The sequence below is a fragment of the Diabrotica virgifera genome, chromosome 1 (genome assembly GCF_917563875.1).
Source record: "Diabrotica virgifera virgifera chromosome 1, PGI_DIABVI_V3a".
NCBI classification, from domain to species: domain Eukaryota; kingdom Metazoa; phylum Arthropoda; class Insecta; order Coleoptera; family Chrysomelidae; genus Diabrotica; species Diabrotica virgifera.
Window position 1 is genome coordinate 56,915,702 of NC_065443.1, and position 72,089 is coordinate 56,987,790.

Here is a 72,089-nt window from a genome sequence, read left to right on the forward strand (position 1 = left end):
TGAACATTTGTACTAAGGTAAGTTAGGTTTAACTTTCGGATGACCAAGCGGGGGAAATTGTGACCCCAGCGTATGTTTTTCTTTAATAAATTCAAAAGTATTTTCAATTTTTAACTCATTATTTTTTTATTTCACTTTAATATCATTCTAGATATCCTCATATTTTGAAATAAAAAAAATTCCCTATATTTTACGAATAAAAAATATATTCTGAAGTTGATGTCTAGTAAAATACCGTCTATTATGTGTAATTCCAAGTAGGTTTACGATAATGACGTCGAATTTGCAAAGTAACAAGACACTTACTCGACATACACACTACACATGACACTAATACCCATGTTGTGACTGGCTGAATGACATAAAGTCCATGCCTAAAAAAAACTTTATTTTTTTGTTAATTGTCATTTTTGACGTTTTTGACATGGGGTCATTTCCCCCCTCCCCTTGGTCATCCGTGTAACAAAAAAAGGTTGGTTATCGGAAGGTTAATCGAACTATTCTTGGTCCCAGAATATGTGATTTAATTTATTACCTGCCTTTTTGTTATAATCTGTATCGTTAATTCATTAGGTATAGTTATCAATGTCTTGTAAATATCAATTTTGCAGTTCGTTCGCCTTTTCCATTGTTATCATTTTAAACTGAATACATTAACTTACCGATAAAACAAGGAATTATAATAATATAAATGCTAAAAATGGCACATTATAAATCTTCTAAGCAAATAAGTAAAATTAATTCAGTTGACAAATATTTAAATGGTCTGTGCAGAGACATAGTATTAATAACTTTTAAAAATTTTGTATATATAAACACAGTATCTATTATTTTTCTACCACAGCTTTAAATTTCTTTAAACTAGTTTTAAAATGAAATTTGTTGTTTTCTGCATTGTTTTGAGCGCTATCGTTAGTTTGGCGCTTACACTTGGTAAGTACTTATATTTTTAGTAATATGTATTCTTCTTTCTACATAAATTTAAAATCTTTAGACTCAAAAGTCGTGAGTTCGAATCCTGGCTGGGCAGGAGCTTTTTCATTTATTAATATTTAATAAAATATAAGAAATGAAGATAATTTCTATCCTTGTGTGATCGGTACTCACCTGAGGTACCGCAGACGTTCGGACTTAATAAGCAAATAAAGTCGATTTTACTAAGTGACAAGACATACTCAAAACAAACACTACACATTACCTACTCCTACCTATTACTACCACTACAATTACGTGACTAAAGGTTTCACACTAAGGCCAGAAAACAAACAAAAAATAACACCAAAATACTATTCTATTGCAACTTAAACTCACATGGTTTCATAGTTCTATCAAGTGTCGTAGCAATTTGTTATATTTTATGTTTCTGGTCGCAAAGATATGTGGTAGGATAAGATCTAACAAAGAGCTCGAAGAAGTATAGTCAGAAGCTAACATAAAAGAAATCAAGTCCAGGACATGACACCTCAGAAGACATTCCGACGAAAGAATAGTAAGGCTGGCATGGGAAGAAGTTGCAACTGAAAGAAGACCAGGTGGACGACCTCGACTCCAGTAGTAAGATAATAAAGCAAGAGACATTAAAGCCATGGGCGTGGAGAATTGGCGTGGAGAACGCATGTTGTCACCCCACGAAAAACCCACGAAACGTTATAGCGCCACGGAGTAAGGAGTGTGTTATACTTGTTCAACTGAATCTGCATTTGATATCTTGAAAAGTATTAGAATGTATCCTGAGGTGTTGTTATCAGCCATCCAAGCTACAAGACTATCTCGAACGTCTTGGTTGGTTCGTCCGACAGATCCTTCACTCTGGGAGTGTCTTAGTTTTCCGTGTACTAGTTTTATGGCACTCCATTTGCTGGCTAGGTTCTCGATAACCTGAAAACCGTACCATTGCTTACTTACAAAAAAAAATTCGGCAAAAAGGCTTCGGCGTTTGCGCAAACTAGAAATACCCACAACCCGACTGGGTAAAATAGATTACCCACGTCAAGTTATGGGTATTATGGTTTTGCTCAATCTCCGATGAACGTGCTATTTCGGCAATTGAGTAATTTCATTTTCCTACAACGCGTTCTGGGTATTTCGATTCGGCCAATGTCCGAATAAAATGCTCACTCCGCGATGTGTGAAATTCACGAAGTGAGTAAAAATTTCGGACATTCTCCGAATTCGGAGTTTGAGCGTAACATATACAAACTGCAACTAAATTGTTTATTAGTTTCTACTCCCTCTCTACAAAAAAACCTAAAAATTATGTAAGATATAGTCAATCTTCACTAACAAAAAAAAAAGAATGTGTGTGTACTTGTACGCACGTAAGAAGTTATACTTCTATTATATGATTTCAGCGAAATAAAATAATTTTAACAGTTTACTTTTATTTTATTAAATATTAAACTGATTTTAATAGTTACCTACCACTTTCCAAAAATCCAAAAATTAAAAAAAAAAAGACAGCAAATGTCCGCATTTGAACCCGCGACCTCTCGATCCGTAGTCGAATGCTGTACCAATGAGGCTACGAAGGCATGGTTTTGACGGTTTCTCGGACATTATGACAAACCACGGTAACAAACAGACGAAGTCAATTATTAAATAAAAATGTTTTAATAATACGTACTACCTTACTCCAAAGGAAGACAAATCCAAAGACACAAAAATTATAATATATATTTTTTCCTCGCCTTTTTTGTACTGATACATGTAACTTAAAATATTTAGTAACAAACAACATACTGTCTCTGTGCGCATGCGCGCAGAATAATAAAAATTCCCTCCCTTCCGCACCTAAAGAAATATAACTTCAAAAATTGTGTTTATAAATTTTGTTATCTTAAACACAAAAGTTATTGATTTTTTGTATTATTGACGCCCCTAGTACATTATTTACCATATTAAGTCTCATTTCTTTATAGAATGTCCCCGTAATTCTACAACAGATTGCCATCCATGTTGTCCCGAAAGAAATTGTGACGGAAGACCTGCAGCTTGCCGACCTTCCAGAATTTGTTTAGAGGTTGAAAATTGCAAATGTAGATGTGCAGTGGGATATTTAAGAGATTTTGTCAGTAGAAAATGTGTGCTACCAAGCGATTGTCCTATTTAAAGACCTTAACAATCTATAAAATTGATGTATTGTTTGTGTTTGAGTGAACCATTTAGTTTATAAAAATGTATTGAACTATTATTATAATATACTAAACTGTAAGTAAAAAAATAAATATTGATATAGTATCCATAAACAATTGAATATACTATTATAATCAAGCAAGCAATTATTGATTACCAGCATACATCAAGTTAGAAGAAAAACCAATAGTTCAACCAGTTAAATAGGATGATCGTGAGATCTTTAAATTACCCTATATTACAAGGCGAATACGACGAGTTCGTTGGGAAAATTATTCCCATGAGATTTTTTTACATAATCACATTCGTGAGACATCCCAGAATAAGGTTCAAGAAGTAGCCCACATGAAAAGTGGTCCAATTCTTTTTAAACAATTTTTTTTAATCAAATTGCAAAAAATCTCTATTTTTGGCCCGAACATTTTTTTTATCTTTTTTTGGACCATTCTGGATAAAAAAGGTTTCTTATAATTTTTCTCTAAAATTGATATTTTTCGAGTTATAAGCAATTTAAAATTTGAAAAACGCGAAAATGGCCATTTTATCTCGATTCAAAATTATTATTATGAAAGTCAGAAAGTAACTAAATTAAAGTTTAAAGCCCCCGCTACATGATCCTGAAGAAATCTGTGTCATTAATTTATTACTAAGCTGTTATTTTTAATTAATAACATTGAGCGATTAGATCATATTGACGCCGCTGTAAATATGTGTGCTAGTAAGATGCACACTAATTGGACTGCCGGAATGGCATCTCTCTCGCACTCAGCATTTACGGCCGCCTAGCACGTGCATGCAGGGCTGCTTTATCCATTAGGCAATATAGGCAGCTGCCTAGGGCGGCAAATTGTGAGAGGGCGGCACAGGGGCGTCATACAATACATTATATACGATGTAATGATAAAAAAACTGAAAGTATTTTTTGTAACTTTCAGTCATTTTCAGTTTCAGGGGGGGGCAACTGCCTCCCCTAACCCTATCAAATGACGCCCCTGGGGCGGCAAAAATACTGTACAAAAAAATATTTGTATTTAAAAATTAAAATCGAATACCAAATAAATACGTATATTCATCATTCATGCATCAATGATATAGGAGTGGGCATTCGTTTTTAAATAAAAGACATTGCATTCATATCAAAAATAAAACAAACATAGCATTATGTTATCTTAAACCTAACACTATTCATCCAAAAAAACGGAAGTCATAAATTTAGTGATTATTGGGCCGCCAAAAGCTCGGCAAAGACGATGATTGACTGAACACAGCAATATTGCACATTTGCAGAAACTAAAGATTAAGTAGGAAATCGAGTTAGAGTTGGGATTTTCAAACTGTATTATTACAAGTACATAACATTACATTCGTGTCGTCGCACTGATATAATAATCCAGCCAGGGAATACGCAAGAAATAGACCATGTTCGGGTCAATGAAATATCAAGGTAGCTGACTTTTTTAGTTATTGTTGACTTGACCTATAGGATGAAAACCTACATGTTTCCTGCCTAGAGTTCGTGTTTTTTAATTATTAACAATTTACTGCAATCAACGCGATTTTTTTCATCTTTTGCACTCAATTAAAAAGCTAAATAGTTGACATAAAATTACAAAATTTATTTTTTTAGAACATTGAAAAACCTTCAAAATGACGATTTTGAAAGTCAAAAAGTTAATTTGTTGCTTCGTAAACTGCAAAATAACTGAAAATCGTTATTTATTAATAACTTTTACTAAAACTAACTTAGAACTGTAGTGTTTCACTTTACTCAAAGTTGGGTATTGGGGTACATAACAAACTCCCAAAGCTTGGGACCGATCCATTAATTAGTTTAAAAGTTAGGTATTCTATTTGTTTATCCCAGAGACCTTTGTTTTGCAATAACAAATGACAGAAAATAATGAAGATGCGTATGCCAAATGAAAGTAGAAAAGTGATACTATCAAAATGTATTAAGAAAAGGTAAAAAATTATTTAATGTAGTAAGCAATATTAGTTTATAAACATTTACAATAACATAACATTAAAAATTTTGTCCGTAGAAAACATCTTCTTAGATAGGTATTCGGAAAGATGATATTTTACTCGAATTTTTAAAAATGTAGTTCAAATGATGACTAGTCATAGTAAGTGAAGGGGGAGCTTCTGCGTTGATTGCACTAAATTGTTAATAATTAAAAAACGAACGCGAGCTCTAGGCAGGAAACATGTAGGTTTTCAATCTATAGGTCAACAATTAAAACAGTTGTCAGCTACCTGGCGGGAGCCGAAAAATGCACGAGTTCAGAAACTAAAAAAGCAACTTGAAACTAATACCATTTTCTATATATTGGGATCTACTCAATGGATTTTGATATTTCTTCTTTCAATGTGTATGTACTTTTGTGTACATTACAAATATGCAATTTGTCTAGACAATTATTAATTAATAAACAGTCTAATTTTTTTAAACAATTTTTGAAAAAATAATCTTTTCTCAAAAATCCATTTTTGGTAATGATATTCTATTTGTTTTGTCATTATTAATCATAGAAAAACTTAAGGTATATTTTAATGAAAAAATTTAATAAATTATGTTCAATAAATTATTATTTAATAAAAATAATTTATTTATTAAAATATACTTTAACTTTTTCTATGATCATTAATGATATGATTAAGAAAATAGATATTTGGAAAAAAATAATTTTTTCAAGGAATGTTTAAACAAAGTAAACCCTTTATTAATTAATACATTTATAATAAAATTGCATATTTATGTAATCTATGTAGAAATTACATACAAATTAAATTGTTAATAATTAAAAAACGGAGGTGAACTCTAGACAGGACACGGGTAGGTTTTCTTCCTATAGGGCTACAATAACTAAAAAAGTAGTCAGCTATAGTCGGTTCGCTAAACTCAGACATAACTGGCTAGTTATATTAGTACGTATTTTTATTTGGCCAATTTTCCCAAAATTGGCAAAATTACTAACTATTTAGTAATTATTAACTATTTAGTAATTATTTTTTGCCAATTTTACTAAATTGGCAAAGTTAGGTACAAAAATCACTAGCTAGTTGTGTCTGAGTTTAGCGAACGGACTATACCTGAATATTTCAGTTATTATGAAAATGATGTAACAGTGTGAAACAGCTTCAGTGAAATAACAGTTAAAAAATAACGGCTACTGTTATCGCAACACATTCCTATCCTATATTTATACTAAAGTCCTTTTACCCTATGACGGCCGATATGTAATTAAGATATGATCAGTGGACCTCAAACAGTGGGGCGTTAATATTTAATTCCGATTGCTTGAAAAGTAAAAATATTTAATTTCCTGTATTTTATGTTCGGTGATAATATTGGATTTTACTGTATCAAAATAAAATGATTATAATATGTATATACAGGGCGTGTTAAAAAAAGTGGGGAGGAATATTTCGATTACTCGAAATTATTTGTCGACATTAAATGTTCATGAAGGTCTCTATAAGTCTCTATTTTGCGTAGAGTGAAAATTATACGAATGGTTTTGCATGCAGTAAAATTGGAAAATACTTGCCAAGTTGCTGGTATGTCCAAATTTGAATAAAATACATCCAAGACTTTAGGTTCTGCAGACACTGTATTAAATATAACCTTGAAACAAATTGGCACTAAATCACTTCCGAGTTTTCAACAAAACAAAAGGTTTAAACATGTGTAGTCCAGTAATTAATACCAAAGCTATTGAGAGTACGCAGTCCAGTAATTAGACCGAAGGTACTTTATCGTTTAACTAAAACACATCGTAAAGTCCGAATTGAATTCCTGAAACACTTCTTTTTAGCAAACGATATTTTTATTTCACCACCAAGCATTTTACAGGTTTGAGGAAGGGTGTTAGAGTACACTGAACTGTGGGAACAAACCTTTGAAATGTTGTGTTGGCAGCAGTGAGTGACAAGTTTCTGTCCTTTGTAAGAACTGTCATGTCATATAGTAATATTGTCAAAATAAATGCATGGCGTCTTTTTATAATAGTAATATGTAACATTACGCTTGATGTAAAATAAAGAATATTTTTAATACATTTCCAAACAATACATTTCTTATTTAAGGGACCGTTCAAGTATTACGTAACGCAGGTTGGGGGGGTCAAAAATCTTCAAAAATTGCGTTACGTAGGGGGAGGGGGGGGGGGTCAAAAATCTTCAAAAATCGCGTTACGTAATACTTGAACGCTCCCTAAATAAAAAGTTCTGCTTGCATTTTTTTTTCGCAAAAATGGTACATTTTTAAAGTGCGGCTACTAGAGAATTGCCTAGGGCGGCAATTGACCTAAACGCGACCCTGCGTGCATGGCGCTCATTATTATTACTTTAAAATAACAGCTTATTAATAAAATAGCGACAAAAATTTATTCAGGATCTTGTAGGGGGACTTTAAACTTTGATTTAGTCATTTTCTGACTTTCCTAATAATAACTTTTAACCGAATTATTAAGCCTTGAAAATCGCCATTTTTCGTTTTTTTCAATTGTAAATTGATTATAACTCGAAAACGATCAACTTTAGAGAAAAATTATAAGAGACCTTTTTTGCCCAAAATGGTCCAAAAAATCTAAAAAAATGTTTGTACGGGCCAAAAATATTGATTTTGTGCAATTTGAATAAAAAAAATTGTTAAAAAAAATTTGGACCACTTTTCACGTGGGCGACTTCTTGAACGTTATTCTGGGATGTCTCACAAAAAAATCTTATGAGAATATTTTTCCCAACGATCCCGCCGTTTTCCGCTTGTCTAATATACGAAAAGGAATATTCACAACTCATCTAACGCGCCATCTAAGACTCCCAATACAACTTCATGGAAACTAATTATATGAAAACGATAAGCAATTTCTACAGCAAAACATGTAAATACAGAGATGTCTTGACAGTTGACAGAGGCAGCCTCCATAGGTAAAGGAGTGAGAAAAGGATTCATTCTGTCCCCGGTGTTTTTTAATATACCTATACTCTGAATATATCTTCGAGCAAGCGCTGAGAGAACTACAAGAATGCGTATTAGGGTGGGCCGAAAAACAATAATGTTTCATTTTTTAATCGCTATACCGCGGAAAACTTGCCTTTGGGGTATATAAGTAAAATGCAAAGTAAAATAAAGTTATATATTGAACCCCCAGCAAGCGCATCATACTTAAAATTTAGTTTTGTTCAGAAATCAAGACATTTTTCAATTATTTTTACAATCTTTAGCCAATACTATTTAAACGTGCTATAGTGAAAACTGTTTAGTGAATAGTTTAAAAAATAAGAAATAAATTTGAAGCAGACAATATCTTTTAATTTGCGATAGCGCAAAATACTAAAAATTGTTAAAATTCACATATTAGCACCTTAAAAGGAGGTGTGGTCTAGCATGTTGTGTTGGGTGTTAATAGCACAATCTATTTTTTGTTCTTTTACTTTACACTCCATTTAATTGGAATATAATTATTATAGTGTGTTTAAAGTTATAAAAGATATAAATAAAACAACTTATAATTTTAATAACATGTTTAATTGAAACAAAAAGAAACCAAATTGTAGAAAAACAATGTCAACAAATTAAATGAAATTTTGATTTTAGGAAGAGTCTTTTACTCATTATTTCTGAGTGGGTACGTTGAAGCTGCGCTTGCTGTCAGACTTTGGCATCGAAGCTCTGGATGCTACGGCAAATCTTATGAAACCATCTCGTTCCTAACCACTAGGAGGACTAGTTAATCGCAATCTTTTGAGTAAAGATGAATAGTATCTTCTAGACATAAGTTGTGCGATATAGTCAGCAACTGCCCTGTGGACTTATCTGTTCGAGAACCGGGTCCACTTTCCCACTCTCGATGGTTGACTACAGCTAACAGAATTTTGAGACTGTATGTAAGTGTGGAAACGTCTGTAGTTGAACATAAATTGTTAGTATCCTTCATTTTAAAATCATACATGCCTGTATTGTTCAAAATAAAGTATATCAAATACATAACAGATGCACCTGAACACGTTTTTGAGGCTATCAAATCAACCAGATTTCTACCAGAGAATTTGATTAAAGTAGTTGATCCTGTAATCGAGAGAAATGCATTTTTCCCCACCCAGAAAATTTGCTACTGAGGATGATAGTGGATGAAAGGAAACACATGAGAGAATTAGGATTCCGAAGAATAATCAAAGCAAGGATGTTAGCTACAGAAACAGCAACATTAGGGTTTTTCGACCTCCAAAAATCGCCTTTCATGCGACTGACTCTACTGAATTATTTGATTGGAACACCACTGAAATTACACCACCATCACTGTTGCGGTGAGTCTCTGATTATGAAGTTTGGGTTAAAATCACTGCTGGTGAAACACCCGAGAATTGGAACTTTGGAAAATTTCCATGTCATACTCAAGCCGTGGAAGGCTGCGTCAAGTTAGTGACTGAAGCATCTAAAAAGTCGTCGATGCTAAGTAATGAGATGGTTTCATAAGATCTGCCGTAGCATCCATAGCTTCGATGCCAAAGTTTGACAGCAAGCGCAGCTTCAACGTACCCACTCAGAAATAGTGAGTAAAAGACTCTTTCAAAAGTCAAAATTACATTTAATTTGTTGACATTGTTTGGCTATAATTTGTTCTCTGTTTTTTTTTTCAATTAAACATGTTATTAAAATTAAAAGATGTTTTATTATATCCCTTATAACTTTAAACACACTATAGTAATTATATTCCAATTAAATGGAGTGTAAAGTAAAAGAACAAAAAATGGATCGTGCTAATAACACCCAACACAACATACTAGACCACACCTTCTTTTAAGGTGCTAATATGTGAATTTTAACAATTTTTGAGTATTTTGCGCTACCGCAAATTAAAAGATATTGTCTGTTTCAAATTTATTTCTTATTTTTTAAACTATTAACTAAACAGTTTTCACTATAGCACGTTCAAATATTATAGGCTAAAGATTGTAAAAATAATTGAAAAATGTCTTGATTTCCGAAAAAAACTAAATTTTAAGTATGATGCGCTAGCTGGGGGGTTCAATACATAACTTTATTTTACTTTGCATTTTACTTATATACCCCAAAGACAAATTTTTCTAGGCATAGCGATTAAAAAATGAAACATTATTGTTTTTCGACCCACCCTAATGCGTATTAGTCAACGGAGTGAGTCTAAACAACATTAGATATGCCGACGGCGGAGTAGTTTTTGCAAATAATCTAGATAATTTGCAAATAATGATGTCGCGCATATCAGGAACACGGACTTGATCTCACTATAAAAATAAACAAAGTATATGGTAGTCAGTCAGCATGAAATATTAAATACACAGCTTTTGGTTAACCAACAACCAATTGACAGGGTGGCAGCTACACATACCTTGGTACCAACATAATCAGCCAATGGGACCATTTAAGTGAAATAAAAAAACGCTAAGGAAAAGCGAGATCAGCGTTCATAATGATAAAGATTTTTCAGAAGTTACGATTTACCACTTGATACCAAAATCTCTATCATCAGATGCTATTATATTTTCTAGGTTATTATAATATGGAGTAGAGGCCTGGACACTTTCCAAAGCTTCTTTAAGAAAACTCGAGGCATTCGAGATGTGGTGTTACAGACACATTTTAAGAATTTCGTGGGTGAATCGTGTGACTAACGTTTAGGCCCTACGTAGAATGGGCAAGGAATGCGAGATAATTCACACTATCAAAGAGCGCCAACTAGAATATGTTAGCCGCTTTATGAGGAATGAACAGAGATATGGCTTGTTGCAACTCATTCTTCAGGGCAAGGCAGTTGGAAAGAGAGGACTCGGGAGGAAAAGATTATTTTGGCTCAAAACCCGAGAAAATGATTCAATACATCCACAACCGGACAGTTCTGAATAGCAGCAAGCAAAGTTAGGATAGCCATGCTGGTCGCCAACATCCGGAACGGATAGACACCGTAAGAAGAATAAGATAGAGCCTCCTAGACATCAGTTCTCCTCGAACGTTAGAAAGAAGCAGAATTAATTTGACTTATCAATGGCAAGTGTGACCTTGCTGAAACAGACAAGAACAGAATATGCATATTTATATTATACAGACAGAAAATTTTATAATTTTACTGGAATAGTTATGTCAAAAATTCGCTTGAACGCAACAGCAAAAAGTAGACCACAGATAGGGCTGCTAAGGAAGAAATACAGAGAAATGGCGAGAAAACCTGTAGTGATTATGACAAATAGACAGCAAAGAAAAAAAAATTAATGGAAAATAAGCAACAATAGTATAGTACCTGGGAAAGATCTACCAAGACTCTACCTTACCTAGTAAAGAACTAGGTAAGGTATAAAACACGTCCTAGATTCGATGGCCCAAAAAATGCAAGGAATTAAATAAAGGAAGAAATGCCCCCGAGACCCGTCCTGCATCGATAACTATAATGTTGTATTCAATGTGGGCTCCGAATATTTTTAATATTAACAAAGTTTAATATAAGTTATAAATTGTGAATCTCAGTGATATATTGAAATAAACTGTAAGCGTACAAACTCTTTACATAATATGCAGTTAAATTAGCATTAAAGTCAGCAAAATTCAATTATTTGTTATTGTTGTCAATAAACAAATCCAGTTTTCCAGCAAAATAACCGCTTTTAGTAAAGACCGATATACCTGTTTTAGCAGGTGTACAGGGTCGGACTTACTTTTCGCTTAACGTTTATCGAAATGAATTCAAACATGGAATCACACAACAGTTCTACAATACAAGACCAACAAAATCAAATAAACGCATCAAAGTCATACAGCGTCGAGAGTGCAATTTCCTTTAAAGTCCCAAGCAATTATCTTTAGTGCCTTAGAAAACACCAAACTTCAAGACTACCTTCTCCCACTTGGAAATAGGTATAATTCAACCGAAAAATATAATCTTGTCTTCTAGATTATCTAATAATCGCATACGTATATATTTATCCAATAAACAAATAGTGGATGATTTTATGAATAATCATGGTCAAATAGAAATACAAGGTGAAATTGTCAGAGCAAGAAGGTTAGTTACACCAGCGGAACGACCTGTGCTCTCCGGCGTATGTCCTTCAATACCCCACGACTTGCTAATCAATGAGTTACAAAAAATTGGCATAGTTCCTGTCTCCCCCATGACACTACTTAAAATTAGTGCTTCTATGCCTGAGTACAATCACATCCTTAGTTTTTGAAGACAAATCTATATCAGTCCTCACAGTCTAACACTACCAGATTCATTTACTCTTTTTTTTTGACAACACGATATACAGAATATTCATTTCTCAAGACAGTTTAGTTTGCTTTAGATGCAAGAAGCCAGATCACATTGCATCACAGTGCTTCGAATCACTAGCTTAACTAAACCCCAACCAAAACAATGAAGCATCGGTATCCAGCGCAACAAATATATCTTTGTAAGCACCCAATGATACAAACCCTTCTCAGTGTGAACAAATGTCTATTTCTAATGTCCCAGAGATACCGAACAAAGTAGATGCATCAAATAAGGACAGTCACATAATTAATCAACCAAAACGTAACTTTGATGAAATTATTTCACCTGAAGCAGATCTATCTTCAAAAGAATGTAACATTTTCCCACCACCTAAAGTCCAAGCAAAATCTAAAAAAGCTAAAATTAGTTCAGCAAGCACTTCTGAATGCTCATTTTCTCTCTTATTTTTGACCCTGCTAAAAACTTCATATAAAATCACCCTATACCTTTCCCTCTAAACTTCTATCAACTTAACCTGCTCCTAACGAATATCACGGGATTAACAGATCCTATAACCACAATTTAAAAATATACCACATACCTATCAGCTTTGCCCCATATACTCAGTCAAGTTTACCCCCATTTAAAGGAGAGATCCATAAAACGAAAATTCACGTCCATAAAGAAAAAAATCAATAGTTATCTTGGCAGTGAGGCATCGGACTGGGAAAGTGACACATCTTAATTAAGCCAACATTAAGATTCAAGTTTCTACTTCAAAAGAATATTGATGGATTTTTTCAACGCCTTGCTATGCTCCTACATCTTTCTCTGAATTCCAGCATCTATACTGCAGAGCTCTTTGGTTTGTTTAAAGCCATCAAACATGTATATATTAAAAACATCCCTTGTTGTCCGGTCCTTTCCGACTCTCTTAGCACAGTCAAAGCTAATGCAAAATATATACCATAAACACCCCATTGAGAAAAGAACCAAGGCCGAACTAATGGAAGCTCAAGAAAGTTTCAGAAGAATCCACTTCCTGTGGATTCCATCCCACATAGGCACAGAAGGAAATATGAACAAGCAGATACTAGTGCGCGTAACGCTATCACTAATGATGCACCAGAAAGAGAGTGTTGGAGTGTCGCTAGCGATCTAAAAGTTCATTTCAAAAATAAAGTGTTAGTGCGTGGAATTTAATTATTGCTCCAAATGTTTAATTGTCTACAAATTGTAATTCATTTTTACCAATTTTTGATTTAATATTGTTACAAATGTTACAGAAATGTCGCTAATAACCTTCGAGTGGATGCGACTTTGTCTTCTTTAAATAAAAAAATTAGCCTCTGGCCGAAAGGCTGATTTGTCTTACGACGGGTCGTGGATGGCACGACTGTCTTATGGGGTACGTTAAAAAATCGTATGATATGAAAAGCATTGGCTAGTTTATAGTACAAAGGAACGGGGTGACAACGAGGATGTGCGCCGTCTGTTGTTCTACGGGCAGTTCACGTCCTGTCGTAAGATAAATCAGCCTAAATACTCTTGTGTTTTACTTACTTTGATTTTACATTTTTTTTTCAGAATTCTGTAACTTATTTTCGGGCAATGTGCTCTGTGTTATCATTATCATACTTTTAACATAAACTATTAACTAATTTTTGTTTATTTGTAGAATGCCCCGCTAATTCTAAATACCAATGCATTAGTGCGTGTTCTCCAGAACAAACTTGCGATGCTTATGGTGCAGCCTGTCAAACAGATGGTAGATGTAGTGGCAAAAATTGCAGGTGCAACTGTAATGATGGGTATGTTAAGGATAGTATTAATGAAAAATGTGTAAAACCAAAAGATTGTCCAAAGAAGCAAGTTTAAAAATCAACATTATTTATACTTTGGGTATGGCTAAGGGAACCATTTGATTTTATAATAATGTATTCTTTAATGGGTTTAAACGTATTTTACTGAATAAATTAAATAAATACTAAAATTGTAGTTTCGCTTTCAATTAATAAAGATTTAAAAACCAGTTCTTATATTAAGCGTTCAATATGTTCTCCATCCACTTCCTGATAGTAATGCATCCTATTTCTAAACTCTCGTAGACTCGTAGTATTCATTTAAATATGTGGGGGAAAATTGTCTACAACTTTTAACAATTCGTTGTCTCAAAATGAGAATCCTGTCAGATACTGTAACGTAAACCCTAGATTTCAAGAACCCTCATAGAAAAAAAATCTTATTGTATGAGGTCCGCTGACCAAGCTGATGATTATATCGAACCTTGTCGTTCAATCAATCTACCACGATATTCCTCATCCAGGTAACGTCGTACTGCATGGTAATAGTGTGCAGGAATATTAATAGATTCAAATAAAGAAAGACCAAAATTGTGTTAATAATAGGACCGATATCAAGGATTTCTCCAATATATATCACAATTTGATAAATTGATTTTTTTTTGTATAGACACCATTGGCAGATATTTTAAGGGCGGCCTTTTCAGGGCCGTATCCATTGCCATCCAATGTAAGAGCAACAAGTGCAACTGTAAATATCAAATACAGTCGGAAAAATGAAAGAATACACATGAACGATCACATCAATCACTTATTTTGTATTTGTGTCTTTTTCTATAAATAACAAACGTTTGTTATAGAAAAAGACAGCAAATGCAAAATCAGTGATTGATGTGATCGTTCATGGGTATTCTTTCATTTTTCCGACTGTACATATAAAGTGTATGTTTATTTAATAATTAGTAAATGTAATGTTTTCTAGATGAATTTTCCATCTCTAGACGTTATAAATAAATTTCGGATTTTTTATTTGCTTGGAGTGAATACATATTTTTAAACATAAGTGATAACACAGGTTATTGTAGTATGTATAACTTATATTTACGCATCAATAAAAATCATTTTACCTACTCTATGTCATATTATAGGAGTGGCCAAACTTTCTTAACAGTGTGCCACTATCTGTTTATGAAAAGTTAGTCGTGCCACCAAAAATTTTCTAACAAAAAATTCAATAGGTAGGTGGAATTTGTATGAAATAACAAAAAATATATGTAGCTACAATAGTATATTATTCCACGAGCATGTAATGATGGCTATTACGATGATGAAGTTTGCGACACGAGCGAAAGCGAGTGTCGTAATTCATCAGAGTGAGTAACAGCCATTACATGCGAGTAGAATACTATACTTTTTCTACGACCTTTGTTTTATTTTAAATAGTAAAAAATATAATTATCAACTACTCGAGATTGTTTATTAATTTATTACTAGTAGTACAGTACATGTTTATGGTTGATGTGGTTAATGTGGCTTGTGAATCTGAATTTTCTTAATTAAATCTTGAATGTTGGGGTCAATTTTTGTTACAGCTAACAAAATTAGATTTTTCAAATGATTATTGGTTAATTTTAAACGATATTGTGATTTAATAACATTCATAATTGAAAACATTTCTTCATAAACATACGTCGAACCAAAACGACAACAATACCGCAAAGCAAAATTGTGAAGATATGGAAAATCAGCTGTGGAAACGTATTTCTAAAATTCAATATAATTTGAATTACTTGTACTTAGAAACAAGCTCGTTATGTTTATTTTTCAACAAAATATTACTTTGCGAATCTATTATTTCCATTTGGAATTCCGGCGGATAATTTTCAACGTCTTTAAGTGAAATGGAAAAAGGATTTGTGAAAAGTTGAATATTTTTATTTTCCTCCTGGAAATCCTGAAATCTCGTAATAAATGAGCTGTGAAGACTTGGCATTAAATTTTTAAACTGATCGTAATGTGGAACATTATTTAATTTAAAAAACTCTAACAAGAAGTAAAACCACTTCTATGTAAATTGGTATATTTATTAAAACTTAAAAAATCCCAATGGATTGAATAAAATATGTCCAATTCAGAACGTTTTCAGACCTATCGGTCCATCATCAGTGAATCTACAATAAAATAAGTAATCCCACTATTAGAATTGAAAGATGGTTGAAATTTTTAAAAAGCTAAAAAAGTGTGGTTAGATTACTTACGTGCATACTTGCTAAATAGCCCCAGAACCAAACAATGGTTGAATTTAAAATTCAATTTACATTATTTAAAAATAATATTAAACAAGCTAAACGCCGATGTTAAAAGATATCGCCTATGGGAACATGGTGAAACCCTACCAAAACCTCAATCAACCATCTTAGGCCAACTTTGACTATAAAGTGTCACAAGTGTGTAAGGAACTGTTTGAAGTGACATTGACAGTAGAGAAAAAGGTAGTCGATTTTCAAAGTTAATTAACCAAAAGGTCATGACCCACAACAAATGATAAAAATTTTAATATCTGAAAATGTCTAACATTTTAAATCTATTGGTTTTTGAAAAGAAATTGTGATATACAAAATTAATTTAGAATATAAGATTATTTATATTGACTGTATACTATAACATTAGATTGATCAAATTGATAGAAAGAAAGTTAAGCTGCTGTCAATAATGATAAAAAGGTAAAAAATAAAAATAGATGAAGGTGAGAGAAGAGAAAGAATAAGTATTAGTTGGAATGTTATTGTACAAATGAATAAATTGGTAGGCAATTTAATCTAGTCTATATTGTATTGGTGGTTGTATATGTAAAAGGAAAATATTGTTATTTAAAAATAAATGCAAATTTTTGTAAATAATGGATTTGAGTTAGGATACAGTCAAATAATTAAAAGTGTGTAATATGTGAATGAAGAGGATTGTAGTTATTATGAGATGTTTTATTTTTTAATTTTATTTCAAAAGTTTTGAGAGAATTCTTGTGACAAAGTGAGGGTATGTGAAGTTAGAGATAAAGAAAAGTATGATTATAGCTGTTAGGTCCAGTTGATACAAGAATGAAATTAAAATGAAAATAATATTGAAAGTGTACTGAATAAAATAAAACCAAAGTAAGAAAAAGAATATTGATATAATTTAATTGTAATGATAATGGATCTGAATGTGAGAACTGAAATTAAGTGATGGGATGTTAGTTGTAGAGGTAAAAAATTTACTTGGAAAAGGTCAAATACAAAAAGTAGAGGGCTGTGGTGTAAGGTATAAAGACAAGAATTTTAAGGGAAAGAGAGGGATAAAGAAAAGATGAGGTGTGGAATTAAACTGAACGAAGTAATGAAATGAAAAAAGAAGTGAAAAGATAGTAGGGTGAATTAATGAGGTGATGGTTAATAGGGTTCAGTAGTTAATAATGTTAGTCGGGTAAAGGAGTTTGGAAGCAGTGAAGAAAAGAGGAAATTTTGAAAAAGAAGGGAGAGTAAGTTAAAAGAGAAAGAATAGGATAAAAAGAGGAAGTTGAAAAAATAGGAATTATGAGAATAATTGGCGGTGAATGGGGACAAAGTTGCGGTTAAGGGATGTTTGTCTATTGACACAGTTGGGACTCTTCTTCAGGTCCTTGACAATCTCCAAATCTTCGTATAAGTCTAAACGGAGTGTATTGTTTTGTTGAATATTGTGTATCAACTGGACACCTTCAGGAATCTTAAGTTCATGTTTATTGACTTTTAAATGGTGTGAAAAGGCAGAAGTGGTATCTCTCTTGCTGTGTTCTGCAGATCGGGTAGAAAGGGATCTGTAAGTTCTGCCGATGTAGGTGGCATCACAATCTGAACAAGAGAGTCTGTATACCCCACTCCGGTTCATATAATGGATAGGATCTTTGGTATTAGTTAAACTTTTGCTGAGAGTGTTATTAACTTTGAAAGATATTTTTATGTTGTCACAAGAATTGGAAATGATATGTTTGACTCTTTCAGATAATTTGGAGTTATTGAATGGTAAGGAGGCATAGATGGGAGTAGTTGTTGATGATGTAGAGAAAGCGGATTGTTGTAGTAACTTGAGTTCTCTTTTTTGTTGAAGTTTACTGATGATGTCTGGGTCATAACCATTGTTGACTGCAATCTGTTTGATAATATTCAACTCTTTGTTGAATTCAGTTACGGATAAAGGAATAGAGTTTAATCTATGTATAAAACTGCGAAAAGCAGAGAGTTTATATGATAAAGGGTGATTAGAAGTAGAATGGATAACATGATCTGTCTGTGTTGGTTTACGGTAGATACCAAAGTTGAAGTGGTCATGTAGTCTGGTAATAGATAAATCCAGAAAGTTAATGGAGTTAGAAGATTCTAGTTCCATGGTAAAGGTGATATTAGGATGGATTTGATTAATTTTGTGAAGTAAGTTGTGAGCTGAATCAGAGTTACCCGAAATGAGGACTAAAATGTCATCAACATAACGGAACCAGTGTAAGATCTCTGGATTTTTTATGATATAGTTGGATTCTAAGTGATCCATAAAAACATCAGCTAAGAAAGGGGATAAGCAACTACCCATTGCTAAACCGTCAGGTTGTTGATAAAAGTTGTTATTAAAAACAAAGTAATCTTGAGATAGACAAATTTTGAGAATGTTTATAATAGACGAAGTGGTGGTGGAAGTGACAGAATTATTTAAGAGGAGTGAATTAACCAGACTAATCGATTCATTTTTTGGTACTGAAGTAAATAAATTGCTAACATCAAAAGAAAGCATAACAATATTTGGATTAAGATTGACAAGTTGAAGTTTTTCAACTAATTGGCGAGAATTCAAAACAGTAAACTGTGGGGTAAAGTTGATAAAGTTTTTAATGGTGTTAAGAATGAATTTAGATAAAATAGAAACTGGAGTGTTAATGAAGCTGACAACGGGACGAATAGGAATGTCAACTTTGTGTATCTTTGGTAAACCGTATAACCTGGGGGTGAGTGGATTTGATGGAATTTTAGTATATGGTGCTTCAAATTCAGAAAAGAAATCAGTAAATTGTTTTAAGTTGGTTTTCATCATCGAAACAAAAGATTTAGAGGGATCAACGGGAAGAAGAGTAAAGTTATTGTTGTCTAGGAAAGAGGTGACTTTGTCAATGTATAATTGTTGGTCTAAAATAACAAGGCAGTTACCCTTATCTGCTTTGCTGAAGATGAGGTGGTGGTTTTGGATCTTATTTTTGATAGATTTGAGTGTGGAGAGAAGGGATTTAGACTTATTTTATGAGAAATTGGGAAAAGAGAGAGATGAAGAAGTTTGTGTAGAAGTAGAAGGGGAACTGATGTTGGTAAGAGAAGAGTTATTGTTGGAAAGAAGTTTCGTTTTGAATTTGTTGATAGTTTGGATGCAAGAGTTTCTTATTGAAGTTTTTTGTGTGAGTGAAATGGAAAGATTTTGAATAACCCCCCCCCCCATTCACCGCCCCCATTTTGTCCCCATTCACCGCCAATTATTCTCATAATTCCTATTTTTTCAACTTCCTCTTTTTATCCTATTCTTTCTCTTTTAACTTACTCTCCCTTCTTTTTCAAAATTTCCTCTTTCCTTCACTGCTTCCAAACTCCTTTACCCGACTAACATTATTAACTACTGAACCCTATTAACCATCACCTCATTAATTCACCCTACTATCTTTTCACTTCTTTTTTCATTTCATTACTTCGTTCAGTTTAATTCCACACCTCATCTTTTCTTTATCCCTCTCTTTCCCTTAAAATTCTTGTCTTTATACCTTACACCACAGCCCTCTACTTTTTGTATTTGACCTTTTCCAAGTAAATTTTTTACCTCTACAACTAACATCCCATCACTTAATTTCAGTTCTCACATTCAGATCCATTATCATTACAATTAACCCTGCTGTCCCGTTCGAGTCAACTACACAAATGTACTGTTCGGGTCAATATGACCCAACTATGGTTTACGCTCCTTAATCGAAATAAAATAAGCTAATGGTGATAAATAAAACTTTATTAACAAGAAATTATGGTTAATTAAACAAAAATTATGTTGTTAATGTAAATTAAACCTTATTAAAAAAAAACAAAAGGCATTTTTTCTTTCAAAAAATCCTAGTAACAAATATCTACAAAAATTTAATTCAGTTTACAACTGGGACAGTAATAAAAAGAATGGATTTTACAAATATGTTTGTGATATAATACAACATAATAATTAGTCTTGTTATCGTTTTTACGGCAAGTTCACAGCGTGTTCGTTTAGCAGGCGGAGTTAGATTTAATAGACGGTTCACTAGCATTTCCATCTTGTCTACTTGTTCCTGCTCGTGTCCTTTTTACCAGTTCGTAAGAGCCTTTAATTATTGGTATATTTTTTCTGGAAATGATGACTGGATTCATTAGTTTTTTCCCAATTCATCAAGAAAAATTCGCCGTTTCCCAATTGATTGGTATTCCATTGGATATTTATTGATGCCCATAACACGAACGCGTTGTAGGCAGAAATGTCCAGTAGATTATAAAAAACAATCATTGGCCAGCGATTTATCTCTTCTCACATGTATACTTGCCAACAAGATAATCTAGAGTATCCAGTGCTCTCTTATTGGAATTGTAATCTAAAATAATTTGGGGCTTTTTCATTTGATGAAAGTGATGCATGATGCATCGATTCATGATGCAAAGTACTCATAAGAACAACATTTTTATTATTTTTGGAAATATTGCCAAATCTTTCATGAAGCAAAAAAGTCGAGCTATGAACTTCTTTATTCGCGATTTTTGCTGAAAGCTCCGGTTTATTTTACTTATTATCCCCGGCATTGTATCTACATATTTTGTTTTAGGAGAAATTGTCCTAAATTTTACGATGTAAAAAAGTTATTATACACGTAATATTGTGGCATTCCAAATCACTACTCAAGTCACACATCACACGCATTTCTGTATAGATCTGCAATTTTAGAGCATAAGAAGTTTTACTGTTCATAATTACATAAACCCCAAAGTTTTGTGCCATATTTCGCTGGCTTGCTGGAATGTACCACTTGAAGGGAGAGCGGCCTCTAAAGGCATTTAGTTGCTTATCGACGGTAACATTTTCATCAGGGTTAAAATTTCTTTTTACATTTTCTACCCATGTTTCATAAATTTCACGTATTGCCGCAAGTTTATTAAAACGTCTTCTATCCTGTCTAGTAGTTTTGTTATCAAAACGTATTACTTGCAAACTTTTTGTAAATATATCAAGCGACATTGTTGATCGAAATATAGTACGACCCGTTTCTTCATTCCATAAACTTTTAGTTGATTCACCATGCGACTTATAAACTCGAGCTAAAAATAAAAGACCAATGTATGCTTGGAAACCAACTTTATTCATGTCTTTCCAGTTGGTTCCAAATACATGCTGTCCTTCCATGTTGGTCATATTTATAATTTGGTTTGCAACATCGTCCAGCTATACTACTACAGTTTATATTACAAGTTTTAGCTTGCAGAAACCTGTGTTTATTTACACACGTATCCGGCTGACAAACACACAGGTGCTGCTAATATAGAATACTGCCAACTAAACACACATACACAGGTAATTTTTAACGGTTTAAATACGCGGGTCACATTGACCCGAACGTACCCTAGGTAACAATTTCATTTTTATCAAAAAAATCAGGAAGTTGAATGTTTATCTCACATGCAATTGAAAGACTTCATATTAGGTAATAAAGTCACGAAACACCAAATCGTTACGCCGCGTAATAATTTGTAAAATAAGAAATAAATTATTTTTTGGGTCAAATAGACCCGAACAGGACAGCAGGGTTAAATTATATCAATATTCTTTTTCTTACTTTGGTTTTATTTTATTCAGTACACTTTCAATATTATTTTCATTTTAATTTCATTCTTGTATCAACTGGACCTAACAGCTATAATCATACTTTTCTTTATCTCTAACTTCACATACCCTCACTTTGTCACAAGAATTCTCTCAAAACTTTTGAAATAAAATTAAAAAATAAAACATCTCATAATAACTACAATCCTTTTCATTCACATATTACACACTTTTAATTATTTGACTGTATCCTAACTCAAATCCATTATTTACAAAAATTTGCATTTATTTTTAAATAACAATATTTTCCTTTTACATATACAACCACCAATACAATATAGACTAGATTAAATTGCCTACCAATTTATTCATTTGTACAATAACATTCCAACTAATACTTATTCTTTCTCTTCTCTCACCTTCATCTATTTTTATTTTTTACCTTTTTATCATTATTGACAGCAGCTTAACTTTCTTTCTATCAATTTGATCAATCTAATGTTATAGTATACAGTCAATATAAATAATCTTATATTCTAAATTCATTTTGTATATCACAATTTCTTTTCAAAAACCAATAGATTTAAAATGTTAGACATTTTCAGATATTAAAATTTTTATCATTTGTTGTGGGTCATGATCTTTTGGTTAATTAACTTTGAAAATCGACTACCTTTTTCTCTACTGTCAATGTCACTTCAAACAGTTCCTTACACACTTGTGACACTTTATAGTCAAAGTTGGCCTAAGATGGTTGATTGAGGTTTTGGTAGGGTTTCACCATGTTCCCATAGGCGATATCCTTTAACATCGGCGTTTAGCCTGTTTAATATTATTTTTAAATAATGTAGATTGAATTTTAAATTCAATTATTGTTTGGTTCTGGGGCTATTTAGCAAGTATGCACGTAAGTAATCTAACCACACTTTTTTAGCTTTTTAAAAATTTCAACCATCTTTCAATTCTAATAGTGGGATTACTTATTTTATTGTAGATTCACTGATGATGGACCGATAGATCTGAAAACGTTCTGAATTGGACATATTTTATTCAATCCATTGGGATTTTTTAAGTTTTAATAAATATACCAATTTACATAGAAGTGGTTTTACTTCTTGTTAGAGTTTTTTAACTATATGGTATACAGCCAACCTAGGGAACTTCCCTTTTAGATTATTTAATTTGATGGCTAATTCCTTCATGAATTTAAAATGAGTGAGTTTTTTTCATTAAAATCTGAATAAAAAAGTGATACTTTGTTCTTGAACGAGCTTACGTGGCTAACTAAGGTTGGAAAAATACAATCTTTTCCTTGTAATCTTAAATTTAATATGTTCAAATGTCCCATTATGTCCGCAAGGAAAGCTAAATCCCATAGCCAGTCTTCATTTTTCAACAGAGAGCGCTCTTTTCGCAATTCCTCATTCTCCTCCAAAACACACTCTTTCAAATTTCAAAATCTTGCCAGTGCATTCCCTTTGGACAACCATCGAACACTGCAATAAAGGAGTAATTCACCTGCCTCCTCCGTTTCTTCCTGAAAAAGTTCTCGGAATCGTCGTCGATTACTAGCTCGAGCATGTATTTTAATGATACACCGCGATACAGGCTCAATCACCGAGGATAGATCGAGGTCCTTGGCACATAACGCTTCTTGGTGGATTATACAATGGAATTTGAAAACATTTCTTCCTAAAAAGCTTTCAAGTAGCGTTGCAAATCCTTTGATTCGACCAACCATGGAAGACGCTCTATCTGTACAAACCGACTCCAATTTCGACCACTCCACTTTGCTACCTTCAAAAACATTTTTCACTTGATCCAAGACATCCTGTCCTGTTGTGGAGACCAGTTGGCGCAAATATAATAGCTCCTCCACAACATCGAAACTATCTGTCACGAAGCGTACAAATATGCTCAACTGCGCATTACCTGTGATGTCACAGCTTTCATCCAAAGCCAGTGAAAAATATTTGCATTCTCGTAGTCCGCCGATAATTTGTGTTTCAACATCCTGGCCCATATCATCAATTCGGCGATTCTGGACAAAGCGATTTGGTCCACCATATGTTTTATGCTTGAATCACCGACATTTTGAGCGAATATTAGTAAACTATTTTTAATTACCTCTTCTCCATCGGAATATGGCTTTTTTTGCGTGCTAATAACAGCGATAGTTCATATGAAGTATTCACCATTGTTGCCATTTCATTACTTCTTTTTTGGAACAAAGATTGTTGCCCGGCTAAAGATTTTTCTTTCTTGGCGATGAATTCGGTTCGTAGGCGTGATCCGACAGGATAATTTTTGGTGAAATCGCTATGAACTTGCTTATAATGGCGCTCCAGATTAAATTTTTTTGGCACTGCCATTGTATGAAACTGTGCGTGAAGTACTTTTTGCGAACTTACGCGATGTATAGCACTCGCTTCGCTGTCGCTCGTGCTCTAAACATCGCGTGCGTTCACAAAAAAGTATACTTCACGAACTGTTTCATAAATAACTATCGGAGACCATCAGAAAACATATTTGTAGCATTCTCTTAGTCCATGTTGTGAGGCCGTTCCAGTATAAAAAAATTTCACACACCATTCAAACACCATAATACCCTCAAGTCTAGGTATATTTAAACATATTTTAGTAAATAATTAAATTGTTATTAAAAATATTCAAAAACAGCGATTTTGTCGTCCGTTTTGCAATAACTTTTTTGTTTATTAACCGATTTTCATTTAGCGTATCTCATTCGATGTACCTTTTTTCCTGAAAAAGTTGCCTGTGGACGTCAAATCTCTAAATAAACAAGTTTTTAAGTTATGAGCAAAAACTAAGTTTGACGTGTTGATTGTTTATTTAAAAAATGTTCCACTAAAAAATTGATGAATCCCAAGATGGTATCTAGTCTTTTTTAATACGCTCTGAGCTTCGATGGTATCACTACTAGCGGATTACTAATGCAACTTTCGCCGATTATTTTTAAAATTTATTATTTAATTGTTTAAGCGAAACAATATTTACAAATATTTACAACGCAAAAAATAATTAGATTGTAAAAAATCCACAAGGAAAAAGTTTACCTCTAGTTGGCTGTATACCATATAATTAGTTCAGAGAAATAAGGAAAAAATATTGTGTTGGTGACACAACCCCCTCCAGACCGAAACCAAATTTTTTGAGTAGTATGGACATCTATAATAATAACCTATATGTTTCCTGCAGCCGATTTTGATGATATACATAGTTATAAACAAATGAAGATCAAAAAACCGTAAATTTTCGCATTTTTCGTCTATAACCAAAAAGTTAAATATTTTAAACAAATTTGAGAGTAAGAAACTTATATACCGTATAAAAAACTTCAATTTGGCGTTCGCTGAATATGTCTATCCTTATTGTTTGCTTAGAAAATTGCAAAATAAATCATAAATTTTTGGTTTATATAAATATTCATAACTTACGTAAAAATTAACGTCAAACGTTCTTATTAAACGAATTGCTGAGACTTGTGGCGCTTAAATTATATTTTAAATTTCAAAGCAATTGGTCAAATAGTTTAAAAGTTATTTAATTTGTTTATCCCAAATTAATTTTTTTTGCAACGCTATAAGTCAGAAAATGGTGAACTTACGTTAATACTTTGGATAGTTTATGAGAGAAGAAGATTTATACTATTAATTTGATTAAAAAGAAATGACAAAAAATAATTCTAAATACTGCAAAATTATTTTGCAAAAACATGTGAATTAAAATGTTCGTCCATGGCCCCCACATTCCATTGCGGGCCCTGTAACCAGGATCAGGCTCGGGCCCCCCTATGTTCGCGTGCTATGCTATGTTTCAACAATTTACATGGTAATTTTTTAGTTTACAAATTTTATTTAAACTGATGATTATTGATATTAAGGAATAATTAAGGCTATTATTTTAATCTAAAAACCAAACTTTATTGACAAAATTGTTGCAAACATAAAGTAAATCATTTATATTTTACTGAAAGTACAGTACATTTCCATTTTGAGATTGATTTCTCTTACTGACCAAGAATAAAATTGAAGTTGACAAAATACTAAGAATGAGATTATAAGAAAGTTAGGAGCTAAACAATTAAAATGTTTTTTAAGTGTTTAATACACTGACAAGAAAACGCTTACTTTGATGTTTGATAGTCTATTTAATCATAGATTTCCTAGCTTTCTTTTCACTAAAATCATTTATAACATCAGAAAAGTCAACAGTTTTGGCCAATTCATTCTCAATTGCCAACATTGCCAGATGGTTCAGACGAGTTTGGCCAGTTGTGCTTCGTTGCCAAGTTTTAAGTGAATTAGACAACCTACTAAAAGACCTTTCAGCCGTTGAAACTGTCACTGGGATTGTACAGAAAAGTCGTATAGCTGTGCACAGGTTCAAGAAAATGGGCTGGAGGTTTTTCTCATATATTGAGTTTAGAAGCTTCAATGGGTCCTTTTCTGACTGGAACACTGTTACAAATACATTCTTCATATGAAGAGTTTCTTCAAATAGGGCTTCTGGATCAGCAAAGTCTGAAGGGTAATATGCAACGAGATTGGCAGTTTTAAGTTTCAGTTCCTCGTTGTCTAGATCCATGAAACCTAACACTGGAGCAAACAGGTTACAAATTTCTTCACAGCTTGCAAATCTGGTTTTCAAATCAGTCATGATGAAATCCAAAACAGGAAAGACCACAGAAGATTTGAAGTCCTGTGAAGCTTGTTGCTGAAGTTGCTCGGGCGTATTTTCAACACTAGATTTTCTTTTGAGAGAGAATTCTGGTATAATGCCAACTGCACCGGCGACGTGTTTTGCTTCGTTAAGAATGGTTTCCCATGAATCTCTTAGGGTCTGCAATTCAGTTAACAAATCTTTAATCAGTTGAGTTTCTGTGTTTAAGGAAATTCCTTTCCTTTGTATGATCTCATTTCTTTGATCAATGGAGGCCAAGATTTTGTGCCAAAACAATGATGTCAAGAGGCCTTTAAAAGATCCAAAGTACCTCTTCAGCGCGAAAACTGTGTTTCTGGCAGCTGGAGTCAAAGTAGGCAAATGATTTTCTTCCAGGAGCAGGTCCAAAACCTTGAGGATCGAAGGATAATGTTTGACAATTGGTCGTACAGCTTGAATTCTTTCACTCCAACGAGTCTCGGAAAGGCTTTGTAAAGACAAAGGGACGTGTTGCTTTAATAATTCCCAACGACCAGGGCTGCTGGAGAACAAAGAATAGAAACTATCAATGTTACCAAAAAATGTCACTACGTCGTGGTTCAGTTTTGCAGCATTGACACCAACTCTGTTGAGCGAGTGTGCTCCACAGGGAGAGAATATAGCAGACTGTTTTTTTTCAAGTATTCTTGATTGTACACCTTTAGTGTGTCCCCGCATGTTAGAGCCGTTGTCATATCCCTGAGCTCGACAGTCAGAAAGTGGTACTCCAATATTGTCTAAAGCGGACAGAATTTCATCAGTTATAACCTCACCTGTGTTCCCGCTAAAGTTCAGGAATTCAATAAATCTTTCACATACTTCGAATGTATTTTTTTCTTCATTTTGAAAAACATACCGTAGAATTAGTACATTCTGCTCCTGATGGGAAATGTCAGGGGTGGCATCAGCAATAATCCCATAGAATACAGACTCTTCTCGTTGGTGCAAAATAGTATTCAGTAGTTTTTTACCACAGAGAGAAATAAATTCATTCTGCGAGTACCATGAGAGATAGTGAGCTTGACCTATCATACTTTTTTTATTCAACTGGTTTTCTTTTACTTTGGCTAAATGTTCACGAGTTACTTCGTCATATTTTCCTATTAATTCCAATACTCCTAAAAAGTTTCCATTGTGAACATCACCGATCTGGGTATTTTCCCCTTGGAAAGCTAAACCTCTACTACTCAAGAATATTGTTGTGTCCAAAATTCGTTGAAGAATAGCTTTCCATCTTGTTGCTTCACAGTTAATAATCTGTTGCAGATTGCTGTCGACACCATGTCCTTTCAATGATATCTGAAGACTTTTCCATTCTAGGTAGTGTTTTCTGTGCTCAGAGCTTCTTTCATGCATCGAAAATAACCTGTATAATCGTTTGTATTGTTGTTTTTCAGGGAAAAAACCTTCTTTTGCAAGTTTACTTTTGTTTTGGTTTGAATGGAAAATGCTACAGGGTAAACAATGAATGCTGTTTTTTGTTTCACTCCACATTAACCATTCACGTGGAATTGCTTTACATGTTCTGTTGTCTGTTTTCATGTACAACAATGTTTCATGGAAATGTTTTCCTGAGGGGTCAGCTGGAAATGATTTTGATCTGGCCTGAAAAGCTTGAAAACCACCGTAGCACAATACTATTTCCTGCCGTATTTTATCACTCATCACCGCAGGCCACGTATTAGGATCGTCAAAATTAAAAGTTTTATTGTCATCGACAGTATCCTTACTAAGATTTGGATCAGCACTAGCACATTCGTCATTAGTTCCCTCACATACAGTAGACGTAGAAGCATTTTGGATTGAAGCTGAAGAAGGTTGGGTCTGTGAGGCTGATGTAGGTTCTGGATTAAATGACCAATAACCTAGAATTAATAATTATTTCACAACACTCTGACTTTGTAATAATTATATAGGCCTATTTGAGTTTTTAATCTATGATCCCCTGTAAATATTCTGCAATTAAAAAAAACAGGGCTAGGCCTGGGCCCCCCAGGAGCCCGGGCCCTGTGACCAGAGTTGCACCAGCCCCACCCTTGTGGGGGCTATGTGTTCGTCCCTAATTGTCCTAGGACAATTGTTTTTCTTTCTAAATGTGTATAAAAACTCAGTCTTTCCAAATCTGAACAAATAATTTTTCTGCGGGTAACGGTTAAAAAGTTATTCTAATTGTTTATAAGTAAGAAAAAATTCGACGTGTTTTGCAAAATAATTTTACACTGTTTAAAACTGCTCTTTGTCATTTTTTTTTAATTAAATTAATAGTGTAAATCTTTTTCTTCCATAAACTGTCAGAAGTCTTACTGTAACCTCGTAATTTTCTGACTTATAGTTTTGCAAAAAAAATTAATTTCGGAAAAAACAAATTAAATAACTTTTAAACTATTTGACCAATTGCTTTGAAATTTAAAAGATGATTTAAGCACCACAAGTCTCAGCAATTCGTGTAATAAGAAGGTTCTAAGTTAGTTTTTACATAAGTTATGAATATTTATAAAAACTCAAAAATTTATTATTTATTTTGCAATTTTCTAAGCAACCAATAAGGATTTACATATTCAGCGAACGCCATATTGAAATTTTTTAGACGATTTATGAGTTTCTTACTCTCAAATTTGATTAGAATGCTTCACTTTTTAGTAATAGACGAAAAAAGCGAAAATTTACCGTTTTTTGTTCTTCATTTGTTTATAACTATGTATATCATCAAAATTGGCTACAGGAAACATATAGGTTATTAATATAGATGTCCATACTACTAAAAAAATTTGGTTTCGGCCTGGAGGGGAATGTGTCAAGAGAAAAATCTTATTTCTCTGGACTAAATACAAAAAACAGTAAAATCTTGTATAAAAGGTATATTTAAAATCCCTCAAAAGGGCTACATCAAAATCACAACATAACTAGTTTTCGACTGGTTTACCAGTCATTATCAGTGCAAAATATTTGTAATATTTTAATATTTTAAACATCCTAGCTTAATGTAATATTTTAAACCAATGCCCAAGAAGCAATTGGACGTAATATTACGACGTCTTAACGTTGGATTAAATGCCCCAACGTTAATAGGCGACGTTGCGACGACGGTCAGAAAACCGCTATTTGCACCTAAGTGGGGAATAGAAATACGGGTTGCCTCGACGTCCCCCTCTCGACTTCTCAGCTCGAGATATTTTATCGTCAAATTACGTTGGTTTTTTAGGACTTTGGTCTTGTAAAGTAATAGTATAATATTCTCTACCACAGAAGTACGGCCGACACACTTAATTTTTACCAAATAGGTTAATAATCTTGGAGGATATTAAATCATCAGAAACTAAGATTCATGACGGCCTGTTGATACTTATTTAAGTAGGTTCCTTTTCTATTCAGAATATAACCTAAGTGACTTTTATAATTATTTTATTAATCATCTGCCTCATTGCATAATGCGGTCGAAAATTTACAAACGCAAGGAAGTGTACTGTTAAACTAGGTATAAAAATTGCTAAAAACTGAAAGCGCCTCAGAAATTTACAGATTAAATCGAACAAAACGGTAAAAATAGAAATAACCATCGTAATTAAGACCCATACAAAATTATCCTTGATTTATATATAAACAAAATTCGTTAATTAAAATAAAATATTCATTAAAATCTAGCAAAAAAATTGCGAAATAATATGTTTCAAAAAATGGCTGAACCATGGCGATCTTTCATTAATGGCGGATTTGACTCGCGACCTAAATTGCACTACATTTTAACTGATTTGGACAAGGACACCCCCTGCCGACCTTCAGTATAACCTATTTTTACGTTGCACACCTCGAATTTACCTATTGGTATACCTAATCCGTCCTAAAGTAAGTGCAAACAACCTGGTCTTGACGACAGACTCCCGACGACCGGTCGTCGTCGTGAACACGCCTTAATCTGGTGGTAGATGCTTGTGTATGTACATCAGGCAGCTTAAACCAAAGGGTTTTATGAATGCATTTATTAATCTACTTATAGTTGGTTATTTTTATTTGTTGCATATGTTTACCTCATGAAAATCTTTAGTCCCATTTTGAGTAATTAGCTGTTCAGGTTATGTATGTGCCATTTTCAGAAAGTTTAGCTTTTTGTCTGTAAAAGGATGTTGAATGTCTAAAAGCTTTTGATTTCTTTTTTCCACGCATTTCCCCTTCATTTTGAGACATTCTTTTTCTCAAATAACAACTATATATATATATATATATATATATATATATATATATATATATATATATATATATATATATATATATATATATATATATATATATATATACATCCTACTATCAATTTGGCATCGATACATTATGCATTTACCATCGATTTGGCATCGTCTTGCAAAGTGGCATCTGTATATCGATGCCACTTTACACTACCTTAATAACTTTTTTTCTGCACTTGTTACCAGAAGTCTAATCAACTCGGTAGTTAGAGATTTGATTTCTTGATGTTACTTTAATATATCAGCTTTCTTTGTTTATCCCTTACTAAGTTATATAAGTTTATTCCATAAAATGTTTGAGTCCAAAATGATGGTACAGTGAAAATATTATATACATTTAGTTCAGTGTTTTACCGTTTTGTCGCTGCCGCTATATACATGAAAACGTATATCCCACATTCATTATCAATCATTTTGGCATCAGAAATTTGGCATCACTGTTGAATATAATATTATCCACACCGAAAAATAGGCAATTTGAAAATGTATATATTATTTTCATCAACAAATCATTCTGGCATCATGTTGTTTTCACCCAATTTTGAAAAAATGTGAAAACTTTGTATTATCCACGTCCGTCTGTCCGTCCGTCTGTCTGTAATCACAACTCCTCCGTCAACATACCAGCTAGAATGACAAATGAGGTGTCAACTGAAAGCTGGTAATCCAAGGATGGTACTAAAGGTGAGATATTTGACCTTGGCGGTCTGTTTGTCGGTCTGTCCGACCGCGAATATAATTCCTCCATCATTATACCAGGTAGAATGACAAATGAGGTGTCAAATGAAAGCTTATAATCCAAGGATGGTACTAAAGGTGAGATATTTGACCTTGGCGGTCTGTTTGTCGGTCTGTCCGACCGCGAATATAATTCCTCCATCATTATACCAGGTAGAATGACAAATGAGGTGTCAAATGAAAGCTTATAATCCAAGGATGGTACTAAAGGTGAGATATTTGACCTAGTCTGTTTTTCCGTCGGTCCGTACGACCGCGAATATAACTCCTCCGTCATTATACCAGGTAGAATGACAAATGAGTTGTCAAATGAAAGCTTATAATCCAAGGATGGTACTAAAGTTGACATATTTGACTTACGCGGTCTGTGCGTCGGCCCCTCCGACCGCGAATATAACTACCAGCTTGAATGATAAATGAGGTGTCAAATAAAAGATTATAATCCAAGGATGGTACTAAAGGTGAGACATTTGACCTATGCTGTCTTTCCGTCGGTCCGTACGACCGCGAATATAACTTCTCCGTCATTATACCAGATAGAATGATAAATGAGGTGTCAAATGAAAGCTGATAATCCAACGATGGTACTAAAGGTGAGATATTTGACCCAAGCTGTCCTTCCGTCGGTCCGTACGACCGGTAATATAACTCCTCCGTCATTATACCAGGTAGAATGACAAACGAGGCGTCAAATGAAAGCTGATAATCCAAGGATGGTACTAAAGGTGAGCTATTTGACCTTGGCTGTCTGTCCGTCGGTCTGTCCGACCGCGAATATAACTCCTCGATCATTATACCAGGTAGAATGACAAATGAGGTGTCAAATGAAAGCTTATAATCCAAGGATGGTACTAAAGGTGAGATATTTGACCTAGGCTGTCTTTCCGTCGGTTCGTACGACCGCGGATATAACTCCTCCATCATTATACCAGCTTGAATGATAAACGAGGTGTCAGATGAAAGCTTATGATCCAAGGATGGTACTAAAGGTGAGATATTTGACCTAGGCTGTCTTTCCTTCGGTCCGTACGACCGCGAATATAACTTCTTTGTCATTCTACCAGGTAGAATGACAAATGAGGTGTCAAATGAAAGCTGATAATCCAAGGATGGTACTAAAGATGAGATATTTGACCTTGGCGGTCTGTCCGACCGCGAATATAACTCCTCCATCATTATACCAGCTTGAATGATAAATGAGGTGTCAGATGAAAGCTTATGATCCAAGGATGGTACTTAAGGTGAGATATTTGACCTAGGCGGTCTGTCCGTCGGTCCGTACGACCGGGAATATAACTCCTCCGTCATTATACCAGGTAGAATGACAAATGAGGTGTCAAATGAAAGCTTACAATTCAAGGATGGTACTAAAGGTGACATATTTTACTTAGGCGGTCTGTGCGTCGGCCCCTCCGACCGCGAATATAACTCCTTTATTATTATATCAGCTTGAATGATAAATGAGGTGTCAAATAAAAGACTATAATCCAAGGATGGTACTAAAGGTGAGATATTTGACCTAGGCTGTCTTTCCGTCGGTCTGTGCGACCGCGAATATAACTCCCCGATCATTATACCAGGTAGAATGACAAATGAGGTGTCAAATGAAAGCTTAAAATTCAAGGATGGTACTAAAGGTGACATATTTTACTTAGGCGGTCTGTGCGTCGGCCCCTCCGACCGCGAATATAACTCCTCCATTATTATACCTGCTTGAATGATAAATGAGGTGTCAAATAAAAGATTATAATCCAAGGATGGTACTAAAGGTGAGATATTTGACCTACGCTGTCTTTCCGTCGGTCCGTACGACCGCGAATATAACTTCTCCGTCATTATACCAGGTAGAATGACAAATGAGGTGTCAAATGAAAGCTGATAATCCAAGGATGGTACTAAAGGTGAGATATTTGACCTTGGCGGTCTGTCCGTCGGTCTGTCCGACCGCGAATATAACTCCTCGATCATTATACCAGGTAGAATTACAAATGAGGTGTCAAATGAAAGCTTATAATCCAAGGATGGTACTAAAGGTGACATATTTGACTTAGGCGGTCTGTGCGTCGGCCCCTCCGACCGCGAATATAACTCCTCCATTATTATACCAGCTTGAATGATAAATGAGGTGTTAAATAAAAGATTATAATCCAACGATGGTACTAAAGGTGAGATATTTGACCCAGGCTGTCCTTCCGTCGGTCCGTACGACCGGGAATATAACTCCTCCGTCATTATACCAGGTAGAATGACAAATAAGGTGTCAAATGAAAGCTGATAATCCAAGGATGGTACTAAAGGTGAGATATTTGACCTTGGCGGTCTGTCCGTCGGTCTGTCCGACCGCGAATATAACTCCTCGATCATTATACCAGGTAGAATGACAAATGAGGTGTCAAATGAAAGCTTATAATCCAAGGATGGTACTAAAGGTGAGATATTTGACCTAGGAAATCTTTCTGTCGGTTCGTACGACCGCCAATATAACTCCTCCGCCATTATACCGGGTAGAATTACAAATGAGGTGACAAATGTCAAAGTTTAGTAAAAATGACTCAAAATTAGTAAATTCGTATATCAATCCACGCAAAGTTACACGTAAAATTCAAATATCGTCTTCCAGTTCTACTTTCGATTACTTTGGGTGAAAACCTAGGACTTACGAAGTCCAATTACTTGTTTTGTTTAAAAATAAGGCATATCATAGACATGCCTTAGGCATCATAGAAGACAATGACACAGAAAAATCAAAACACAGCAGCATGTCAAAAAGGCCTTAGTTATGTATCTTCGGTCCTGTTAGTCCAATCGTGATGTATAGCACCTCAAATGATAGGATTTGACAAACAGAATACAATGACATAGAAAAATCAAATACAACAGCATGTCAAAAGGGCCTTAGTAGCGTATCTTCGGTCCTATTAGTCCAATCGTGACGTACAGCATCTTAAATAATAGGACTTCATAAATAGAATCAAATTTGACACAAGCAAATCAAATACAGCAACAAGTCAAAAGGGCCTTTGTTATGTATCTTCGGTCCTATTGGTCCAATCGTGACATACAGCAACTCAAATGATAGGGTTAAACGAACAGAATACAATGGCACAGAATAATCAATTACAGCAACATGCTAAAAGGGCCTTATTTACGTATTTTCGCTCCTATTGGTCCAATCGTGGAGTACAGCACCTCAAATAACTGGATTTGTCAAATAGAATACAATGACATAGAAAAATCGAATACAGCAGCATGTCAAAAGGGCCTTAGTCTTGTATCTACGGTCCTATTGGTCCAATCGTGATGTACAGCACCTCAAATAATAGTATTTGACAAATAATATAAAATGGCACAGAAAAATCAAATACAGCAACATGTTAAAAGGGCCTTAGTCATGCAGCTTCGCTACAATTGATCCAATCGTGACGTACAGCGCCTCAAACGATGGGATTTAACGGGCAGAATGCGACTGTAGACAAATCAAAATGGCGGCATGTAATAGCACCTTAAAATTGTAGAAATAAAATGGATTAACGCACAGAGGTGCATGACATATTATGTGACAGTATTTAACAAATTGAATACGATTACATATGTCCAGTTTTTGACAAGTGACTTCTCTACATGATAAACGCGAAAAGGCTCCGTTCGGTCACTGTTCGACATAGGCCTCCCGTTCACTGCATATATCCACTGCTTCCTGAAGCCGTGACATAAGAGGATAGAATTTAACGAATTAAACGACAAAGAAGACTAAACAAGGCAGCGTGCGGGAAAAACAAGACCATCCTTTGTATACTCCACAGGAAAGCATTATATATTCAACGTTAGAATTATGTTATAGTATAAGGGTATATATTTTTAAATGATAAAAATATATTTTTTTATTTAGTACATTCCGTACGTTTTTTAAACATGATCAGGAGAATTTGTTGCCTGAAGTCTATAAAAGAATTTCCTAACAATCCTTGTGTTATGGATAATTTTTGAGAATGTGTTTAAAAGGTAGCTTACATGCTTATTGTTCAATGGTCTTATCACTTTTAAGCGCTTGTCTTTTTGTAGGGCTATTAATTGTGATTTCAACCATTCTTGCGGGACAATGCCTTTTCAGTAAATGAAGTGAATATTGTTATACATTTAATTTTTTTCCTCAATTAATTGGATGCCCCCTACTGGTGTTTGGTCTAAGCTTACAGCTTTTCCCCATTGAAGCTATTTTATAACTAATTATAATTAGGGGTACGGAATTTTCGCAAACAAAAACATGAATTTCGCATTTACTTTTTTTATAATTACAAAATTTCGCATTTATTTTTAACTACGAGTAAAACAACAGAAAACATTAATTAAAAGCTAACATCGTTGTAATTTCGACATTCGACTCTTTAAGAGCTGTTCTTCGATCTGTCACTACAATATTATATGTGCTGAAGAATCGTTCTGCGTCTACGCTGTTCGTTGGACTCCAAATGCTCTGTAATGCTGCTTTAGCAAATGACGGAAAACTGCACTGTGTAGCAATTGTGTCTTGTGTCACACAGATATAGGTCATCTGTTGCAAATTCTTTGACTCGATCACTCAAAATTGTTTTAGGGCGTCCCATTTTAGGGGATACTTTAAGTAACTTTATGTTACTATGAAAACTTTTTTGATAGACCATGTTCTTAATAAAAATTGACGGAATGAGCACTGATTGTCATGTTTGACTAATTTATATGTTTAGAAAATAAGAATTAGCCGACTTTTATTCCTACTTAGATTTTTACCAATACAAAAGACCGAAATGCAGATAACAACAGTCGGATTATTTATATTTCTCAAAGAATCAACATTGAAAAATATCAATTCCTTATCTTATCTTTATCTATTTAATGATGAACAATGAAAGTTCCTTCTGTTTCAACACGTGTTAGAAAAGTAAACAACCTTTCAAAAATTATGTACAATAGAAAACTTTCCGTAAAATCTTTCCATGCCTTATTTACTACGTAACTACCTACTTATTTACGGGCGAGTTGGGCACCTGCAGGTATTTCGCGGAAATAAACAAAAACTCCGTATTTCACATTTATCGCATTTATGTTCAAAATTTCGCCGAAATTCGCATCTATTTCGTAAAAACGAAAATTCCGTACCCCTAATTATAATAAAACAGTTGGTCCAGAATCATTATCTCGTTGACTGTTTCTTGTTTATCGTTGATAATTCTGCCGTTTGAACCTTCTGATAATCCATATATTTTCTCTATCTGCTCTTAAAGTGTGTTTATTATATTATTTTCTTTCTCATTTAATTTACACCGATCCAGACTAGTATAGCTCCATATAACAGTTCTAGTTCTGCAGTAACGAATCAATACTTTTATTTAGCACATTAATTTTTGTTTTGTCTTCGGGTCTATTAAATCATTTTCTTGCACTGTTTCTCGCAATTTTTAATTATCCATTTATTACTCTACTTGTCTTATTTTTTGAATATACGACTTGAATAAAGACTTTAATGTTTTTCCAGTCGTTATTGTTTAGTAGACCGGAATATTGAGATATTAATTCTTTACATTACATATTTGTCTTTCGGTGATTTTCTATTATTAATATGAAGCTGGAAGTGTTAGGTTACACTGGTTTTTGATATTTGGTCCAGAGTTCCCTCTTAATTCTTTTGTCGGATTTCTCTTTAATATTATCGCAGCTGCATGCACTGGTACTAGGTTCTGAGTGCTCAGGTGACCTTTGAAGGACTCCCAATTACTCTATTTCGTCCACTTCTTCTGAGGTGGGTTCAGAAGTGGATATCAACTTCTATTCCATTATTCCATATCTATTTATATGCCATCTAATGATTTTACTTTAAATTTAGCTGCTTGATCTTCTTCATGAGTAATAAATGTTTTGTTATTTTTTCTACTTAGCATAAAGCATTAGAAAGTCTGTAAGCTTTTTTTATGAACTGCTGAAGTGCGTCCTATAAAAGTAGACATATTTTCAAGAAAAACATGTTTTCATGAAAATTCTTTAATTTTATTCAATATGTTCAATACAGCGATTTTAACGGTTTTACAAATTTTTTATGTCGATGCCGTGCGCATAATACGATTCTGAAAGCTCTGAAAAATAGTTATTTTTTTCTTCAATTATCTCAGCTGATTTTTTTATTTACGAGTCATTTCTTCAGATTTGGGAACACTTAATAATCGGAGGGGGCCAAGTCAGGAGACTAAGCCGCATGAGAAAGTAATTCGAACCCCAACTCGAATTTTTGCTACTGTGACAACGCTCTTGTGAGTCGATGTATTGTCTTAGGTCTTGAGAACACTTTAAAGAACACTTTTTTCTTCTGCTTATGGAGTCGTTTTTCATTCATCACATACCGGAACTCACCACATAAATTTTGAAGCCCCTGACATCAAAACTGTATTAAATTATATGTGATCTAAGTAAGTTATAGAAAAAGTCAGAATAGATAGAGTAGAACCCTTATAAAAAAATTGTAACAAGCAATTGGACATCGTAAGTTCTAATTTTTCACCCAAAGTGACCGGAAGTTGAACCGGCAGTCGATATTTGAACTCTTCGTGTAACTTTTTGTCAGTTGATATGACGGATGAATTTTGTTCACCGACAGACATGGACGAACAGACAGGCATGAAACCGGAAGTATGTATTTGTTCTGGTCTTTCTTAGTCGCGTTGAATAATAGTATGTACTATTTCGACGAATTTAAAACAGTACTTTCGGTTGCAACTCTGGAACCGCCAGTCCGAGGTCAAACTTCTCACATGTAATATCATATTTTGGTTATAGGCTTTCATTTGACACCTTATTTGTCATTCTTTCTGTCCTACTAACAGAGGAGTTGTGTTTATTGACGGACAGACATGGATAATTCTAGGTTTTCACATTTAATAATAAAAACAATAATTATATAATTCAGTTAACCTGACTATGTTATTGTGATAACGACTTCTTATCTAAAAGTGACAACGGCAATCATTCCATTCACTCACGGTAAAATATCGCAAAACCTCCAGATTTTAAAGAACCGCTTGGATTGACATGAAATTTGGCACACACGTAGCTAAAATGCCAAAGAAAAAAATGAGATTATGCCGATATGTTCTCTTGTCCTGGATGTGACTTTCACCCCTTCTTGGGGGTGAAAAAACATACGTTCAAAATAAATCCGGGAGTGGATAAACTGACTAATTTTAATTCTAAGCAAATTTTGTTCTATAAAAGTTTTAAACGGCTGAAAATATTATAAGAATTTTTTGCTCTACATTGTGCTTTCTATCTATACCTTTAAGGAACGCACTATTTTCGGGGACACCCTGTATATGATCTGTAAGTTGCATTGGTTAAAAATGCTTATTTTTGAAAGGGGTTTTGTTGAAAGGGCTCGAACGAATCACTAGTCACGAGTATGTATATGCAAATTTTAAACAGCCATATCTTAACCAAGTTTTGTCTTCCAGAAAATCAAAAAATCCCAAATATTTAAAAAAGCAAAACCTACATTTTTTACTCTTTAAGATATTTGGTATCACTAATAATTTTAAAGTTATTTTGAAAAAAGTCTTTTTTTTCAAAATTAAAGATTTAAAATTTACTTTAAAACCAAATTTTTTCACAAATAAGCACTTTGAACTGATGAAACTTACAAACACAAACAATACATAAAGTTACTTGTGAAGTGGTAACGATTAATTCCATTTGGGCTGTTAATTAGAGGGATATTTTTACGATATTTTTAACCAAAAAATAAGGAACAACTGTATTTTGAGCGTAACTTGCTTACTCTTGCTGCTAGAAACTTTTTAAAAAAATAAAAATAAACGTTTTCTTAAACACTTTAAAAAAGTTGTAATAAGTTTTCCCAGAAAAGTGTTTCATTTTTTTTATTTCACGTTAAAATATTCGATTTGGAATTTGACATATAAGAGCTTATTTTTCACTATAGTCTGTTTTTAAACCAAGAGGAGTAATTCAAATTTCCCGCGCCGTAAACCTTGTTTGTAATTGGTACAACCTCAGGCAATTTTACTCATATCAAATTTTGACAATAATGACATTTATAAAATTTTAACACTATTGGCATTTCATAGGTTAGTCTATTTATTTTATCAGCGATTTTTGCATTTTCTGCGTTATTCCTTTTATTTTTAGATTTTTAGTCAATATTACCGTCAAAGGCCGATATGATCAACCAAAAAAGAAGATGTATCTGAAGATATTTCTAGTGACTTTCTTGGGTGTGAATCTGTCTTTTTACCCTAATAGCACAAGGACGTCCAATGGACGTTCATAGGACGTCCTTTACGGACTTTAAGGACTCCGTTTACGTCCGAGGAACGTCCTTTATACGTCCTATTTTGGTCAAAATGTCGCGCTACCGAACGTCCATTGGACGTCCATCTAAGGTCCGAGGGGACGTAAATTGGACTTTAATCGGACGTAAATTGGACCTTAATCGGACGTCCTAGGGGACGTAAATTGGACCTTAACAGGACGTCCTAGTTTGGTCCAAAGCCACATTGCCAAATGTCCAATGGACGTCCACCTAACGTCCGAGGGGACCTAAATTGGACCTTAATCGGACGTAAATTGGACGTTAATCGAACGTAAATTGGACCTTAATCGGACGTAAATTGGACCTTAATCGGACGTCCTAGGGGACGTAAATTGGACCTTAACAGGACGTCCTAGTTTGGTCCAAATGCCTCGTTGCCAAACGTCCAATGGACGTCCATCTAACGTCCAATGGACGTCCACCTAAAGTCCGAGGGGACGTTCGGTAGACGTCAATTCGACCTTCATAGGACGTCCCAGTTTGGTCCAATGTCGTGCTGCCGAACGTCCATCTAACGTCCTGAGAGGACGTTCGGTGGACGTCTAGCGACGATATTTAGACCTGTGGAGAATGTATTGTGGGAAATAAAAAATACATTTTTTAAGGAACTTATATTACATCTTATATTAAATTACAATTATTGGATATTACATTATTTACATTAAATTACAATTACACTTCTCCAAGAAATTAACGCACCACCTTAAAATGATGCATTTTTGATGTCTCGAATTTCCTAAACCTGTTGTCCAATCTCAGTGATTTTTTTTATAATATTATAGCCTAGGCTACAGGTTACCTCCTTAAGCTTGTCATGAACGGGGAGCTATACTGTAATATATTATGTATATTATATCATATCACTCCCTATAGAAATGAGTGAGCCTGGAGACACGGAACTAATGGTTCCGTGTGTGCAGGCTCACTCATTACTATAGAGAGCGATGTGATATAATATATATTACAGTATATAGCTCCCCGTGCATGACAAGCTTAAGGAGGTAACCTATAGCCTAGGCTATAATATTATAAAAAAAATCACTTAGATGGGACAACTGGTTTAGGAAATTCGAGACATCAAAAATGCTCAATTTTTAAGGTGGTGCGTAATGGGCTCTATATTATACATATACATATTATTTCAAATCGACACCTTGCTCATTTGGAGATAATTGATAATTTCTTAAAAAGAAGATATTCTATCTATGTATACTTATTATACAGAGAGCACGTAAAGGTTGGAATAAATTCATTTTTTTTTGAGAATGGAGGATTTTGGAGAAAAATCCCGAAACAGGTCAATTTTTGTTTTTAAATTACGACTTTTTGGCATATATATCATACTAGTGACGTCACCCATCTGGGCGTTATGACGTCATCGATGATTTTTTTAAATGAGAATAGGAGTCGTGTGATAGCTTATTTGAAAGGTAATTCAATTCTCTATTCAGTAATATAAACATTAACATAATTATTTATACAGGGTGTCCAAAAATTTTTTTTTTGATTAAATTAATTGACATGGAAGGAAGAATGTATGTAATTTATTTAATTCAAAATATATTTTACTGCTCTCAGAAAACAAAAAAATGTTTATTAGAAAAATATTCATGGCTTTTCGCTTAAATTAAATATTCAAACTGTCACGAGGCTGGTGGGTGGCTGCTTTAATATTGAATTTAAGCAAAAAACAATATTTATTTGCCAAATAAACATTTTTTGTTGTCTTCTGATAGCAGTAAAATGTATTTTGAATTAAATAAATTACGCACATTCTTCTTTTTATGTCAATTAAATTAATTCAAAAAAATTTTTTTTGGACACCCTGTATAGATAATTATGTTAATGTTTATATTACTGAATAGAGAATTGAATTACCTTTCAAATGAGCTATTATACGATCCCTATTTTCATTTAAAAAATTCATCGATGACGTCATCACGCCCAGATGGGTGACGTCACTAGTATAATATATATGCCAAAAAGTCGTAATTTAAAAATAAAAATTGACATGTTTCAGGATTTTTTTCCAAAATCGTCCATTCTCGAGAAAATGAATTTATTCCAACCTTTACGTGCTCACTGTATAGTGTAATATTATATTATAATATTATAATAATCATTCAACTTTTGTCTAATTTTTTTTCATCCGCCTTCGCTTTCTGTCTTTAGATAATTCAATATTATAAATAGATTATAAAATACTGAGATAAATACTTTTTGCTTACTAGGTACAATAACCAACCCAATCTGTTTGACAAAAGAACTTTATGGGTAGAGGTAATAAGTTAAGACGAACAAAAGGCGACCGCGGTAGCGAAACTTTCCTTTAACAATTGTAATTCAAAATTCAAGGAAGTCTATACTTTATAGAAAATCAAAAAGATTGGCTAGAATACAAATATGTACTTATACAGAGTGTTTGGTAAAGAATAGGCCATAGATTAACCTTAGATTTCGGAGGGTAAAATAGGTCGATTTAAGTTAACTTACGTTAGTACTAAAGTTGATAATAACCGAAATACAAGGTGTCAAATTTAAACTTTTATTTTATTTATTCTTGAATATTTCCTAACAAACATGGGATAATATCACGAAATTTGGTAAGCGGGGTTTTTTTGGGACAAGAAATCTAAATTCAACACCAAAATTGATGTATTGCCCAGGAAATAATCAAGAATAAAATAAAAGTTTAAATTTGACACCCTGTATTTCGGTTATTATCATCTTTCGTACTAAAGTAAGTTAGCTTAAATCGACCTATTTTAAGCTCAGTAATCCAAGGTTAAGCTATGACCTATTTTTTACCAAACACCCATAAGATTGAAAAATGTATGAAAAATATACCAGAAAGAATAAGAAATATATATCAAAGAGCATGAAAAAATATGCAAATGTAATAAAAAACGTAAATAATACCAATGTTTGGATACCAGTTGTCCTGGCTGGTGGTTTTTTCCATCATTCTCGGTGAGTTTGTCCTCTAGGCCATCAGGGATCGATAGGCTATGTCCAGACGGTGGTAGCAGCAGAGTCTGAATGCTTCCTCTTTGACGTTCACTTACCAAGAAGTGACTGGCTGCAACGTGGAGCTCCAGTAGCTGTCTGGGGTTGATGGCTCCGAAAACTCCTCATCTGATCGAGGAATCAGGAACATAGACTGTTTCGGCACTTCAGAAAAACTCCAGGAGCAGGAATCCTCAGGGTGGTAGATTAAAATGTTGTGCGCCTATGTCAAAGGGGCACATAATAATCCATTGGATGGGCTTATGCATTGATGCTCTAAATGGCCCGATGAGGCGGTCGGACTCTGTGTTATGTTGTGAAACAGCGTCTTCATAGTTTTACGTAATATATAGTATATGTATAAGTATATTATACTTTAATTCATATATAATATAATTTCTTACATTATGAAAATCAGTGGTTAATGAATAAAACTCTACGCGGGAGCCCTAACGACGACAACGACTGAGAGATCAACTCTCCAACTTCGAACTGATATCGGTGGGTGAATCGAAAATCTATCGCCTATCGTTATAGTTTTGTGAACAGAGGAACCAAGTAGTGGGGGTGATTTTCAGACGTCCACAAAAAGTCCGTATTTCGTCCAGTACGGACGTCCAAAGGACGTTCGTATTTATTCCACCATCGGACGTCCACCATCGAACGTCCACCATCGGAAGTCCGAAGGACGTATATATTTAGTCCACCGTATTCATATTTATTCCACCCGAAGTACGTCCAACGTCGGACGTCCAAAGGACATCCATTTATAGTCCATAGACATTAGGACTAAGACTGGACCTATTTTGGGCACGGCCACGTATATTCAACTTCAAAAAGATGCTCTTAAGATTCATTTTTAGTACAGATACATTGATAAAAATTATATTTTTGCTTACTAGAATTAATTAGCAAACTTATGTCATCTTGGTAACTAGAATAATAAAACATTGTAACAAATAATTTACAAATAAGATTTTCACACTTTACAAAAAAAAAAGCAAAAACATGTTTAGAATATTAAACTGTGCAATTTTGAATTAAATATAATTATCTTTTCGATGTAAACTATTTTATTAACATAATTAAGTTAATATTTTATTGAATTATTTTGCTATTTTATCCCGTAATTCGTATAATATGTCGAATATGGACGATCAGCAAACGTCCGTATTTCGTCCAGTACGGACGTCCAAAGGACGTTCATATTTATTCCACCCGAAGAACGTCCAACATCGGACGTCCGAAGGACGTACATATTTAGTCCACCGAAGGACGTCCAACGTCGGACGTCCGAAGGACGTACATATTTAGTCCACCGAAGGACGTCCAACGCCGGACGTCCAAAGAACGTCCATTTATAGTCCATGGACGTTAGGACCAAAAATGGACCTATTTTGGACGTCCAGAGGACGTCGTGTGCTATTAGGATTAGTTTACCTACTCCTCTTGGTTTTAAAACAAAGCTTAGCAATAACTCTGCTTCTACTGGGTCTACAGACCTGACACATATACCATTTTTTCACTTTTCTATAAGCTATATTTGCTATTTGCTATTTTTTTTTTTCAATAAAGTAGGTACCTACTTTTTGAGTTATTTGCGAAAAACCGTCTAAAAACGTGTTTTTTTTTTGAAAAATGAACATATTCACTCGCAAATATCTCTAAAAGTATTGACTTAGTGAAAAACTCTATAAAATAGAAGTTGCTTAGAATTAGTCAGTTTATCCAATTCCGGACTTATTTGAACGTATTTGTTTTCATCCCCGATAACGGACGAAACTCACCTCCAGATCAAAAGCACATATCGACACAATATCACTTTTTTTCTTTAACATATTAGCTATGCGTGTCCCAAATTTTATGTCAAACCAAGCGTTTCTTCAAAATTCTGAACAAAAACCGTAAGTAAATTAAATGAAAATGTAAAAGGTACATTCCATGTCAAATCACTCAGGCAAAAAAATTTGGATCTCCGATTTGTCTGAAAATTGGTATATAGCTTCTGCGGGACGTAAAAAGAAGATATTTAAGGTCAAAAAATCTTTTTCTTCTTTTTTTCTTAAAATGTTATTTTATGCGATTTTACAGTGATTTGGTGTTTATTTAAACAGATTTGCATTTTCTGTCGTAAAGTATCAATGAAAAACATAATATTTTAATAGAAATGACTCAAAAATGTCATTATATGGCATTATAACAAGTTATTTTGAATCAAAACAAGATTTTGATCAAATTTTATAGTGTAAAAAACGCTAAAATACCGTTTTTTACATTTTCCTCCATTCCCAAAATACATCATCATCGATTTGGCTAAAAATTTGCCCGCAGATAGCTAAAAGATAGGACTTTAAGTGGTTAGAAGGATTTGAATTATATTACAATACCAAAAAAGTTACATGCAGTAATATCATACTCAAAAGTATATATTAGTCCAGTCGGGATAGCATTTGACCTTGAATGCCAAGCTGCACAAAAATTTATTTTTCTGATCTTTAGGGGAGTCAATAGTAGCCTAAATTTAAAATCGCGAATGAATTCCTCCGTTACGTTAGCGGCCATCTTGATTTTAAAGGAGAACCTGTTTTGCTCAATATCTCCGCCATTTTTAACTTTTCGACAAAAATGGAAGGAACTGAAATTGTTCCAAATAAATCGTATTTACAATTATTACAATTTCTTTTTAAAAATTTTTGTCGTGAGGTCGATATTTTCGAGATAATTTTACTTACAGTAGACGCCTATATTTTTGACTATAATATTGCATGTAACTTTTTGGGTATTGTAATATAATTCAAATCCTTATGACCACTTAAAGTCCTATGTTTTGTCTATCTGTGGGCAAATTTTCAGAAGTCGATTATGATGCATTTTGGGAATGGAGAAAAATGTAAAAAAAAAACGGTATTTTAACGTTTTCTACACTATAAAATTTGATCAAAAGCTTGTTTTGAATCAAAGTAACTTGTTATAATGCCATATAATGACATTTTTGAGTCCCTTCTATTAAAATATTATGTTTTCCATTGATACTTTACGAGAGAAAATGGAAATTTGTATAAATAAACACCAAATCACTGTAAAATCGAATAAAATAACATTTTGAGAAAAAAAGAAGAAGAAGATTTTTTGACCTTAAATATCTTATTTTTACGTCCCGCAGAAGCTATATACTAATTTTCAGACAAATCGGAGGTCCAAATTTTTTTTTGCTCCAAAATTGAGTGATTTGAAATGGAATGACACAAAATTAATTTTTCAAACAAATATTTTAAGTCGTTATGAGAAAATTATAATTTAACAGAGGAAATAAAATAAACACAATTCAACTCGTAAAATATTTGGACCCTTACCAGCCGAACAGGTAAAGAACCCACCTTTTATATAGTTCATAATATACCTTTTCTACCTGGCCTCAAACGCTCGATATTTTTAACTCGTGGCAACATCGATTGACGGCAAATACACCGCAAATACACATTTTTATGTGGTGGAAGTCAAAATGGCTGTGAAGTGTAAAAATTTTTGTTTATAATTTAAATTTTTAAAATCAAAATTTTAGAAACCTGAGAACGATACAGGGCATTAAAAAATGCGCTCAACAAACATACACGAATTAAAATTCGAAAATGATAGTATTTCTTAGTGATGCCAAATGACTGCAACATGAAAAGATGACATAATGATAGCGGGATGTATATATATATATATATATATATATATATATATATATATATATATATATATATATATATATTGTTGTGATCTTGATTATTGATATGAGATGATAATTTTATATGTCATTTAATTTAATCAATGCATTACTAATAATCTAATTAATTTACCAGATCACATATCAATATGTTTTCAATCTCAGGGCTTTTTATAAAATTAATTACTTACATACGTGGCTTCTAAGTATTTCTTAATGGTTCCTAATCGGGATAGGAAAGAAAAGAGTAAAATAATAACACATATGGGTTACAATTGTAATCAAAATATTGTTTATTTTATTTAAATGGCAATCACTGCTTAATATTTGCTATATCTTATTATTCTTAAACATAACATTTACACATGGGAATCTTATTTCCTTTTGATTTCCAATTGAAAGTTTTTATTAACATTTAACTATTATGATTTATTAGCAACAATTCTATTTAAGTTTGATGAAGCTTTTCTGATATTATTGATTATGTTTCTTCAATTTTAAATGTGGTATTTACTACGAAAAAACCCATACATTCATGTCCAAACAAATGAGACTGACCTTTTTCTGGTGCACTGAGAATGTCTTCACACAAGACCCATTTCCTGCTATCCTTGGCTGCAATCCAAACCTCGTCCTGGCTTCCAGTAATGTTCTCCTCTGAAACTAGCTCGTATAGCTCTCGTTTCCTGCTTCTGTCGTGATGCTGTGTTCTACCTTTTTCGAAACTGCAATCAGCTACCGGGAACTCTTGGCTCAAGGAGGTTCTTTTACTCTCAAACCTGGCCTACCTCTCGTTCTACGATAGATACTCCACACTCACGGAACTACACAGACTTTCTCACTCTCCGTACACTACCGTCTACTACTCGACTTCACTTCTCCACCGCTCAAAACATTCTGATCTCTATTTGTCATTCATTCCCCTACTTTCTAAATATCCCTTCCAGATTCACAAATCAAAATTCCACCACCAACTCTCATTCGCAGTATTCCTCAAAACCAATTTTTTAAACTTTCTAAATATGCTTAATGGATTTCAAAGAAAATAGTTAATTCCCATTCTAAAATTACTTTCTACTATATACAAATTTTAATGACCTATTCTCTATTTCCACTTAGTCTTATTTAGCATCGGCTAATGATCGATCCTTCCGCGAACAACGATAATGACCTATTAACGATTTCACTTGAGTCTTATTTAATCACTTCTTAAAATTAAATATAACAATTTGTTGTATACAGGTTGTTCTAAATTTATATGCCCGTGGTTGAGAAAATTGAAAATATTTTATATTAAATTGAATTTTGTCTATAATTATCAAATTTTAATTTTCATATCAAATAGAAATATAACAAATCCCCGCCTTGTATTCGATAAAATTTATCTGCATTTTTAAATAAATTTTCTCGAGGCAAAACCAACTCCCTGTATATTTCCTTACTTTAATCTACGTCTTATACCCCTTCTTCTTGTATTACTCTAATTAGTCCCACCTGTAGAGTAATTGTTTCCTTATTTTCAGTGTCCTCATCCTGTGTTAGAGTGTCGGCTATTATGTTGTCTTTCCCTTTTTCCCATATCAATCTTCTGTCTTTTTCCTCAGATTTTTCACATACTTTTACCGTGTATTCTGCATCCTCGTTTTCATATGCCTCCTCTTCAAATGCCGCTGTTTCGATCATATCTTTTTCGCTTTCATTTGTTAGCTTTATTTCTTCTTCTCCTGAGCTCATCGCTTCTTTTGAGGAATCCCAGTTTTCTTTTGCTTTTGATACTCTCAATTTTTCTTCTTCTGGGCTCAACTCTTCTTTTGAGGAGCCACAGGTTTCATTTTCTTTTGTCTTTTTCTGACTTTTTCTCCCTTTTCTTCTTTGTCCTTGCTTCGTTGCCAAATTCATTTCCACTGTTTGTTCTTTACCTGATTCGTCCGTATTTTGTTTCTCCTGTTCCTTGTCCTGTTCTTCTTCTTTTTCTTCTGTTAGATTCATCGTATTATTTTTAAAATCTATCACTACATGTTTTTCTGCCAATTCGTCAACTCCTACTATCATGTCATGTGACATGTTTGGCATTATTACACATTGTAGTGCATACATCTTCTTACCCAGTCGTACTATTACTCGTATGCCTTCATTTATAGTTGCCAATGTCCGTTTGTTTGCGCCCACTAAATTTACCCTAGGTATTTTGTAAATTAAATTTGTTAAGTTAACTTCTTCTATTAGTTTTCTGTTGACCAATGTTATTTCAGATCCAGTGTCTATCATAATTTTAATTGGTTTCTCGTTGATAAATCCATCCACAAATTTTAAATTAACTCCATTTTTCTTTTCGTTGTTTCTTGCCAATTTAATAAACTCCTTGGGGTTACAAAAGATTCCTGTTTGATTTTTGGTTTTTAGTGAGCGCCGTCGTGAAAAAACGCCGGTTGCTCATCGTAGTTTATATTTTCGTCATAATGTCTCTCTCCGTCATATTCATCTGTCTGGGTATTATTTACTTCTCTTCTATTTTCTCTTGGTCTGTCGGATCTGTTTCGGTTTTCTCGATATCCCTGTTCATTTTGTCTACCATTATTTCTGTTTTCTTGATTTGCGAGTGTGGTGTTTCTATTCTGGTATTCTCGATTTCTGTCCTCATTCCATTGCCTATTTCTTTGTTCATAATTTCCTCTTCCGTTGTCTCTATTTTCGTTTTCCCTTCTGGGATTAAATTCTCGTCTTGTATAGTCCCTCCTATTTTGATTTCTATCTCTGTAATCCTGTGTTTCTCGGAGCCTGTAATCTTCTCGCGACCTTCTTGATTTTCTTTCTCTTAAACGTGATTCTCTTATTTGTAGGAATTGGCATAAACTATCTATGTCTTTGTAGTTTTGCAATGTGATATGGTCTTCCAGCGTTTCTTCGAAATGTCTTGCAATCAGTTCGACTAATTGTTCCGATGAGTAATTATATTGTAGATGTTTTGCGTTATAGTAAATTTGTAATGCATATGTCCTTTCTGATATACCCATCCTATCATTGTATTTCCCATTTTGCAATTCCTTGTTAATTTCCAATTGTTGGACTTTTCCCCAGAAATAATTCAAAAATTTTTGTTCAAATTGTTGCCAACTGTCAAATTCTTCTTCTTTGCAATCGAACCATAGGCTTGCTTCATATTTTAGATGGTTTCTGATAGTTTCTTTTGCTGTTTCGAAATTTCCGATGTGCTGTATTTTCTTTTTCAGGCTATTTATGAACGGCACTGGGTGTAATCTTCTTACATCCCCGCCAAACCTTATCTTCACGTCATCTGTGCTATGTATAACATTTTCTCTTCTTTCTCCTACATTTTGTTGAATATTGATTTCCGCAATCTTTCTTTCCATTTCTTCTCTGATTGCTTGAATAGCGTTTTCAAACTTGTTTTCCAAACTTTCCATTTCTTTTTTCTGGCAATTCGTTATCTCCTTTATTTTATTTTGAATTTTCATTTCTTGTTCTTTCATGTGATCCTTAATTTTCATTTCATACTTTTCTATGCGTTCCTCCATTTTCTTGTTGTTCTCTTCTATGGCTTGTTTTGTTTCCTTCAGATTTTCTTGCATTATTCTTTTTGTTTCATCCATTTTTTGTTGTGTTTCATCCATTTTTTGATCCACTTTATCCATTTTCTTTGATGTTTCTTCCTGATTTTTATCCATTTTTTGTTGTGTTTCATCCATTTTCTGTTCTATTCTTTGTGACTGGAGTTGCATCATTTGTAATAATTTATCTATTCCTGATAATTCTTGCTGTTCTGATGCCATGATTGTCGTGTCTAAAATATCTTCTTGGTCTGAATTATTCTCTTGATTTGAATGTTCTTTTTGTTTTCAAGAAGTACTGTCCCCGCCAAATATGAAATTTTACTAGTATGTTACCAAGACGACTTTTTCTCACCCAAATATTATAAATTGTCAATAAATATATCAAATGTAAATATCGTAAAAATAAAATATTAAATCAGTTATGTAAAATTTGTACCTAAAGAGATCTAAAATTTTATGTTATCAAATGTAAGTATCTCACTTTTTACCACAGGCATATACATTTTCAAATACCGGCTTTACTCTTTCTATCCTTCAAATTTACCACTAGAAATACTTTTCCATGCTTTCCACGTTGGACGACAGTTGTTGTGATCTTGATTATTGATATGAGATGATAATTTTATATGTCATTTAATTTAATCAATGCATTACTAATAATCTAATTAATTTACCAGATCACATATCAATATGTTTTCAATCTCAGGGCTTTTTATAAAATTAATTACTTACATACGTGGCTTCTAAGTATTTCTTAATGGTTCCTAATCGGGATAGGAAAGAAAAGAGTAAAATAATAACACATATGGGTTACAATTGTAATCAAAATATTGTTTATTTTATTTAAATGGCAATCACTGCTTAATATTTGCTATATCTTATTATTCTTAAACATAACATTTACACATGGGAATCTTATTTCCTTTTGATTTCCAATTGAAAGTTTTTATTAACATTTAACTATTATGATTTATTAGCAACAATTCTATTTAAGTTTGATGAAGCTTTTCTGATATTATTGATTATGTTTCTTCAATTTTAAATGTGGTATTTACTACGAAAAAACCCATACATTCATGTCCAAACAAATGAGACTGACCTTTTTCTGGTGCACTGAGAATGTCTTCACACAAGACCCGTTTCCTGCTATCCTTGGCTGCAATCCAAACCTCGTCCTGGCTTCCAGTAATGTTCTCCTCTGAAACTAGCTCGTATAGCTCTCGTTTCCTGCTTCTGTCGTGATGCTGTGTTCTACCTTTTTCGAAACTGCAATCAGCTACCGGGAACTCTTGGCTCAAGGAGGTTCTTTTACTCTCAAACCTGGCCTACCTCTCGTTCTACGATAGATACTCCACACTCACGGAACTACACAGGCTTTCTCACTCTCCGTACACTACCGTCTACTACTCGACTTCACTTCTCCACCGCTCAAAACATTCTGATCTCTATTTGTCATTCATTCCCCTACTTTCTAAATATCCCTTCCAGATTCACAAATCAAAATTCCACCACCAACTCTCATTCGCAGTATTCCTCAAAACCAATTTTTTAAACTTTCTAAATATGCTTAATGGATTTCAAAGAAAATAGTTAATTCCCATTCTAAAATTACTTTCTACTATATACAAATTTTAATGACCTATTCTCTATTTCCACTTAGTCTTATTTAGCATCGGCTAATGATCGATCCTTCCGCGAACAACGATAATGACCTATTAACGATTTCACTTGAGTCTTATTTAATCACTTCTTAAAATTAAATATAACAATTTGTTGTATACAGGTTGTTCTAAATTTATATGCCCGTGGTTGAGAAAATTGAAAATATTTTATATTAAATTGAATTTTGTCTATAATTATCAAATTTTAATTTTCATATCAAATAGAAATATAACAATATATATATATATATATATATATATATATATATATATATATATAATATTGTGTTTCAATTTATCAATCAAAGATAGAATAAAAATTTTAATTTTTTTAATATAACGCGGGCACATAAATTTGAATTATTGTATATTGATTTGTAAATATTTATTAGAAGTTAGCTTTCACGCAAGGTGGTTTCTCCTTAATGAATTTTTCCATGAAGGATATTAAAAACATTTGTAAATAAAAGTGGAGTGAAAGTTATTTATGATTATTATTTTAAACCGATTGTTTATTACGGAAAAGATAGAAGCCATACGTAATTAGTTCTTAGAAAATTAAGGTAAAGAAAGTTTGGAATTTTAATCTCTTTTTGTTTAACCCCGAGTAAATTTTGTAGAATTTCCCGAAAGTAAATATTATGATGGTAGGAATATTTTTGAAAGTATGAGTGGGTGTTTCGAAAGAAAAAAAGAATGGGGAAGAAGAAATGTCTCTGATTGGTTTGGCAATTTGGAATGGGAAGGAGAGAAGGTTGAATTTTCAGATAGTTTTGGAAAGAGGGATCATTGTGTTACCGGCAGCCGAGAGGAGCAGTCAAAATTTTCGTGAGTAGTTCAGAAGCAAGTACTAGTGGTTGTATGGATAGTGAGAGTAGCTGAAAAGTGGAACGAGAGACAAGTCAAATCGAGAAGAAATACCTCTTCGATTCTGTAAAGTCCAAGAGAGTAAGTTACAAGAATTATCGTTATTAAAATTATTTGTGACACCAAGTAAAAAAGATACTTGGGTCTCAGGAGATTATTGTTGAGAGAAAGAGAGGAGAGAGATTTGGAGTTTATTGAACGAGTCCTGGTCAAAGGAAGCCTGGCTTGTGTTTTGGAGAAATAGTTGCTGGTATCCTGCTGGATTGTTTGCTGAGAACGGAGAGGGCTTTGATTGGTAGCCTAACATAATCAACAAAGAGGAGCTGTTTGGGTCAAGAGGAGACATCATTGTGTGTGAATCAAAAAGGTCAGTCAATAACCTATGTGATAGATTTTCTTTCTAATCAGAAGTTAAATTTTTTTACGTAAAAGCATATGCATTTAAGATTCCAACATTTCAAAAATTTAATAGGGAGTATAAGTAATTTGCGAATACCAAATTTGTTTGTTTTTAGCTTGTTTTCTATTAAGGGTATCAAGAACAAAGCGATAAATATTTGTTTGAATTAGATTAATTTATATGGTAAAAGTCTCTTTTGGACAGTTATGCCCACAGGATTTAATTGATAAATTTATAGAGCATTGCTTTTGATAATAAAGGTATTTGTATGTGTTTATTTATGATTTTTCTATTTATTTCCTTTTCCTATTTTATCCCGATAAGGATCAACTAAGAGATACTGAACCCAGGAGAAAGGATAAGTATAACCTAAGAGAATTTAATTAAAAATTTTTTGAAAAAAGGCACCCTGAGATTTTTTCTTAATATTTTTATGTATGATTTGCGACAATTAAATAATTAATTAAATAAATAATAATTAATATCAAAGTAATAGAAAGCAGATCATAACAATAAATAAAATTTGTTTATTGCAAAATAAAAACACATACTCTCTCATTCGAAATGCCACTTTTTTTAGCAAAAACTTTCTTTGTTCATATATTTTAACTATGTAATGGAATAAAAGTTTATTATTTTTAAACATATGCAATTGTTTAAACAATATTTTACAAACAATGATCAAATTAGTGTGATTTTTTGGAAATAAAATATTAAAATATAACAAAATATAGAGTAAGAAAACACTATATTAGATAAAGATTGGAAGAAATTTTGATGGAAATCAACTTGTGTGAATCGAACACCGCTGTCCTGCGCGTAGCACCAAAAATTAATGTTTATTTAAAAAAATTCCTGACGCCACGGTAGTTAATCGATTTTAATTTTGAAAATTGCGAATAAAAGGTAAAGTATCCTTCTATATCTAAAAAAAATGTCAACTTGCTATCTACTTTATTTTCCGTCCTTCAATATTTTGAAAAAATGAATTATTTTTGCGAAAGCTGGATTGCAAAATTTATTTTGCAAAATATTTTGAACCGATTCTAATCAAATTTACAGTGTTGTTTGAATATATCATAGTTTTTCTTTGTAAAATCTGAAGGTCCTAAGTGTAGCATAAATGGGTCAAAAACGTAAAATGCGACTATTTGATTTTTTATGTTTTTTTCGCAATTATTGTTATTTTGCAACAAGGGTGACAATTCTTAAAATCATCAGCCACAACTATGTTGTAGGAAATTTAATTACTCAACTTTTATGTGTGAGCCATTTTCTCGAAAGCGAATACATTAAAAGTTATAATCAAAAAACTAAGAAAAAATCGAATTTTTCCTTCATTTTTTGACATTTTGATTATTTAAACAATGTTCCGGGCATTTCTGAGCAGGAGGATAACTCTATTATTATTATATGAGTTAATTCCAAGCAATTTCTGCAAAAAAATATGAGTCACTTCTCAACGTCCATCTCAAAACATATACGCCCTGGACTATATAAATTGTAGACTAACTTTTTCTTATTTTACGAATACTTTTTTGTTTTGAACACTTTTCAGGATAAAATTAGCTCGTCGTCAGTCTATGTTTTTGACAAACCGCCTATTTAAAAGTCCATCCTAATATAAAACCGGAATCAAACGACTCTTGTACTTGGCGAATAATCGTCACTTGCCATGTCGTGTGAGTAGGTTACTCGTAAAATTATTTGTCACCCGTTGCCACTCGTTCGTTTTCCATCTGTTCTTCTTCTTCTTCCTCTTTATAAGATACTTTATACGATATTTCTTCTACCGATTGGTGATTTATCTCGTGCTATTTTGACCACACGTGTCTCCCCCATTTTGGTTATGTTGTTGTTCCATTTTTTTTTTTCTATTTAGTGTCTATTCATTTATATACTGTACGTTACATTGTCTTCTAATATCTTCGTTCCTATTTCGATTTCTCAATGTATTTCCTGTAATTCTTCTCAGTACTCTCATCTCTGCCGTTTCCAATAGTCTCTGTGTTGTGGCTGTATCGGGTCGTATTTCTGATGCAGATGTCATTATTGGTCTTACACTGGCTTTATAAATTCTTGACTTCATCTCAGTGTTAATATGTCGGTTTCGCCAAATAGTGTTATTAAGGCATTCTGCCAATCTATTTGCTTTTTGTTCTTGATTTCTCACTTCTTTGTCTAGGTCTCCGTAACTTGACAATGTAATTCCAAGGTATTTTACTTCCATTACTTGTTCGATACTGATACCATCAATTTCTATTTTGCATCTGATTATTTCTTTACTGGTTACTATAGTTTTGGTTTTCTGAGATGAAATTGTCATATTGAATTCTTTTGCTCTTATGTTAAATCTGTGGACTAATCTTTGCAGACTGTCTTCATCTTGGGCTATCAATATTGTGTCGTATTTTTACTTCTTTGTTTCCCATTCTATATCCTCTTCCTCTGTTGACGTTTTTGATGATTTCATCCATGATTAAATTGAAAAGCATATGACTCAATGCCCTGTCTTATTCTGCTGCCTATATCTATAGGTTCTGTAAGTTGTGCATCTAGTCTGACTTCCATTTTGTTGTTTTGGTAGATGTTCTTAATAATTTTTATGATATCTGGAGGGACTTCTCTATTATATATATGATGGATTACATCTTTGAGTCTTACTCTGTCAAATGCTTTCTTTAAGTCAATCAGACATAGAAATGCTGATCTATTATACTCTAGTGATTTCTCAGTAATTTGCTTTATGACGAATATTGCATCTGTACACGATCTTTCAGTACGAAAACCCTGTTGTTCATCTGCTAAACTTATTCTCTGATTCATTACGTCTTGTAAGTTTTAGGGTAGTATTTAACAAGTTGATACCTCTGTAGTTTTCTGGCTGCTTTTTATCTCCTTTTTTGAATAGTAGAATTAGTTCGCTCTTTCTTCATTCTTCCGGTATTTTATTGTGTTTATGATTTTGTTAATTAATATTGTTAATTGTTCTGTCATTGCTGCTCCACAATATTTCAGTAATTCGTTTGGTATTCCATCCTTACCTGCAGCTTTTCTATTATTTAATTTTACTAGTGTTTTTCTTACTTCCTGTGCCTTTATATTAACATCTTCATTTGTGGTAATTTCTGGTGTTTCCGGTTCTAGCATCATGTGTTTTTCCTCTGCATAGAGCTATTTTAGATAGTCAATCCATGTATCCTTTTCTATGTGTTTTGGTTCTATTATTTCCTTTACCTCCGCTCTTTGACCTCTTTAAAGCGCCATAATATTTCCTTTTGGAGACCATAAAAATTATGTTACATTTCTTTCGAAAAACGTTCCCAGTGATTATTTTTTATTCTTCTTACTACTGAATCTGTTTCGTTTCTTATAGTCTTATAATTATCGTATGCCTCTTGTGTTTTAGTTGACATGTATTTTAGGTAAGCTTTTTTCTTCTCTTTACATTTTTCCTTCACTTCTGTACAAAATCATGGAGTTCTTCATCTTGGAAACGATTTATTTTTATTCATCTGTTGTCGGTAAAAATGACACACGAGTCAAAGGGATCACGATGATTCGTACACTTCCCACGTACATACTTGTCTATACTTGCAATGGCCCTCAAACGAAATGTGTAAGTATTTGGCATTTACTGCGACTATTAATTTAGACCAGTGCATTTAGTACTAAAAACACCGGAATAAATCAATGTTTAAATAGATCACATACAGACTTACAAGTTTTTGCATTGTGTTCAGGATGATGTCAGGAAAAAAGTCTACAATAGAAAAATCGGTGGAAATGCATAATTAATAATTGCATTTTAAAGTGCATAACATGCATCCAAAAGTAAATAAAAACGTCAAAATAAGCATATTAAGGGCCAACTTTTATTACTCTGGTGGTTTTTGGGGTCGCTGAATATGACTACGCCATCAGAACCGACCCCCTGGTGCCCAGTGTCACTGCTATTATAGCACGTCATCTTCTGGAGTTTAGAGGGTTTTCGGCTTTAGAATGATGCAAACTGATTACTCGGTGGTTTTGGGGTTGCCGAAATATTGCTGAAAACGAATACTCTACCAGAACGGACACACGGAGCACCTAGTCTCTAGGATGATGTCATCTTGTGCAGTGTCGAGTGATTCTGGCACTATAAATTAATGCGAACGGATTACACGGAGATTTTGGTGTTGCTGCACACGAATCTGGCTTTATTACACTTATTTTAACATGCTTATGCACTCTTGGATGAATATTATACATTTTAAAATGCAAGTATCCATTTCCAGAAATTTTTATATTGTAGACTTTTTTCCTGGCATCCTGAACACAATCACAGCACACCCCCACCTATCAATGTAACAGGGATATTCAAGGTCAACGTACGTTTGCTAGTTTGCGCCCTTGCACGGGATGGCATTACTAGTCTCCTTTCTGCAGGTTTCTGCACGTGCGTCGTTCGTTCAGTTCGTTCTGTATTCTGTCACTTTCTTTGTCAGTTTTCATTTCCTTGAGAAAAATACGACGCCACATTTATTTGTTTTATTTTTTTATAAATATCGGTTAACTAGTGCAAAATAGTCCATCCAGCAACAAAGAGTGTAAAGTGAATTACAGCAGTTGTGTTTTATTCCAAAAAAATATATACAATTTTGGCGTGGTCTAAACTGATGAATAAATAATAATATTGTGTAAATATATGTGTAATAAGGTAGTTGTGTTTTAAGTTTTTACACTGAAAATTTTTTGCTCAATTAGAAATCCAATGAAATCAATTAATTTGTGGTCATCTGATTGAATACAACCAATAAAACCAACATTATACTGAAAACAGATCCCATGGGCTGTTTTCACTCAATCATGTAGCTATGGATACCTACATTTCGTTTCATTTCGATTTTGACATTTCAAATATTCAATATTTCAAAATGTCACGATTTGGTTGTAATACTGATGAGAATATTAATGAAATTATCGAATCAAATATACCAAAGAATACTGTTTAGTCAATATAATTAACTCAATAAAACCGTACTTGAACATTGACGAAGAACATCATAATAAAATTATTAACAGCATGCGTAGTGGAAATACATCTTCATCAGTTATACAAACTAACATGTCTGGATCTTCATTAAATTTTTCTAATTGTTCCTTTGTTAATTCCACATTTAAATAAATTGTTTCTGCTCTGTATTTTTTTTTCATAACCAGCAAAAAATTTTCTATCCGAATAACCCTCGAACATTGATAAATGCTCAAAAATTTTTTAACAACTTTCTCAAGCTTGTTGCTTACAGGCAACAGACCTCCGCCTACGGCGTCGGTCTGTTTCCAAGCAACAAGCTTTCGAAATCTGTTATAAAATTTTTTCGAACAATTATCAATGTCCTTGGGTTATTACTACTGATAATTCATAACAAACATATTTTATGAACATATACATAAACATTTTTTTTTAAATAAAGATTGTATTCTATGTTTTATTATTTAATTTTTTAACCACTTTGGCATTTTAATGTAATGGAAAATAAACATAACCTCAAAATAACACAAGAAAATCTAAATAGTATACGAATTATAAACGTTGATTGATAAATACATACAGATATATTTTTATGAATCAACGATATAGTAAGTATTATCGTATAGGATAGGATAAGGCTTTTCTTTTATTTTGTTATTTTAATGTTATATTGATTTTCCTTTACATTAAAATGAGCTCTCATTCCCAGTTAATTTTACAGGTCTTTTGAATTTACCGCCATATGGCATATAGTTAAGCGTCCTACCACTGGCTGATGCGACAATCGTCGTTTTACTCGTTAACACGGAACTTGCATTGCTAACACAATGAGAAAAGTTGTAACTTTCTAGGTACTGTATTTAAAAATCGATTAATTTTTCCTAAAGCAGTTCTGGTTTTGGAAAATGCACCAGGTAATCCTCGCGAACTGGAAACAATGTATCCAAGTATAAAAGTGACATTTTTACCTCCCAATACTACGGCTTTGATTCAACCTATGGACCAAGGAATAATCCAGGCCTTTAAGCTCTATTATATTAGACGAACCTTCAAAATCATACTGGATAATATGGAATGTAATCCTGATATGAATGTGTTAGAAAGCTGGAAGAAATTTGACATAGCAAAATCCATCGTAAACATAAAAGAATCATTGCAAGAACTGAACCATACACATTAAAATCATCATGCTGGAAAAAACTATGGCCTGTTCTGAGTGCGGGAAATGGGGAAGAATCAGTGCAAGTTCAAACTTTAACTTCAAACATGGCCGAAATTGCGAGTGGGATAGGACGAGATGGATTCGAACAGATAGAATCAAGTGATGTCCAGGAGTTGCTTAAATCGCAAGATGAAGATTTAACTGAAACCGACTTAAAGGAAATGTTAAGTTCACAACCCATTGAAGAAGAGGCTTCAACAAGCACTGAAAATGTGACATTCAATTTGAAAAATCTTAGTGAAGGTTTAAGAATGGCAAATGAACTTTGTGATTTCTTTATGAAAATTGATCCATCTATGGAATGAAGTCTAATTTTTAAGAGGCAAATTGCTAATGCCGCGGCTGAATATCAGTCAGAATTGCAGAAGTTTTTAAAAACAGCCAAGCAAGAAAAAATAACCAAATTCTTTAAACCGTTGTCTAAAGCTGAAGATAATAATATGTATTTAATCAATCTGTATGATGAAAAACTTCAATTAAACTGATTTTTTTTATTTATTTGCCTTTTTATTCCATCACCTAGGAACGTATCCCCTATAACCCCATATAAATTACCATTCTATATTCCCGGTTTCCGTATTCGCGGTATATTTACGGAACATATACCCCGCGAATAAAGAGCTTTTACTGTATTTGTAAATTGTTCACGTCGTGTGAGCGCTCTGTTTGCCATCACAATCGCAAACTCGTATACTTGTGAAGTAGGCGAATAATTTTGTACTTGCGAAGTACACGAATCGTTTGAGTCCGGCTTAGTATATTCTACAATGCTAATGACAATGTTATTATTACGCCATATTGTATTGTTTAAACAGTTAGCTAATTTTGTTGCTCTTGTTGTTTATTCTCATACCTCTGTCTCAAGATCATCATAGCCTGGTAGTTCTGTCCTAGTATTTATACTTCATCTCTTGCTGAATAATCGGCCCATTCACCTAATTATACATATACACCTTAAAGGTGTCTTTGATGCTGTGATACATTTTGTTTTAGCGGCTGATATCACCACATTGCTTTGAAGCTATTTTCTTGTGACATTCTTGTAAACACAATTCACTATTTTTACTGGGAATAAGCTACAATTTTACATTAAACTAATTTCTTACTTAGGAGATACTTCTCAAAATATAAATTAGCAAATTTTACTTTTGTTACTTGGTAATAAAAATTTTTAATAATTTAATTTTAGCTGACTTATTATTACTCATAATTTAGACATATTTTACATCTGAAAGTAGATGACTTTATAAAAATATTGTCAATATTTTTAAATTGCGGTCCTGGAAAGACATGATTGGAAGATAGTTCATTTGATTATGAAATCCAATTTAACTTAAGAACACCCACCAGAAAAATCAATGCATATCATTTGTCTTTAAAAAGACAACCATTTGCAATTGTGATACTTATTACAATTCTTCAGTTAGTTATCCTAGTTAGGGTACTATATAGGATGGCTCCCTAGACCTTTGCTTGAGTACATGCATGAACATACAAAAGAAGAAAATAATTAAACTTAAGATTAAAAAGGGTTCAAGGCAGGTTTTGTTTATATTCGATTCAGAGTTGGACTACCATCTCCATATAGCAACTATTTCAGCATCCTTATGCATCATCAGTGAAGATTATGCAGTCACAACTCTGAAGGGAATATAAACATTCTGCCTCTTTTAAGGCAAAACATCGCGATGCAATGAACCCACCTTTTGAGACGCAAATCAGCGACATCTCTCGTATTACGAGGAAAACAACGAAAAGCCCCAGATACAAAGTTTACTACTTTTTAAACAATTAGAATAATTGAAATAAAAATATAATAAACAATATTTTAAATCTAAGACTTTTCGTTAATAAACTGCTTTCTGGCTGCATCCCATATCTCCGGATTTTACAATATATAATCACGTAGAGACGACGAAAATAGGAGAAAGCAAATAGAGGACACTTAGGCCACGCATTTACCTTCTCTTCGTCTAGGAAAAGGACCGAAAGACAGTTTCTAAATACTCAAAAACTGAGTAAAATGAAAAAGATTAAAAAGGGTTCAAGGCAGGTTTTGTTTATATTCGATTCAGAGTTGGACTGCTATCTCCATATAGCAACTATTTCAGCATTAAACTTAAGTTAATTGAACGGTAGACTAAATCAATAGGTAGAATATTCATTAGATAATAATATAATCTTTGCATTTATAACCGTTACAGATAAAAGTCATGCCGTTACAGCCACAGCCAACGTTTAAGCTCCATATCTTAAAATCATAGATTATCACTAAAGGTGGGAAAACCGACCGGTTTATAACCTAAAATCGGTTTATTTACTCTGCAGTAATCGGTTTTTCAGGTTGTTTTCTTTGTCTCGGTTATAATCTAGTAACCGTTTTTTGTATTTAAATAATAACCTATGAAAAACCGGATGTTACTCTGAATATTTCACTGCAGTACCCGTGCAAAGAAAAAATTTTAGGAGAAACCGAAAGCGATTGACATGACGTATGAGTGATTCCTATTTTGTATCCCAATTGGCTAGTTCCAACTTCCCACTATAGGGCAATAAAGTTAGGGTTTTACTTGAAATAACGGAATGGACGAGGTTTGACAGTTGACATTTGTAGTATGAGATATACGCTATGAGCTCGTAGGTAGAGGGATAATTAAAAATTTGCGAGCGCCAGTAGTGACAAGGCTGTAAGCTTTTACTGGAAATTTTACATAAATGTCAAAGTGATTAATTTAAAATATTGAAATTAAAAACATTAATAGGAAAAAATATTAGTTGGTCAAAGCGGTGGTGTATATTTTTACCTTAAATATACTTATGTTTTAAATACTGAATTTAAGTTTTTTTCATATTTCGTAATATGTAATTATAAATTAATCCAAGCGCCATCTACACGATATTTGTGAAAGTATCCGAAGTAAGAAATTAATATTTCGTTAATAGAACGTTAAAATGATTATCAAAATCTTTAAAAAATCGATTACAATCTAATTACATTCTTGTGTTGTAAATATTACGCGATAACAATTAAATAATAAATTTAAAAATTACCGGTGAAAGTTGCATTAGTAATCCGCTAGGAGCGACACCAGCAAAGCTCAGAGCGTATACGTTGTGAGCTCGTAGGTAGATGGGATATTTAAAATTTCGCGAGCGCCAGTAGTGACAAATCAGTGAACGTTCGGTGGAAATTTGACATAAAAGTCAAAGTGATTAATTTAAAACATTGACATTAAATCATTAATAGGAAAAAATAAATATTAGTTGGTCAAATCTGTGGTGTATATTTTTACCTTAAATATACTTACGTTTTAATTTAAATACTGAATTTCAGTTTTTTTAATATATCGTAATATGTAATTATAAATTAATCAAAGCGCCATCTACACGATAATAATTGTGAAAGTATCCGAAGTAAGAAATTAATATTTCATTAATAGAACGTTTAAATGATTAGCAAAATTTAAAAAAAATCGATTACAATTTAATTAAAAAAAAACAGTAAAATTCTGTATAAAAGGTATATTTAAAGTCTCTCAAAAGGGCCACAATAAAATCACAACATAACTAGTTTTCGACTGGTTTACCAGTCATCATCAGTGCTTACGTGCAATGTACATGCTAACCACCAAGATATTGTTTAACAAAGATATGTGGGTCAAAGCCCAGTAAAAGTTGTCCGTCATGGAAACACCCAAGTAGCAATTTTACGACCTGCAAACGTAAAATTACGTTACGTCGCTCTTAACCTATCTGTACTATAAGTGCAATTAAGTGGCATACATCAACGACTACTCAACGTCGGGAATTACAACGTATTTTTTAGGATAGATGCCAACGTTCACAGGACGTTGGTGTTTTATCGAGTATGGTAGACGTATTTTTCGGGAAGACGTCGCGCGTCGGGTATAACCTATATACTACAATGTAATTTACTGGAAGACATTTAACGACTGCTCAACGTCGGGGATTACAGAGTATTTATTAGTATCGGACCCAACGTTCAGGAGACGTCGGGTGTTTTCTCAGTAGGTATATGGTAGATTGCTGCGTGTACTTGCGGGAAGGTGAGAACGACAATACAACGTAGGTAATAACAACGTAATACTTAAGTAAAATTGTATACGTTAACCTGACGTCAAAGGTTTTTTTATGAGATACCTGTAATTTACTAAAAAACGTCGACGACTATCCAACGTCGTAAAGTAAATTTTCAACAATTGGTTGTTTAGATTCCAACTACAAAACGACGTAAAAATTTGCTGATTAGGGCCTATCTGACTTGACTTGTATGACTATAATATGAAAGATATTACATTGCATAACATAACCTTACTTTTTTACACTTGGTTTTTCTAGTTTTTCTATAAACAGTATATTAACAATAACAATTTATTGAATGAAAAACCTATATAGTTAAATATATATATATATATATATATATATATATATATATATATATATATACATATATTGATGCACGTTAAGTTGTGACTTCCGGTATACAGAAGAGGCTGTCCGACTTCCACCTTTTCTACTAGGAATTATTTTTTAAAAATTGTGTATTTGGTAAAAGGGGGGCTTATAAAATGGGTCTACCTATTGAGGGGAAAGGATTTACCAAAATAAATTTTGTATATATATACGTATATACCGAAGCGTACAGCATACGTTATGGCTTCCATATATAGGGTAGTTCAAGGTGCGTTGTCACTTCCAGCGGTGTTGTCATATTTTGGAAGTCACAACGACTCGTCTGCTGATTTACCTCTTACTTTAAGCGTAATGTGTGATCTTTTGAAACTTTTACTGTGAATACAGTTGTGAATGCAGTTCTATGTTTTAAAGTTGTCTATTTAAATTAAAAGATTGATATTCTTTTGATTAAACAGGTTTACAAAAAAAATACATTTCGGAATATTTGACGAAACCATATGACTAGGGGGTTTTTGGGGTCGCTGGTCACGAATCCGGGGTCCGCTGACCTCTATCACGTCAGGTAATGGTAATCTCAAGGTCAAATCAAGATAAACCGACAGTCGCTCTGAAAAAGTATATTAGAGGGTTTTTGTGGTCGCTGATGACGAATTTGTGTCCGCTGACCTCTATCACGTCTAGCTCAAGGTCATTTCGAGGTCAAATCAAGATAAATGGACACGATCGCACTGAAAAAGTATATTAGGGGGTTTTTGGGGTCGCTGATCACAAAACTGGGGTCCGTTGAGCTCAACCGCGACAGGTAAAGGTCATTTCAAGGTCAAATCAGTTTTGTGGACTTGTCCTGATTTGGCCTTGAAATGACCATTACCTTACGTGGTAGAGCTCAACGGACCGCAGTTTTCATGATCAGTGACTCCAAAACCCCTACATTTTCAGAGCGATTGTGTCGATTTATGTTGATTTGACCTTGAACTAGACGTGATAGAGGTCAGCGGACTAATGATTCGTCATCAGCGACACCAAAAACGCCCTAATATACTTTCTCAGAGCGACTGTCGATTTATCTTGATTTGACCTTGAAATGACCTTTACCTGGCGTGAAAGAGTCTGCTACTCGATACTATTGACTGTGCTTCTCCAGTTCTTTCTATCCTCTGTCTTTTTCTGCTAGTCTCTAATTCCTGCCCTATATAAATTTTCCTTTACTTCCTGTAACCATTTATTCTAGTTCCTCCGCGTCTCCTTCTAACTCCGGGTTTCCATTGTAAAATTGAGTTTATAGTTGTTACGCTACCTGCTCTCCATATATGCCCCAACCATCTAACACTGTGCTGAAATCTGAAAATCTGGAATAATATCTACCCGGGTCGAAACATTTTTTTTAATATATGAAAATAGTTATTTATGAAACAGTTCGTGAAGTATGCTTTTTACGAATGCACGTGATGTTTAGAGCACAAGCGACAACGGAGCGAGTGCTATACATCGCTTAAGTTCGCAAAAAGTACTTCACGCCCAGTTTCATACAATATTTTATCTACGATAAACAAATAAAAAAACTGTAACTCTTCATCACTGGAATTCATTCCTATTCTACAATTTTTAGAACTTATTTAAACATTCTAATTTCTTTCAAACCACAAAACTGTCAAATTTTTTTTTGTAATTTATTGCTCATTATGTCATTACCATGACAACGCGAAAGTTAAGGATATTTGATTATATGAAAGTGTGTCAAAAACAGTGCGAAAAAGTAAATCCCGTTTAAAATACATTGTTACTTCACGCACACGTTATCCATTAAATAGATCGATGCAGATCGGCCTTATATCGGATCCTCTACTATTAGTCCGTTCGCTGACGGTAAAATATTGCAAAACCCATAAATTTTAAAAAACCGCTTAGATCAGGGGTGGGCAATTACTTTTAAGCGCGGGCCAAAATGAAAGTTTCAAAATGTCTCTCGGGCCGGAGGACTATACCGGATATGTACGCTGTGCCCACGCGAATTTTTTTGGTGTAGTTTATTCCCTGCCCAAGAAATAAATACTATAAGTATTATTTTAAAGCATTTGGACAAAGAAATTTGACTGTTAATAATTAGAAAATGGTAATAATAAATTGTCCTACTTGGGAATACATGCGAAAAACTTGTGCCCAGTAAAATATGTCACGTAATTGAAAAAAAAATGGTCATTATATTAAATCATAAGAAGATCCAGAAAAAGAACCAGATAAAAAATGAAGATATTGAGCAAGTGGACAAAATGAAATACTTACTTAGGAGTCTGGATTACGGAAGATTTAAATTCGAAATCATAAATTCGATCAAGAATAGAGCAATTGAGGGTAGACTTTTTGAAGATGAGGACATTTCTGAGTCACCAAAGACTCAATCTGCAAATCTGATATTAGTTGATAAAATGTTGTATATCCACTCTATTCTTTTTTATGGTGCCGAAGCTTGGATTGTTAATGCTGACTTAATGAGAAAGCCGGAAGCTTTTGAGATGTGGCTTTTTGGGAGAATTTAGAAAATACCATGGACCGATCATATACGAACAAAATGATGTTGCACGAAATGGAAAGAGACAGAGAACTTTTGACCTCCATTAAAAGGAGACAGACAGCATATTTACGGCATGATATGTACGAGTTGTTCGAAGGAAAAAGGGGTCCTGGTAGACGACAAATATTCTGACTGAAAACATTTGAGACTGGACCGGGTTAAACACACAGACGCTTTTAAGAAAAGCAGAAAATAGAGACGAATTTGCAATGGTGTTTTAGCCAACCTTCATTAGTGGAGTCGGCGTTAGAAGAATAATAATAAATTAATGGTAATTAAATAAATCAGTTATTGAAAGATTTTATTTTCTTATTTATTTATATTTTAACGATACAAATTAATTTATATTGATACATATTTTGTAAATATACCTAATATTAAATAAAATTATAAAAAGAAGACAAACATTAAACGTTAAAATTAATATAATACTCATTATAAGTATAACTTCTATAATAGTTAATGCGAAACGTGAAATCGCGAATGTTCATGTGATATTATTTCTTCAAAATTGGGATCCAAATCACTTGTAGCAATCCTTAATACCGAGTGTAGATTTTCGTCAGTAATTTGTGATCGATATTTATTTTTCGTGGAAACCATCAACGAAAAAGTTCTTTCACAAATATATGTCGAACCAAATAAAACTAGGTATTTTTGAACATAGTTTAAAAAATGTTTAAAATGTTCTGTATTCAAAGCACCGTAGAAAGCACTCAATTCGTTTGATTGAACATTTTCTTTTAATAAATTATTTGCCTGTAAGTCAATTAATTCTAGCTGAATTTCAACAGGAGCTTCTTGCACATCGAAATTGAAAGGTTGACTAATTAATGACAAAGGTTTTTCAATAGCTTTGAAATCTTGAAATCTTTGGAATTCAGTATGCAGGTCTTGTGTTACTGAACTATATTTAAGAAAATCAGAATTTTTCAATAATTCTCGTCGTGTTTGTAATGATGGGAAGTGGTTTAATATTTTTTTATTAAAGTTCTCAGCAAATAAGTTTAGTTTTATCATAAATGCTTTGACATTTGAGTGCATATTGAAAGCGAACTGGTTTTTCCCTTGTAAATTTACATTAAGTTCATTTAAATATTTTACAATATCTACAGAAAACGACAAATCGTTTAGCCATGCCTCATTTTGCAATTCAGGAAAATCATGTAGTTTTTCTTTTATCGACAAGAAGGATACTATTTCATCAAGCAAATATTGAAATCTGTCCAAAACTTTACCGATGCTAAGCCATCTCACCTCAGTGTAGTAAGGAATTTCGTAAAAGTCACTTTCAATTTCTTTCAAAAATTCAACAAACTGTCGATGATTTAATTTAAGGCACGTTCCCGGATAAAATTTACAACTTTTGTCACAACAGTAACGACGTGATTCAATTTTAAAACTTTTCTACATAACACTTCTTGATGAATAATGCAGTGTAAAAATAATATGTCTTGTTCTGGCTGCAACTGTTTTACTTTGTCGCTGATTCGTTTTAGTAAGCCCACATTTTTCCCTGTTAAACTAGGACAGCCATCCGTAGTGATGCTTACTATTTTGTTCCAAGGTAAATTTACTTTAACTAAACACTCTTCAACAGCGTTAAAGAAGTCTTCACCGGTAGTTGTATCTTTCATTGGATGCACACTAAGAAGTTCCTCGCGAATTTCACATTTTTTGTTAATGCCCCGAATAAATATTAATAATTGACTTGTGTCAGTAATATCGCAGGACTCATCCAACGCCAGAGAACAATATGTAAAATCAGCAATTATTGTTTTTAGCTGGTCGAGTAAATTTCCTGAAATATTTTCGATCCGTCGTACTATTGTTCTCCTTAACAGGCTTAAATTTTCAAAAATATGTTTTTTTTCAGGACAACATATCTCCGACACTTCTACCATGCACTGTTTAACAAATTCTGCTTCAGAAAAAGGTTTACATAACTTAGCCATTTTGTGTGCAATAACATAACTTGCTTGTGTGGTAGATTTCTCGATGTTACTTTGTTTGCTAAAAATATTTTGTTGTTTATTTAAGTTTTTTGCTAAGTTGTCTGCAGCATTTTTAAGTTCTTCTAAAGAAAACGATGCATATTTTGGATGTTTTGATGTAAAATGCCTCTTTAAATTATATTCCTTGAAAACAGCAATGGTTTAATGGCAAACTAAACAAATTGCTTTCTTACCAATGTTCGTAAAAAGGTATTTTTCTGTCCATGCTTCATTAAAATTTCTGCATTCCAAATCAACTTTTCTTTTTTTAGATTGTATCATTTTGCAAATGCTTACAAATAAATATTTTAATACAATAAAATAAAAACAATGTTTTCAAATTTTACTTACAAAATGTCCTCCACTTTTTCAATTTATTATATATTTGCAAAATAACACACTGTATCAAAAGAAATATGAGGAGTCATAGGAAATACGACAAGTGCTAAATCAAAATAAACTTATCCGCGTCTTTCGAAGTAGTTGTAAAACTTCGGCAAAAATCGGTAACAATGAATTTTATGCTGAAGTAGGTATTCCAAACAACCATACTTAATTCAGATTTAATAAATAAAGAATCATATTATTGGGACCAAAGTGCTGAGGTATTTAGATCATAAACTGTCAGTGATATGGTTGAAATAGATACCCAAACACCGAGTGCTTGTCTTGAGACCTTGAGAGTTAAATACGATTATTAATACCGAATAAACAATTATGAATCTCCGGGTATTTCCCTATATTTTAAAAGAAATTTAAAGTAAATAGTTACAATTAAACAGTTTTTAAAAATATAGTTAGCTAAGGCTGTTCGTAATTATAATACTCTCTATTATTTATATATTTAATAATTTATGTGAACACTATGCAAACTATTACTGTTGATTTCAACAAAATCACATAAAAGGGATTAAAAAGATTAGGTACTTGCGGAGTTTTTCAACGGGCCGGACAAAGTAAGCGAAAGGGCCGGACCCGGCCCGCGGGCCGGCTTTTGCCCACCCCTGTGCTATAGCCTTATTCTTTAACTATATCGCTGTAATAACATTGTTTCTAGACAGGTAAATTATCATTGTATACTGGGCGTACCAATCAAACTGGTTTTTTTTTCAATTTTCACAACACCCTGTGGAATATTCTAGCCTTTATACAATATTGAAATTAAAACCCAACTATAGCCCCAGGTTTTCTTAACGTTCTGTTTGTTATTCATTCGCTTATGTTGGATAATAAAAAAGTTAGGGACTTTAACAACTAAACATGTTCTTTATCAATACATGGTGTTTCTAAATAAGTGCGACAAACTTTAAGGGGTAATTCTGCATGAAAAAATAATGATCGTTTACTTGATAAAGCTATGTCCGCAAATGCTTGCAAATATAAAATTCTTTTGCCAAACGATCATTATTTTTTCATGCAGAAATTACCCCTTAAAGTTTGTCGCACTTATATTTAGAAACACCTGTATCGATAAAGAACATGGCTAGTTGTTAAAGTCCTTAACTTTTTATTATCCAACGTAAGCGAATGAATAAAAAAACAGAATGTTAATAAAACCTGGAGCTATAGTTAGGCTTTGATTTAACCCTGCTGTCCCGTTCGAGTCAACTACACAAATGTACTGTTCGGGTCAATATGACCCAACTATGGTTTACGCTCCTTAATCGAAATAAAATAAGCTAATGGTGCTAAACAAAACTTTAATATGGGTAATTAAACATAAAATTATAGTTACTTAAACAAAAATTATGTTGCTAATGTAAATTAAACCTTATCAAAAAAATAAAATGTATTTTTTTCTTTGGTTATCCAGAAAAGTCTAAAAACAAATATCTACAAAAATTTAATTCAGTCTACAACTGGGATAGTAACAAAAAGGATTGGTTTTATAATAAATATGTTTATGATATATGTATACATAACATATTATTATATTAGTCTTGTTATCGTTTTTAGAGCAAGTTTACAGCGTGCTAGTTTAGCAGGCGTAGTTAAATTATCCATACAGGGTTCACTAGAATTTCCATCTTGTCCATTTGTTTCTGCTCGTGTTCTTTTTGCCAGTTATTGTGAGCCTTTGGTTATTGGTATCTTTTTGCTGGAAACGATAACTGGTTTCAACAGTGTTTTTCCCAATTCCTCAAGAAAAATTCGCCGTTTTGTCTGTTTATTGGTATTCTATTGGAGCTTTGTTGATGTCCATAAAACAAATGCGTTGTAGGCAGAAATGTTCAGCAAATTATAAAAACCAATCATTAGCCAGAGATTTGTCTTTTTCTTACATGTATATGTACTAACACGCTGATCTAGAGTATACCCTGCTCCGTTATTGGAACTGTAATCTAAAATGGTGTGGGGCTTTTTTTCATTTCTGACATTAATAAATTTTCCATGATGCAAAGTACTCGTAAACACAATATTTTTATTATTTTTAGGAATATTGTCAACAACACTGATATCTTGTGTGAAGCAAAAAAGACGAACTTCTTTATTCGCGATTTTTGCTGGAAGCTCAGGTTTATTTTTCTTATAGTCGCCAGCATTGTACTTTTTTTTAGAAGAAATTGTCCTAAATTGTACGATGTAAAAAAGTTATCAAAAGTAATATCAAAATCACCACTCAAGTCACACACCACACGCATTACCTGATTTCATTATTGCGCGGCACCTGCTTTCCTGTATATATCTGCAATTTTAGAGCATAAGAACTAATAAGAAGTTTTACTGTTCATAAGTACATACAAACCAAATTTTTGTGCCATATTTCGCTGGCTTGCTTGAAATGTACTGTTTGAAAGGATAGGCTAAAAGCAACTAGTGGCTCATCGACGGTAACATTTTCATTAGGGTTAAAAAATGTGGGTATATTTATTTTCTACCCATTTTTCTCAAATTTCATGTATTGCAGCAAGTTTATCAAAACACGCGTCTCCTATCCTGTCTAGTAGTTTTTTTATCAAAACATATTATTTGTGATATTTTTCTAAATACTTCAAGGGACATTGTTGATCGAAATATAGTAGTACCAATAACCCGTTTCTTCATTCCACAAACTTTCAGTTGATTTACTATGGGACTTAAAAGCTTAAGCTAAAAATAAAAGATCAATGCTTGGAAACCAATTTTATCCAAGTCTTTCCAGTTCGTTCCAAAAACATGATGTCCGCTCATGTTGGTCATATTATGTAAAATTTGGTTTGCAACTGTGTTTGCAAAATCGTGTAGCTATACTACAACTCTTATTCAAGTTCTAGCTTGCAGAAACCTGTTTTTATTATTAATTTATAGACGTGCCCGACTGACAAACACTGTTAAAAATATAGAATGTTCTAAACTAAACATACGTACAGAGGTAATTTTTAACAGTTTAAATACGCGGGTCATATTGACCCGAACGTACTATACGTAACAATTTAACTTTTATTAAAAAAATCAGGCAGTTGATTTTTAATCTCATATGCAATTGAAAGACCTCATATTAGGTAATAAAGTCACGGAACACCAAATCGTTACGCCGCGTGATAATTTGTAAAATAAGAAAT

The 72,089-nt window shown here is 33.2% G+C and overlaps 1 protein-coding gene across 1 annotated transcript; it reads right to left on the reverse strand.

Annotated features, from left to right (window-relative positions):
* Positions 1 to 14,803: 14,803 nt before the first annotated feature.
* Positions 14,804 to 57,716, reverse strand: LOC126890766 (zinc finger MYM-type protein 5-like). The gene is made up of 3 exons (XM_050659951.1): positions 57,683 to 57,716; positions 27,799 to 28,629; positions 14,804 to 14,916 (listed from the first exon to the last, which is right to left on the reverse strand). Exons 1-3 carry the CDS (start codon positions 57,714 to 57,716, stop codon positions 14,804 to 14,806), a joined length of 978 nt encoding a protein of 325 aa, XP_050515908.1.
* Between the last annotated feature and the right edge of the window lie 14,373 nt (positions 57,717 to 72,089).

Bases quoted from the DNA above. Each gene is read 5' to 3' on its own strand.
- LOC126890766 (XM_050659951.1), bottom strand. From the start codon at position 57,716: ATGCCATCCCGTGCAAGGGCGCAAACTAGCAAAC. The intron at 28,630-57,682 runs GTACGTTGACCT...TATTAATTCTAG, and splicing joins AAGGGCGCAAACTAGCAAAC to GTTATTGGTCATTTAATCCA. The intron at 14,917-27,798 runs GTATGATAGGTC...TGATATTTACAG, and splicing joins AAACCAGTTGAATAAAAAAA to TTGCACTTGTTGCTCTTACA.